We start from the raw sequence: 72,089 nt of genomic DNA, 5'->3' as shown, positions 1-72,089 counted from the left end.
CGTGTCAGGCTTTTCTGGTAAGTGATATCTCTGGTACTCCCTGAAACCCTTAGAGTTAGCATTACAGCTAAAACTCTTGGCTGAACCCTGAGAAATTGTTCCTGTACTTTATATCAACATTGCTCTGAAATAAAGATTTGTTTGAGGTACAACCTCTTATGTGCTCTTGTAAAAAAAGATTCTTTCACAGTGAACAGACATCAGACACAAAAAATTAAATTAGCTTCTCCATTATGGCCTCATTTCCTCCAAGAGCTTCTGATGTAGTTTGTTTCAAAAAAATGCCTAGGCTTCTATTTCCACTGCAAAACTAAATATATTATTCTCCAGTGAGAGGAATTAAGAAATAGAATATACTGGGGAGTTACCTTTTATGGTTGGTACCAAGAACATATATGCACTCTTGGGTTGTGCCTACATTTGGGACACTGTGCAGGAGAAGGCTGTATGGTGTAAAATGGGAAAGGTGGGAAGTTTCATTCTATTCTTACTTTATAAACACACAGGAGTAAATCTGGTGAAGCAGTTGAATAAAATCAGTATTGCAGCTAAGTCCAGACACTCAGAGAAGAACACTCAGTGAAGGATAAAAAGTCTATCTTGAGCAAGAAACTGAGGAAATTCTTTTCTGCCACAAATTAAAGCCTTGCATGAGAGTTCTGTACTCTGCTGGATGAAGACTTTTTAATGAGCTGTTTCATCAAACATTTCTGATTGATTGAGTCAGACTGAATATAGCCATGGAATTGTAGTTGCTTCATTGGGGTTTTCATCAGAAGGTATTTGGGTGGCACTAAAATAACTTTCACTTAGGAGTTGTGGCAATTGCACAGAATGTGGTAAGTCTTCATGTTTATACTATCCATACAAGTTGCAAGTGAGTCTCATTGGGTGAACTTTGATTCATGAATTTCTCTCTCCACACTTAAGTAAACAATCCTTGTTAGGGAGAGAGAATTTTGATATTTATAAATCATAAGTGTGGGTCTGGACAATATGAAAATGCAGCACTGAGAGTGTTACTGTGTTGTGTCTTTTGAGAATGAAAACCAGTTATGCTGGAATGCTATGTAGCTCTTCATCATCAACCAAAATTTAATATGAATTATTTAATTTGATCACAATCCAAGTTACTACTTCTCAAAAAGAATTGAAAGTCACTTTACTTTTTATACATCAGCAATTCAGAAACACCACAGAATTTTTTCAGATGTATTCTCCCTCCTGAACACATCCTTCCATATTCTGCCTTTCATGGTAGGAGTGTCTCAAAGAAAACTTTAGAGCCAGAAAACCAGAAGGTTGGGCTAGCTCGTAAAACTTTCTAACCATACGTTTATCTGAATTTACATACCTGTCAAAAATCAAAGGATTTTGCAAACGGTGTGATGATGTTCCAGCCCAGCCCTCCAAGTTAAACCTGCCCTCTGATTCTCTGGTGTCTTCTCACTTCCCTGCCTTTCTCTCAGGCAGGCCACTTGCTGCATTGCAAGAGCAATTCTACATGCTGAGTTGAGACATCTTTTATTTTTCTGTCCAGTGAGGCTTTATTGTGCAGGGAGGCAAAAGATGAGAGGAAGGCAGATGATTTTTTGTTTTGTTTTTTGTGGGACTTGTGGGATTTGGTTTAGTTTTAATGTTTAAAACATACAATTCTGGGATAACATTTTCAGGTCTATTTTTCAAGTTCCTTTTAGAAGACTAGATGTAAAATAATTAATTATTTCTTTATTGTAGTTCTATACTGAGTACAAAAAATCCAAGCTGTGATGCTCCAGCTTTGCCTGTATTACTGCTTCTTTCCTACCCTGACACAGTACCAATGCAACTGACAAAATACAGTACGTATCTGTGCTAAGAGATTTGACCCGAGGCTTGTCATCAGGTTCCTGCAGGCTTGATATAATTGACTGTTGGCTTTGACAGCCCTTTCCAGTAATTTGTCAATTAACCCTGGGGACTGACGGTTCCCCACACCAGCACAACACTCAGTTTCTCGCCCCAGGCAGGAAAATAACTTGATGGGTAATCTGAAGCAAGTTTCTTCCCAAATCACCTACTGAAACCTTTGTTTAAGATGAAGAAGGATTGGGGGAGCAATGAGTCATAGATCAACAAACAAATAGCAAAACATTTCTAACAATTCAACAGCCCTTGATTGTCCAGATGCCAGCTAGCAAGTGAAAAGAGTAACACCTATCTTTTCTTTTATCTTGTGGTGTTTTCAGCGATCTTGAGTTGCTAAGAATAAGGGCAAGAAGTTATTCTTTAATTTGAAACCAACTTCCTGGCTAATTAATCTCTGTCAGGTACATATAAAAACAGAATAACTTTCGCTTGAATAATCTGAGCACTGCAGCACAAAAACTCCAGAGAAATTAAATTACAGATGTGATCTGCGGAATGCAGACTGTAAAAAGCAATGTAAACACCAAACTAGGAAACCAAACATACGAACTAAGGCAGCAAAGGAAGCTGTGAACATTTTCACACTAAATCTTGCCTCTATCAAAAGCCTGAGTCAATATATCAAAGAAATCCCATAAGTACTAAAGCAAGAGCCTAGATACACATCCAGTGAACTACTGGATTTTTTGTCTCTGCTTCAGGGAGACAGAGATTTTCTTCCATCTACAAATCACCATGGACTTGTTTAACAGCAGGAGCTGTTTGTTTAAAACCTCAGGTGTGCTTGATATTTTATTTTTCCAAAATCAGTTATAACCTCTATCTTTCTAAAGAAAAATTAATCCCAAGTGGAAAAAAAAAGCATTGGAGATAGAAGGTTGCTTTTTCCCATTTATCTCATTCTGTTATGTTTAATCAAAAAAGTAGAAAAGTTCTGGGAGCTTGCTCGTATGTTTACTTCTTATTTAAGGCTTGGCTTGTAAAAGAAATTGTTTTAAAAGAAACTCAGGCAAAAACTTTCAAGGGGAGTTGAGTTTGTGCCATAATCAACCACCTCACTTCTGTTTAAAGCACAAAAGTGGTTTTGACTGGGCTTTCAGCCAAAGATAGCTGACTCTTATTAATAACATAGTCCTACTCTGGGAAAAATCCAGCCTAAGGGTCTGAGCTATGGAGGCACCGGTCACCTGCAGCTCTCATCAACTTCAATGGGAAGTAGATGTCTCTGCAGATCAGAATTTACTGGATCAGAATTTCAGCCTCAGGATAAAATGAGACTTTTTAAAGAAATTTAATTTACAGAGAGAAATATGACTGCTTGGAGTGGTTGCAAGCTGCTATGTAAGGATCTCTCCAAAGGCCTGGGCTAGAGTTTGATGGAGTAATGACAAGGGTATCTTCTTTCGTGGTTTCAATTCATATCAACTGTTCCTCTCCTTAATTAAAAATAAAAAAACAAACAACCCACCAAATAAACCCCAAAACAAAACACGCTCACAACTGGAAGTCATTGATCCCAAAAGATACAGGAGGAAAATGAAAACTCCAATGGACTGTCAGGCATAATACGAATACTACAACAGCTTTGGCACTCAGGAATAACCTAGGCTCCTAGGTCATTCTTGAATGATCTTTGTGTAGCAGTTACTGATGTAAAACAAAAATTACTTCTTTGAATGAAATATATAGAATTCATTCCAATAGTAAAATTGTATATATGCACATAAACACCTGTTCTTGAATCTATCAGGAAAAAGGAACTTCAGAGAAAGGCAAGAGATGACAAGAAGCAAAAGGAACCTAAGGTTTAGAAATCAAACAGCTAGCAAAACAAAGCTCATTTCAATGTCAACACCTAGATTACTTTGTCAGCAGACTATTTTGGGGACAATGATTATGGAGGCTTAACGGTAGTTAGAAACAGTTATAAAACAAGGCAGTGCTTTTAGGGCATGCTAAGGACTAGATTTTCAGACATCCTGGACATTCATTTCTCCTGTAAAACTAATTGCCACATTACTTCTGATCTCTCAAAAGAGGATGGACATATTGTTTTCCACTATTTAGATCTTCAGTGCTTTTTCCGTCATGTGCCAAGTTATACGCCTTGACTACTTGCAAAACCAGCATATGACAACAGTTAAGGTACTATTAAGCAAAAATGTTTTGGAAATATTTTTCACATGGAATTTTGAGACTGTTTTCAAGGACAGGAATGACAAAATTACTTTTAGCCTAAAGTGAAATAAAAGAAAACTGTGATATTTGATTGTTTTCTTTTCTCGGGTACAGATGCCCCTGCTTAGACCAGGAGTGCTGGAACTATGTGATCTTTAAGGTCCCCTCCAGCCCAGGCCATTCTATGATTCCATGATTCTTCAGAGCCGCTGACCAGTGGGCCAAGTATCTTTGTCAATCAGACTCCTTGTTTTCATAGCTATTTGCTTGACCTGTCAAAAGTCCTAGCTAGCCAAATCCTTCCTGAGTCTTGAAGGTACCAGATGCATTGATCTTCCTCCTTCTATAACTGCTGCTGCTGATCTTAGGCAGAAGCTGAGGTGTAAGTTTGTATGGAATTACTGCATTGGGTCAACAGCTTGAATCTGCTTTAGAAATCAGTAATTGTGTTAAATCCACATTAATTTTAATAATGGGGGAAGGAAGGATGCATTTTGAAAGCCTTTAAAGGCAGGAGTTTAACACTGTGAGGATTACCAGGTTAGGGATGGTTGATTCAGGCAAACGTATTCATGGCTAATTTAATATCCTTGTATTTCTCCAGCAACCATTTTACCCCTAGAGCAAGAGTCAATTTGGGGTTTGTTTTGTTTTGTTTTGTTTTTGTTGTTTTTGGGGGGTTGCTTTGTTTGTTTTGTTTGGTTTTGTTTCAAGGAAGATTTTTTTTGTCAGTTCTTGGTCTATGGCTTCTGCTTAAAAAACAAGTTGAGGAACATGCAAGGTCAAAATAGGGACTGACAAATTAGAGCACAAAGCCTATTCACATGAAAATTTATTTGGGTCATGCTTACACAACATTTTCTGATTAGGTTGAGAATTATTAGAAGAAAACACATAGAATCACAGAATTACTAAGTTTAATTACTAGAGGAAAAGACCTCTAGAATCACATATTGAATCCAATCTGTCTCTAAACACTGAACAGAGCTGCAGATGGGCATTAAATGAGATTTGCTTACCTTTTCCTGCTGAAGATGGTTGCCTAGACAGTAAGGATGACTGACTTGTGGTCAGCCTTTCTCCAGGAAACTATTTAAAGCAGAGTAGTATTACATGGGTAATTAATTGCCAGTAGCCTGGTGGTTAGGGACAGTAGGACTATGGGGTTAAATATCCTCAGGCTGGGGAGGGAAGAAACTTGTGGTTCTATCTGGTTTTGGTCCCTCATTCACTGTCACTAGTGTCACAGGGGAGTTTTTGTGAGCATCTAGGCTGTCAGTTTCTTCACTGCTTTGGCAAGGACCTAATCTGAAAAGTCAGTTACTTACCAAGTCCTGTCTGTAATAACTCTCAAGCAGTACTGTTAGTAGCAAGGGACTTTGTGTTGTTCCCTGCTATCTTCTTCCAACAAATAGTAAACTGAACCAGCATGACAAGCTTGCATTCATTATTGAAATTACAGAATACCTCAATTTATCTCATATTAAACTTTGTATCATGGGTGCTAGAGTTCCCTGCTCACTACACTTGACCTAAGGACGTCAGTAAATCAAGGCATGGTGGTAACAAGCAAACAAAGCACCAAGATTCTTGCACAAATGAGATAAATATTTGTACTTATATAAGGGATGTAGTACACTAGCTATGCAGCAGGGCAGACAATATTCTGCTAGGGAAGAGAGGCAACATGGACTGGTAAAGGTGAAGTGCAAAAGAAAAGGTGAAAGAGAAGCAGGAGTTTTACATAAACTTCTCAGTGTACAACTGACTTCAGGCAATTAATTTCTGTCCTTTTCCTTCTTTCTTGGTCACTGAAGGATGTACAGTTCTAGAGATCCCAACCAATTTGTTAAGCATTTGTGCAGTGCCTAGATATGGATATCCAGTTTGCACCTGGAGTGTCTCAGTCCTTAGTGCAAATACAGCAATAAATAAGCCTTCTGTTTGCCAGTTTCCTAATTCAAGTTCTTGCCCAAAGATTTTCTACTCTGGCTTTTTTTGCTCTACTCTGTCAGCTTGAAGCCTAAATCATGAATTTTGAGTCATGTAACTTTTCTCATTAGAGAGAAAACTGTATCTGTTTTTCAGAAATGGTGATTTCAGAAGGTCCTGAATGTAATCATCCCCAGTAATTAGATCTAAAGATAGAACACTTGGGAATCTGCAATATATGAAACTTTCAATATGTTACAGATCATAATTTACCCAGCTTTTAAAATGATGACATTATCAAATGTATATAATTTAATTTAAACACTTCATTGGGTTTTTAATTTAAGCAGAGAAACAAAATAATCCATTGCTCACCTGGTGCCCTACCACAGGCACTTGCTAAGGGACACAGGGATATCTATAATAATGTAAGAGGGATAATGGCAGGAAAGCAAAAGCATTTGAACATAATAATTAGCAGCATTTTCTTATAGATTGGTAACTTTAAATCCATTAAATCCAGCATCCAAGGTGCAAAGTCTATGTGTCTAATGTGGCCTGGGCACTTCCATGGGTACCACCTCCTGCGAAGTCACTGGTCCGTATAACAAGACACATCTCTGGGGACAATAAGTGTAATGTTGCTCTTTGCAACATTCACCTCCTTTTGTGAAACTTCTGAGAAAGCAATTCCTCCATTAAGTTTGGTTGAGCTTAGACAGCAGGTTCAAAAAGTAACGAGGACAGTAGGATCAGATGTGTATGCATTATGTGTAAAGCATCATTGCAAAAGCTTCAATTTTTACAAACTGGATAGTAATAAAGAGAAAAAAAAAAGAGGGTAAAGAATAGGAAAAGTTTGAAAATATCTTCTGGAAAGCATATCACTGAGGCCTTTGTATCTAGGGATCTATGCTCAGTAAGTTTTGGTTTTGGAAAATATCACTTAAGCTCCATGATGGTTCTCTGATTCTGCAGACTTAAGATCTTGGATTTTTATATTTTTATTTTTTTTTTAATACTACAGGATCAAGTGCCTGGAGGTTATATGCTAATCCTATAAACTATGGGGAGAAGGGAGACTTTTGCACAGATATTGCGAATTCCTTATCTTTCCAGTTATTGATATAGGAAACCATTTCATTATTTGTAAGGATTTGTCTTGGTAGGAGACAAGAATTTATAACTAACAACGATATAGTAAATGGTTTTATTCTACACTAACAATATTAACAGAATATTTAAATAAAAACAGTGTGTTTAAACACATTTTTATTTCATATACATACATATTTCAGAAAACACCTATATTGTTTTTCAAATAGTTCAATGGAAAACAAGTACTTAACAGTAAAATTCATGTTACTGAAGTTCCAAAGAAAGTTAGAGAATGGAAATAAATATTGGTGTGAGCTACAGTGCTAAATCAATTTTGCCAGTAGTTTTTATTTTTCCCTGTCTTCCTGTAAGGTACATAAGTTGTGGGGGGTTTTTGTTGTTTTTTTTTAATTCCATTTGTTCATTAAATTTAGGTCAATGTTTAATACAATAAAAGTCAAGAAATCCTGTGAGAACTGGAGAGAGAGCAAAGCTGGGTTTTTTTTTATTTTAGGGGGTTGTTTTTTCTCCAGTAATACTAAATAACAATGGAAGGATGAGATCTATTAACTTAAGATATGGAACAATATAGCAACCAAATTTTTTTATAAACCTTATGATAGTTGATATTGCCTTTACTGAAGAACTTTACTGTGAACAAAAATGTACCTAGAGACTCTTAAATATTATAAATAAATAAAAAATAATTTAAGCATAAATACTAAAGGGAAAAGTAATAATGATCTGTAATTTTAACTGAATTTCAGATTCTCTGTGAAGAGACCTAAACACAAGCCTAAGAAACACTTTGTTCATTTTTCCAGTACAATGACAATGTAAAAACTAAAAATATTGGTAGTGCATCCTTTGGCTTTTCAAAATAGAAAAGCAAGGTAAAGTATAAAGACTGTTTATTCAAAAGATTGTGCATGTAAATACTTCATGTTATTTTGTGCATGTCCATGTGTATGTACATGCAAAAATGTTTTTGAGCAAAAAGACACAAATATTAAAAAAACTTCTGAGCCATGATTAACATCCACTTACCCTAGGTTACTAAAACTATGGTGAAAATAGGGGCATCAAAATTCATTTAATAATGTATCTTATGTCCTGTAATTACAAGAACAAAACACTGCATTTTGAATAGGAAGTTATTTTTAACTCAGAATAAGCCCATATGCACATGTCCTGAATTGAATCCTCCTCACCCTCCAAAAGTTTCACTATGAAATTTTAAATATTATTAAACTATTATGATTAAGATGGTAATAACACTTTTCTGAAGTTTATATTGCCCAAATCTCTAGTAGACATGCAACAGTCATGTAAAAATAGAAAAATTATTAAAAGTAGTGGAACTTGTAGACATCTCATATACAAAAAGGCAACCTCTACTTCCCTCTAAGCCAAAATATGTGCATCAAAATCTCTGAAGAGCTTGCAGGGCAAAGAAATTGATATTTTTCAAAGAGAGATTTTCAGAGTTTTTTTTAAACAAAATCAGTCTTCTTTCCACCATTTTGATACAAGCTTCATTATAGATGCCTTTAATCAGGATATTTTACATTAAATTAAGTATATTATTTCTATTTGTCATGGTTTAACTCCAGATATAATCTCAGCCCCACACAGTCAATTCTTCATTCACTGGTGAGGTGGTGAGGAGAACTGGAAAAGTGATAAAATTCATGGGTTGAGATAAAGACAGTTTAATAGGCAAAGCAAAAGCAGTACACATAAGCAAAGCAAAACAAGGAATTCATTCACCGCTTCCCATGGGTAGGCAGGTGTTCAGTCATCCCCTTGGAAGCAAGGCTGCAAGCATGGCTTCTTGTGAACCCCCAGCCTCCTTGCTGGTGGGGTAGGGTGAGAACCAGAAAAGGTCTTGGCTCTGTGCAAGCACTGCTCAGCTACAATGAAAACATCCCTGAATTATCAACATTGTTTTCAGTACAACTCAAAACCACCTACTGTGAAGCAAATTAACTATACCCTAGTCAAAACCAACACAGCATTATATTTATACTTTGCTTAATAATGAGACAAATTATAAGCTAAAGGGGAGTTCCTAGAACATAAACCAGTAGCAGCAAAAATCTTGCTTAAAAGAAGTTTTCTAAACGTATGACTTCTAAAGCTCAAATCTCCCCTTTGTGTACAGAGGGATTTTTTTGTTTGGTTGTTTTTTTGTATTACAGGTAATAAACAAAACTTAAACCAAAAATTATAATTATTTTTTCCCAGCATGCAAACTGTGATTTACAGAAGTGTAGGAGAGTATTGAAGATCCTAAACTCTAAATGGCAGAGGGGCGTTTTAAGTTTTCATGAACACAAAGCAGAAAAAAATATTATTATAACATATCAATATTCATGAAAAACTAAATAATTTAAAAACAATTAATGAAGAGAATTGTAAGTACAACTTGTGCAATACTGTGTAATACTTCTTCAATGATTACTTTTCAGTGTTGGGGCTGGATTTGGAGGTCTGTCCAATTCCCAGCCACTGCCAACTTCCCAGATGGTGGTCCCGTGAAGAATAGTCGTCCAGGGGTCTCAGTTTCCAGCTGGAGGTAACCCATTTGATCTCAGTCTGAGGCTTCAAGTGATCAGCTCTTTTAGATGTGATTTCAGCTCTGTGATCAGCTCAGCTCAGCTCACTCATGGGTTACCCCAGCCAACACACAGACGAGAGACAGGAGGCCATGTAGCATTGCGTGGAGTCCTTTATTGGCAGGCTTCAGCACAGGGGGGCAGTGACAGTCAAATCCCCTGAACTGGGCAAAAGCTGGGGTTTTTATAGGGAAGGGGAGAATTGGGAAAGGGCCCAATGGTTTAAGACTGGGGTAAAATGACCAATAGTTTACAGGGAGACAACATGGGGTCCCAAAGTAGGAAGGGGTCCACAGCTTAGTCACCATGACTAAGTAGTTTTGTTTTGTCTTTGGGAACAGATCTTTTGGAAGACTGGCCTTCCTCCACATATGAGAACCAAAGAGGCATCAGAAAAGTGAAAAAAGGATGAACAGGAATGTGTCTTGAGTATAACCTTTGACAAGTGGTATAAAGAAAACAAGAAATAAAAATGAAAAGATAAAAGCTAATCTACTTTAAAAATAGTTATTGAAGGCTTCTTTTCTTTATTTAATTTTTAAAAGTTGTTTAAACTGATTATTCATAATTAAGCTTCACAAATACACATGATTTGTTAGAGTAAAATGTACTTCATACATTTCACATCGTACATCAAGAGCTTTGTCTCTCTCTTTCTGTCTTCAGACTGACTGTGATTTGAAGGCCTTATTTTATATGGCTGGACTAATGCTATTGCACAAATTGCCACCTTTTGAAGGCTGTGATTTCAACCTGCCTGAACAGCTGACACTTTAGCACCACAATAAAAAATACCCTTCATATAACAACTCTCTCTTTTTCAGGAGGAATAATGAAACAAAGTGAAATAAAAAGGCACAACCATCCCTTTTCCCAGAGGAGTCATACTTTGGGGACATCTCCTCCCCTCCAACCTTCCAGAGTTTCAGAGCTGCTGCACCAGCATGGGCACTGCAGCATACAGCTGCTGCAGCACTGCTGCCCCCGAGCACACCCTGTCCTCACCCTGGGGTCTGCAAGTATCTGTCACCAATCCAACCTAGCTATTGTGTGGGGGTTTCCAATACCCACACCCACTCCCCACTTCTACTGGGGCTCCTCTTCTGCTCCCCCTGCCCTGCCCAGCTTTCCAGGGTCCCATGGAGCTTCTTCCTCTTTTCTCCCCCGTCTCCTCACTGGAGCAGGGGACACTTCCTTCAATAAAATGGTCCCTGTATGAAAACATGTGATGGGATTGGATGTTTCAGATGATTCCCTGGAGTGCACGATTGCATGTCGACACTATGTACATATCCAAGACTTTATTCATATATCAGGCTAAAAATGGTTGTCTTCAGTACTCTCAGATGTCCAGATCTTGTCTGCCTAGCTGCAAGGTTTTGAGTTTATGTTGTAATTACCCAGTCAGAGAACCAACTTTAACTTGGCAAAAGATCCTACATTTCAATTCTTGTTGTTCATACAAAGGTCACTCTTAAAAAATATTCATCAAAATTTCAGTCCCCCTAATTTTTGACTAATAGCCAACTATATTCAGCATGGATGTCCACTCTCACTGTCTTGAGTCTGGTCTAATGGAGATGATCAGTTTAAGTTATTTCTTGCCAGAACAATTTTTATTTCTACTACATAGCTATCTTTTGTTTTCCATTCAACTGTATACTATAAAATTAGGCTAATTCTTAGTAAAAGTAAGCTAAAACAGTGAGAACTGTTTTCTAAATGCTGAGTGTTGAAGATCTCAGATTTTGTTCCAAAGATTCACCTGAGAACATATGAAAGTGTCAGAACCATAAATTGGCTTCTCTCTGCTTTTTATCATAGACACAGCATTGCCTTCCCAAGGCCCTTATTTTCTTCTGCCTTGCTCTAGCCACAAAGAGCTGCTGCTGAACAGCAATGCTCAAAGGCTTTTGAACTCAAAGCTAAGACTGTCATTCAAGTTATTCTTCTACAATTAGCAATAGGGTGAACTGGTTGCTCACCCCAAATCAGGGTTTAAACTATATAAGGCATAAAATCTTTTCATCTTATACACGGCAAAGATTAAATTCTTTACTCAGAGGTAATGCGATGGTAAGGAAAGTACTTAGTTGTAAGTATTCAGATAAGGAGAAAAGTCTATATTAACTCCTTAGAAATTTGTCAAGCAATATGGAATTTCATTTTCTTAGTGCGACCCATGGAAAAATGTGACTTCTTCATATCCTTCAAAACTTAAGTCTTGTATTTTAAAGTTTCAGAGAATTAAAGCGTTATTTAACTGGTGAATATCTGACTGGAAGATGCAAGGAGGTTTCAAGAGAAATATTTTTGAAAATTAGACAGGAGTTAATACTTTTTAACAGCAACAATCCAGCAGCCAAGAGTTTAGTACCTGCATCCTCCTGTGGAGAAATATAAGTATCTGTGTTCTCACAACAGGCACTCAGGAAGGTACTTAACAATGAAACATTAGTATCCAGCAGATTTTCATTGCTCTCTTGAGTACTGATACTGCACTGCTACCATTTCAAATAGAAAAAAACACAACAAAAAAAACCCGGAAAATTATACCTAGACTAAAAATTCCAGATACAGTGCCAAATACATTAGGAAATCCAGCCCTAGCCATGAGTAGGGCACAGCAGATGTAAAAGTGTTACTGCAGCAGAGGGTTAGTGCAGCTGGGACTGTTTTGGAACGTCTGTAAAGCAAAATTCAGAAAAGATTATACTGGTAAGTCATCTAATGCAGCTTAAAAATAAATAACTACATAAATAAATAACCTTTTGTGGACCAAGCCCTTGCTTAGATCATGAGAAAAAGTACCTCTAGCTTTTCTAGTGTGTTTCTGTCTCAAGTCTTTCAGCAGACATTTCATAACCGACCATTTTGTCCTTTTTTTCTTTTTGTATCAAAAAATTATAAAGGAGAAAAATGCAACTATATTTAACTTCAGAACTGTCCATCAGCCACGAAACAGCATCAGTAAGTATTTCAACTAGTAAACCACGTACCACTTCGCTGCTAGAGCAGGCTGGCTGGGGAGCGCTAGAGCATGTGATGCTAGGATGAGGGCAGCCACAGACGGCACAGGCCGCCCGTCCCGAATAAACATTGCTCAGCCGGCCGTGGCCGCGCCGGGACGAGTCCGCCACCAGGTCCGCAGGCGTCCCGCACCGCGGGGAGAGCGCCCATCGCCGGACTGGGCCGCAGCGCACAGCTCGCAGCTCGCGTCCCGAACAGATGCCCCTACCACCGCCAAAAGTTTCAGCCGCTGGCGTGCGGAGCCGACCACCAAACGCGCCCGCCTTGCCCCACTTTCCCTCCCGACAGCCGCTCGCCGACCCCTGAGCGCGGCCGCGGCGGGGCCCTGCGGCAGGAGCGGGCTGTCTCCGCCCCGCACACCCTCCGGCGGCGGCAGGGGCGGGCAGGGCCGCTGCACTGCCGCCCCCCGGCGGGCACCGAGTCCCCTCCCCGCGCCGCGCCCTGCGCCTGTCCCGCACCCACGGCGCGGAGAGAGGCAGGGAGCGCTCCATCCCGCCCCGCCGCCCCCGGGGACGGGGGCGCCCAGCCGCCATGTGAGTGCAGCGGGGCCCGTGCCGGAGCCCTTCCCCGGGGCGGCGGGGCCGCACCAGCTGTGGCCGCACCGGCTGTGGCCGCACAGCCGCGCTGCGGGCTCGGCAGGTCTGCGGAGGCGAGCGGGCAGCAACAAGCCGCGGCTGGCCACCTGCCCGCCGCCCCGCCATGGGGGCCGGGCGCGGGGCGAGGCTCGCCGCCCCGAGCCGCCGCCGGGGCTGAGCGCGGCGCCAGCGCAGGTACGGAGGGACGGAGGCACGAACGCGTCGCGCCGGGCCACGGGGGAGTCGGCCGGGCTGGGAAAGGGGCTGGACCGGCTTCCTCCCGGCTCCGCTGGGAGGGGGTCGTGCGGCTCAGCCCAGCCCTCCGGAAAGTTTGGGCGGGCGGCGCGGAGCCCCGACTCCCCCATGACGGCCGGGCCAGGCCGGGCCGGACTGCCGGGCGGGCAGAGCGCCGTGCCCTACAGTGCCCTCTCCGGGGGCCGGGGAGTGTAGAGAGAGAGGCTTTTAAATGGCTTTGGGGAGAAGTACCGCTGAGATGGGGTCGTGCCGGGAGGCTGCAGCGGCATTGTTTGTCGTGGCCGGAGTAGTGTACGTATTTTGGCTTGGGGGTTTGTTTTGTTGGTTTTTTTTCCCGATTTGGTGTGCAATGTTTCAGGGAGAGGAGCCGGGAGCGCTGCCGAACTCCTGGAGGATGTGGGTTAAATGAGCCTCGGCTGCGGAAGCTCGGAGCTGCTCTACCTTGTCTTTCGAACACGGGCGAGGAAGAGGTGGTGGTGTGTGCTGGTTTGGGTAGTTCGGAAAGGAGGTAGTTTTACTGTGCTTGGTTTTAGTTGTCTGTAATAGAAACGTGCTCGCTGGCAGGTATTTAAACAAAACCCAAACCAACGTACTTCAGACTGAATAAGGGGTTAATGAAAATCATCGTGTATGCAGACAGTGAATAGCACTCAACTGGGTAATTTTTATTCCGGACCCTGCTGGATTTTGGGGGGCTCCATTTAATTCATCGGGCGTCCGTCTTCTTCACATGTCATTTGAAAGTTAAAAATAACTCCCAAGCGCTCTGAGTTTTGCCTGCACCTGCCTTGGCAAACGCTGACTTCCCGGAGTTCTCCGTGGTGGTCTCTTGGAGCCGAAGACGCCCGGTCGGTGTCCAGAGCCCTGCTATTTATAAGACTTGGGAGAGCGGGGGAGGAGGGATGCAGCAGCAGGCTGTTTGCCTTTTGCATAAACTAGCGAGGCAGGTTGCATATTGTTTGAGATGTTGCATCGGTGGGGGCGAGGCGGGGTGCGGGGGGCGAAGAAGTGCAGAGCTGAAGTATTCCTAATCCTTCTTTTCCTAGGGACTGTGGATCGATGAAGCGCTTCCCTCCGATGTGAATGCAGTGTCCCCTGTGGGATGCAGTAGGTGATGCCCAGCTGTACTGCAATGGCAATTGGCGCTCTCTCTAGTTCTCTTCTCGTAACCTGCTGCCTCATGGTTGCCCTCTGTAGCTCCACCGTACCCGTACAAAAACTGGCCAAGGCTCAAGACAAACAGGAGATAAAGACGAGCCAGGAAAAGAGGGATCACACAAGGGACAGCCAGACAGGTCCAGGAAAAATGAATGACATCGGCAGGAGCGGGAGGGAGGAGGGTAGCAGGGACTGGAAGAGCAAAGGGAACAGGAACTACTCGAACAAGGAGTCTTGGACTAAGCTAAAGCAGGCTTGGAACAGCCAGGGGACAAGCAGTAAATCTGGGAGCATTCAAGTGCAAGAACAAAGGGATGCTGCTCCTGAGGAACGTCAGATGGCTGAAGACTCATCTCTCCCAGCATCTGTTGCGAGTGTCACTCCCGAGCCTCCGGAGGAGTACGCCTATCCGGACTACCGTGGCAAAGGCTGCGTGGACGAGAGTGGCTTCGTCTATGCTATCGGGGAGAAGTTTGCGCCGGGCCCCTCTGCCTGCCCCTGCCTCTGCACTGAAGAGGGCCCGCTATGTATCCAGCCCGAGTGCCCCAGGCTCCACCCTCGCTGCATCCATGTGGACACCACGCAGTGCTGCCCGCAATGCAAGGAGAGGAAGAACTACTGCGAATTCCGAGGGAAAACCTACCAGACCCTAGAGGAGTTCATGGTAAGGAATTAAACCAAAAGTCATTTTGTGGGTTGTTCTCTTGTTTAAAGTGGTATTATGATCTTTGACTGCTTTCTGAGAGTGTGTTCTGGGTCTCCCCCTCCTCTTTTAATTTTTGTATTAATATTACTTCTGTAATATTCTGCAGCCCTGTAAAATATTCCCCTTAAACATGACCTTTCTTGCTGCATGGTACTTTAACATTTTTAAGTGAGAGTGCTGATCTTTATTAATTCCTTTGATATTTACAGTAAAAAATGCTACTTGGAAGGATGCCACTCAGTGGTGTTATGGATTTTGTGAAAATTTTCTGCAATACATTTGTTTCCCTATTTAACTAATAACTGTTAAACTTCTGCCTTGCAGGGATCAAGCAGGGTTTTGTGGACTGATTTTTATTCCTAGTAATCCGTTTGTGATAATCCCTTTTTTTTTAACAGTCATATCTTTTTCCTTTTTAACTATTTAAGAAGTGCTGCCAAGGATGCATAATGTTTGCTTTCTGTGAATGACTATAGGCGTTCTTTTTAATAATAGCATGGTTTGCAGTCTAGATTGCAGTGATACCTAAAGAAAGGACTTGAAAAGCTTTGTGTTCAGGGAAATCCTTTTAAGACTAGGCTCTTTTTAGCATTGTTGTGCAATGTCGTTATCATTGAAAATGCAAGATGTTACAGTGCACTCAAAAGTTTTGGAGTTGGGGCCAGTTTTCTGGTTGCATACCTTGTTTTTTTCTGTTTTGTATTTTGTTGTGGTTGAGACCTGTGAGCAGGCTCTAAGAATGGCTTGTGAATTCTCTTGTGAATGACTGTTAGATACAGTGCTGTTCTAAAACCCATTTCTGAATACACCAGAGAGTTTAATGCTGAATATATTGAGGGGAGTATGAAATATAATTAAAGGTTCCGGAAGCTGAGCCCCTCACGATGGAGAAAAAGAAAATATATTTTTGAAGGCTGAAAGTAAGTTGTCACCTTCGCTCTCTGGTATTTGCATGTTCCCGAAAACTTTCATAATGTCTTTCCATGTCCTTCAATTTAAGAGAAAATAAATAATAGAGCAGAACTTCTTTCTCCATAATAAGTAAGAGCATTGTCACTTGCTCTTCTTAGGCAGAAGGGTGCAGAGCCCTGGGGAATTGCAAGGTATGGCAGAAAACATTGTATCATCCTCCCTTTTTCCATGTCACCCCCAAGGGTTGCATTCAGCTTCAGGGTGGCAGTTTTCTGCTTAAGAGAGAGCAGCTACCTTAGCAGCAGCTAGTTGGTGTGACCTTTTCAGAGATGGCTTATGAGAGCCTTTCTTTCCCAGCAAACTTAATTCTTAAGGGTTGGCCAAAAGATGAAGCTTCTTCATACTTTTTCCATAGGTCAGCATTTTAAAGGCTTCTCCCTGTTTTTCATTCACACTCTTCTACAGAGTTCCATTTCTTAGCCTTTTTCTGTAGTGGTGTTGTATTAATGACTGTAAAGTAAGCCTAAAACACTGTTAAATATGTAGTGAGTGTAGAACCCTTATGTTCCCTGGTACATTTGAATATGGCTGACAGCCTTGGTAAAAATGGAGTGTTGAACAGTGACATTTACAGAAATGTTCAGAAAAGATTTGGGGTTTCAGCTTTAAATCCATTCATCTTTTAGCCCTTGTCTTCATATCTTTCTCTAATGAAACACTGGTTCCTTTATTGCTTTGTTTTACCCAGCTTTGGACACACAAGTGAGAAGGGATGTCTGCTCAGGACAAGCAAGGAAAGTTACTGATACAATTAGACAGTGGAACTGCAGCCTGATTATTTTCCTGTGTGAGAACCTTGTTTTTTAGTTGAGTTTCAGTGTTGGTTCCAATACTGTGAGCACAAGCTGTAAATGCAGCTGTTTGCCTAGGCGACTGCAATCAGTGGAGTTGTCTGGCAACACAAGATGCAGATGTAGTCAGGTTCTCGCAGTGGAAGCAATTGCAAAATGCAAGCAACTGCACAGTTTCAAAGGTAATTTTGTGAATTTAAAGTTGCTGGTCTTAAAGGGGTTACTAATATGCTATCTCTTGATTAAGCTCAGGGAAACAGTTATAAATGGATAGTGATGTGATTTTTCTCTGTATCTGCGCCTACTATTTTCAGACATCACTGAAGGAAGAAAAAGGTGACCTCCTAATATTTAGGTGACATTTTTTTCCACAAACATTTATGCATAGATATGTAATAATACATAAATGTTTGTGAGTCTCCTTATATACAATTCCTGTATGGCTTGGCATGGCAAAGAATTGCCTTGACTGGAGCCAGAAGCTGAGTGTGCTGGGGAATTTGATGTGTTTCTTTGATTTGCAGTCTGTCCTTCAGGCTTTGCTTGTGTCTGCATGTATGCATGCATTTTTGTGTTTTCCAAAAGGACATGGATGTCAGCACAAAACACAACTTGAGTGTAGGGAAAGGATGAGGTCTCATAAAGCTGTTTCCATCAGCGCCACTCTGGTCACCCGTGGGTATTGTAAGGCAAAATAGCAGTGTGATCACAACATCCATATTAGTGGAACTGGTACCAAAATCTTTATTTGGTGAAATGCAATGGGTGTTAAAGTTCTGCACTGAAGCTGAAGGTTTCTAAAGCACATAGTCAAAATCATCCAAGTAAAATTTGAAAATGAAAGCTGATGTATAAAGTCTTACAAAACCAGGAATTATCTTCAGAAGTGCAATGTTTTGGAAAATACCTATAATTTTGAAAGCTGCTGTTTTGTGTATTTTAGAATGTCCTTGCTACCACAAATGGTATTTTTTGGAACCATTTTTTGGTATATAATGGTGAGTTACTTGGAAATCTGGAAGTCAACAAACCCAAGTGAGTTTTGAAAGACCTGTGGTGTTTTGTTGGCACAGAGTAGTAAAAACATGGCTGGTATGTTTATTATTGTCAGTGTAACTCCATTCATGCTCACCTGAGTTGTGTCAGTGGCAAGAAAATATTAGTAAAAATTCCAGAAAAAAAGAAAATAGATTTGGCATTATGACAGATTTAAAAAAAAAAAAAAATCAGTGTTTTCAAGGCTTAAGAAACCAGATGCAGATTGTATATCTGTTATTAATCCAGCTTTTTTGTTGGTTTTGTTTTGATGTCATTTTGGTTTGTAATAAAAATTGGACATGTGGTAGGGGAAGGCTCAAATTACTTTGGACTACAAATGATTTGTCACTTCTTGATTATGACAATTTACATTAAGCTTCTGGATAGACCTACTACCCTTACCAAGCTATAGCTTTCTGCACACCCCACTAGCGGAAAACTTAGAAGTTTACACAGTAGTGCATTTGCTCTTTTACAGTGCCTGCAACTCCTATACCTTTGCTCATAAACTTCCCTTTAAACAATTCTAAAGAACTAGTTTGTTTTCTTACCATCTGTAGTCTGTTTTCTACAGGTTTTATGGCTGCCTGGTGAATACACAAGACTTCTTGCCTCTTGTTGTCTTCCTGCAGTTTTTTCATAGACGAAACTTCTGCTTCTGTAGAGTTAACAGCTTCATCTATAGACCATAGAGACGTGGTATCATTAGTCATCGGAGAGAGATTGATAGAAGGTATTATTTCCAGTCCAGCCTTGTTATGTCAGAAGTACTGAGCGTGTGTGCTGCTGGGCTGATTGTTCCCTACAGGAGCAAGTGGGATGCTCCTTGCATTAACTGCCACTAGGAACTCTGCTGCAGGGAATGTGCTTGCATTGCATGAGTAGAGGGGGGAAATGAAGGACCAAATGTGTCTTTTCATTATGATTTATTAGCTGCTGTTACGTAAAGGCACTGTCTTATTGTCTCTCCCTCTAGTGATAATTATGTCTCCAAGTATTGAGCTGCCATTAAGCTGCAAAAAGTAGGGGTTTTCTACAGTTCCTGCTGTATCCTGATGATCACTAAAAAACAATGTGCTATTGTTTAGTCCAAAGGTGTACAGATAATGGCTGACAGTGATACCATTTTAGCAGCCACTATGGTTTACTTGCATGCCTAAAAAGAGCTTTGTAGGATTAAGCTCATGGAAATCTTCCTTACTGCTGCTGCCATTACTCAGGTTGGTGGGTTGTCCAGATGACAGTACTTACCAAGAGTGCACTATAAATATTCCTCTGAAATCCCATGATGTATTACACTAGAAGTGTCTCCAATACTGCAGTATCACATCAACAGTGTAGTCTGTTCATGAAAGATGTAGTCTTCAGGTATATGTGCTGTATAGGACAGAAATGTATATCCTGAATCATCATTATTAGATAAGAATTAGATTAGTTTTGTTTTTCAATCAGTAGTAAATGATTTATTTTTCTGAGAATTTCAGGATTTGTCAAATTTGGAAATCTAGTAAACCTATGTAATTATAATATGATTATAATTTTACAGAGGAGAGATTTTAGGAATAGCATCTGTGTGCTGCCTTGTTTCCTGATTTTCATCAGATATTCTAGTTTTTACGCAACTTCCAATATCAAATGACACGGCTGCTAAGCAGTGTCCTGGATTAAGGAATGTCTGTTGTGGTAGCTACTGATCTCATTCAACTCTGATGGTTGCAAATTTGCATCTTTTCCAAGTCATGGCAAAAAGTGTTACATTTGATTGAAAGCTGTAGGTTTACCTTGTTGATCCTGATCCTTAGAACTGAGTGCTGGTCTATTCTTTCAAGTAGGATTATATATTGTATAATATTTCTATATTAAAATTAATATTAAAAATCAGTCCTCCTTAAAAATCATGTTTTTATAATTTAGTAAGTATTGTTTCTACTTGTAACTGTAGAAGAAAGGATTGACTTAATACTTAGGAGCTCAGGTTTGTTGACACTCAAAACTTCATGTGTGTTTCAAGTGATTACTTGAAATACCTGAGCCTTTCAACTCTGAGTACTGGATCAGAAACCTCCTCATCTGCAAACACTCCAGCTCTGGAAGTGAAGGTGACAGTTTAAAAACAATTACAGGACAAAGTCTGTAATAATAATCTTCTGCACTGGGCTGTCAGTCTCCATATGGGATTTCATAAACATATGCTGTGGTGTTATCCTTGATAGAGTGTAAAGCAAAGAGAAAACTCAAAGCGAGTAGCTAGCAAAGGAAACCTGAAATAAATAATAGTAACAAAAGCAGAAAGCAACACAGCAGGAGACCCTATTTAGGCTTTCTAAGCAGAGGGGAGGGCAAGAAAGGTATGTGAGTGCATAAGCAAATAAAAGCCTTGGCAGGTGGGAAGGGAAGTAGCAAAGCATGAATGAGCATTTAGTCAGAGATTAAGCTTTGCAAGCATCAGCATGTTTGAACTTTGGAAGTGAGAAGGATGTGAGAGGCAAGCAGAGAACAGATTTGAGGAAAAAATGTGGTGGGCTGCCTAAAAAATAGGGACAAGAAGCAGATGATGTGCCACTTAGACATCTGGGTGGATGATTCTTCATTGCAAAGAATTCTTTTCTTTTTTAGATTTTATATTTTTTCTGCTCTTATTGGAGAATTGTAGTGGGGGATTGTCTGCATCAGATGGAATCTGGAATGAAAAAGGATCCATAAAAAGAACAACCTCCTTCTTAAGTAGATCAGTAATCTGCACAGATTATAGAGGATCACTAATAATAACGTTCAGCTTCATTTTCATCCTGTATTCTGAGCGTGGATACCCATGTGTTTTTTTGGAGTGCAGCAATGAGATTTACAATATAGCATTTATTGCTCTTCACGTCCTTGCTTCCCTCTATCTTTTGTGGTATGAGGATGTCAGCAATGCAAGTGTGATGTGCCTGGCCAGGAATGCTGAAGAGGACAGCTGGAATTGTACATGTGGCAAATACAGACATTTCAAAGTCCATTTTTTCCTAAAGAGAGTCTTGCTACTCTTTTATTGAGAAGTAATTTCTTTGAAGTAGGTCTTTCAAGTCTCATCTCATTGTATTCCTATTCTGTAAGAGTTCTTCAAACCCAGTAACATTTCACTAGGTATAAAAGAATTCCTGTGTTTTCCTTCACCCCTTTCTTTGAATTTCAACTTCTTTCAGAAAGTTACAAGTATTAGAAGAATTGCCCAAAAACAATTAACGTATGGGAAATACCTGAATTCAAAAGGATATTTTCTTTTTCCTGACTTCTCTTTGAAAAATATAATTTTCAATAAAATGTAACTTTCTGCTACCAAAATACTCTCAAGTCTGAAAAAGATTATAGTAAGGATTTCCATTAAAAGAAGTTTCAAACTTCATTTAGCAAAACTTTTCTTTTAAAATACAGTTTTTTTGTCTAAATTATTTTTTGAACCTCTAATTGAACCAAACTAGATTATGAACTTAATTTTCAGGAAATTCATTAGAAATTTAGTAAGGTAATTTTTGTTTTATTTGTATTAATAGTCTTCACTGTTCTTGTTTTCAACACCCCTCTGACTTTCCCATTCAGTATGTAGGTTCAAAGAAGAACCTGGTTTGTTTTTGGTTTTCTTTTCTCACTATAATTTTGCAGGCACCCAGTCTTGCTCTCTGCATTATTTAGGCTATAAAACCATTTGTTTTAGAGTGGGGAGGAAAAAGATGTGAAGGAAAGAACATCACAGATGAGAAGGTGTGCATTTCACACTCCAGGAGTGCGTTAAGTGAAGGAGTTAAAGTGAGTGGCTTTGTATTTCAGGTTTCTCCATGTGAGAGGTGTCGCTGTGAAGCCAATGGCGAAGTGCTGTGCACAGTCTCAGCCTGTCCCCAGACCGAGTGTGTGGATCCGGTGTATGAGCCTGACCAGTGCTGTCCCATCTGCAAAAATGGTGAGTGGTGGCTACAAAACTAGGAGGAGACAGACCTCTGAGAGATCCATGTTACTCTGTTCTGCTTTTTAAAAATAATTCTGGTATTTTTCTTTTTTGTCAAATGGAGATGGAGAAGAGTTGTGTGTGGAAGGTCTATTGTGAGGAATCAGATCTCCCTTGACTGGGGTGGACTCAGTTATGATCTATGGAGATTTTTTGTTACCCAAGAGACAGTTAGGATGTTAATACCAGCTTTTCATGTATGTCTTGGATATATCATTTTTATGAACTCATTGTGACTGTATTTTAAATAGGTACACAAAATGGAACTCAGACTCTTGATATTATTCGCCTTTCAACATGAGCAGGAAAAGCTGCTTTTGTTCTCTGTTCATATTTGTATCCCTTTCAGATTTCTTCTCCCTTTTTTCAGTTTGGATTTTTTTGGTGTTTTTCCTTAAGGCAAATCAAATGTACCTTATTGAGCTCATCTAATTTTCATAACTAAATGAATTAAACTCCCAATTTTAATTGAATATTTTTTGTAACTAAATTAGACATAAACTCTCTCTAGTCCCAGCAAGGGCTTGCATTAGATCAAAGTCTTAGTCTATTTAGAGGAAAGAAATTACATGACATACTAGCTCATCACTTATAAAAAAGAAATTATAATTTATTAATAGAAATGAAAGCTGCAAAATCTCAAATGAAATTATATTTTAAATTAAAAAAGACATTTAAAAATACTCAGATAATGTGCACACATCTATTATTTCTCTTGAATAGGTGGGTTTCATTACATTAGCTAAAACAAACTGCTTAAAATTGTGGGAAAGTAGAGGGAGGAGAGAGTGTACAGCATATGGTTTCTGCAAATTCAACAGTAGATGATAAGGGATTGTTAATTGCATTGGAGGAGTTTCATTTGTATGGATATAAAAGTAATTGCTTCACATCCCTTAATTGGTTGTTACAACCCTGAAGGAATTTATTCTCGGCTGTACAGCTTAAGGGCACTCTTGTTTCTGGAGATGAGGACAGGCATTTTTCGAGGCATTTAGGGACAGTTCTTGAGAAAGTCTGAATTTGGAAGCTGGTGATGTCATAGCTAGCTAGTCCAAAGGATTCTTTAGCACTTACTTGATGGTAAGAGTGTCACTGAGATTGTGTGTGACATGCTCTGCTGCAGTTCCCCAGGTCAAAGTGGCCAAAGGTCTGTTTTCAGTCTCAGGAATGGAGTTACAAGCTCCATTCAATTTAATACAAGAATACGTTAAGACACTATAGTCTTTCCCACTGAATTTGTCCAGTGATCTTAACAACGTTTGGAGCTGGGTTGACCTTCCACCAGCACACATTCTCCCACAAGCAGCAGCACAATGCACAGTTGTGGCAATCTCCCATTGATGGCTCTCTTTCGGATTAAGGTTGTTTAGCAGTGCAGGGCTTGGCTTGGCTTGGCTGTTCACATAGATTCCCTGACACTTTTCTCAGAAATGATGAAAAGTTACCAAAAATGGTACATGAAATATACCTTTTGTTGTGAGGAAGCTGCCTTTTCAGTCCACCAGCCAGAACTCCTGTCCTCAGCCTCTGAATCCCCAATATAAGTAATAACTTGCATGTTTCTCCCATGTAACTGTGAGCAGGCATCTCTGACCCAGTTTCAGACCAAGGTGACCACAGCTGCCTGTTTCTCGTGATCTGTGCTGTCACTTCTCTGCATGTCAGAGAACCAGCGGTGGCTTTCCTTGTTAGCTTTTAGGTGAAGAAGAAAACTATTAACAATAACAGCAAGACCAAGATAGCTCAGAAGCAGCCCAACTTTTCTGGTTCAGCAGTTTCAGTATAATATCAAGAAATTTCTGAGGAAACCTCCCCATCTGGGAAGTGCATTTTAAAAAAAGGACTATTTGCTTTTAGGGCTTATTTTAAAGTATGGTACACGTGCAGTTCTCTAGGAACTTCAGTGAATTGCTGAATGTTTTTAATTAGATTGGAGCAAAAACCTACTGAGCAGGAAAACCTAGCCTGCCTCATCCTTTCATTTTGAAGCCTGCTGGTACAAATGTGCTGTGAATGTGAGTTGGAGAAACAGTCACTGCATTATGCTTCAGGGTTGATTGTTACATTTTTGACATCAATGACATCATGTTAGCAACACAAAAAAGCTTTGGCTGATGTACACGGAGCTCAGCTATTTAACCTGACTGTTGGGAAAGGTGGAAGCGTAGAAAGCATCCAAGTGAGCTAACTGCTATCATCTGCAGTAGAGCAAGAAGGGGTTGGAGGTGAAGTTTGAGTTCTCTACGTTTACTAGAATTTGTGTGTTGAAAATGCACACATTCAAACTGGTTTCCCTGCTTTTCCTGCCACTTCTTAACATACAACACCTTCCCAACTTGCCTGGTGCAAGATTGCTGGCAGTGACCCAACAGTGAGACCTGAGCAACTACCTCTGTCACTAGTAAGAATGTATACAAATGCCCGATTAAGAAGTATGGAAGAGATCTAGAGAAAGCCTGTGATTATTAGAAATTAATGAATTCAGTGTCTTGACAGGTGTGAGACGCTGTGCCTTATCTCTTGTAGGAAGGCAGGTATTTGACTTCTCCATTTTCACAAATTTGCTGGCAACCCTTACGAGGAGGGGCAGATATGTAACTGCACATTTAGCTTACAAAACAGTGCACATGTGTAGGTACAGACTTGTTTTGGATGTAAACAGTGATGAGCTAGTGAAGAAGACTTGTGGAATTAAGGAATAGTTGTATGTGTCATATTTAATAATCTTCTGTATTGCATCATGACTTTCAAAAAGAGGCCTAGATACTTCCATAGCTGAAAAAATTTTTTCTCCTTCTTGGGCAGGGACGGGGAGTCCTTTAAAGGAACATTTGCTCTGAAAAGTAGTATATAGAGGATAACACCTCACTGAGGTGATCCTGAGGGATCAGGGAATTTTTCCTGCTTTTTATGTCTCAAGTCACTGCTACTGAGGGAGCTGGTTTGTATTTATCTTATATAAATGCCGTGAAAGGAAACAGGGTGAGAACAGAGGGGGATGGAGGAGAGGCTTTCTTCTCACGTGGATTGATGTGTTAAGCTTCATGATTTTGCTAACCATCAGCATCAACCACAAGAAAAAAACATCCAGTCAGTTAAATCTGACTTCAGAAAGTTGCATTAAGTAACAGTGCCCAGTTCAAATATCCATCCTGCTATACAATATTAGCATTGTGGTTACTTCTGTGAAAGACATCTCTGTTCACAGTGCTACCAATAACCTTAGATTCAGATAGAGCTATTTCTTCAGTTTGTGCACAGCTAATGGTAAAGATAATGGGCATACAGTCACTCTTTCATTGGGAAAAGTCTGTGTATCTGTCACTGATGCATTTAGGGCTCTGGAAGGGGGCAAGGGGTAATACTGGTAGTGAATTATCTTGCTCTATGTTAAATTACCCTGGTTGTATGTGTTCCACTTCTATTCCCAGCATTAGAGCCCTGATAGGTATGCACAGCTGAATTCTGCTGTACCTGAAGCCTACAGCCATGGAGCAGCCGATGAAGTCGAGGGTGGCCCCACTCCTGCTGGTGTGCTTGCAGGAAGATCAGATTAAACCCGTAACTCACGTGGAGCTTGAGGGGAGGAGTTGTGGTTGCTAGACCAAAAATCATTTTGATCTAAGGTCCCCAAGAGATTTTGTTTTCTTTATATGGCTGAATGATTGCCCCAGATAAAATGAAGAGGAGCCTGTTGCCTTCCTTGCATTCATCTATCTGTGTGTCAGTGTCGTTTCTCTGTCTACAGCAAGGAGAGCTGAGCTTCTCCTTTTGGCAGAGGCTCATAGCTGTACAGTCAAAAATAAAAACACTGGTGCCTGCAGGATCAGGGCTGTAACATTTGCAGGAGATGTCTGTTCTTACTGGCTGTGCAATAGGGAGACTTTACTGATTGCAGTCATTTCAGATGCCTTAGGTGGAATGAGTGAGGACCTTATTTGTGTTCATAGTTATGGTTGAAATACGCATCATTTGGTTGAAATAATTGCTGCTAATGAGGTGCAGGTGTAGTGTGCTGTGGCCAGGGAGGGCATGTGGTGATGGTTTTGCATCCCTGTCCTGTGAGGTTGACTCACTGAAACTTGCTTTAGTACCTTTCCATACAATTAGAGTGTTTAGGCCTAAGGTGACTTAAAAGTGCTTCTGAATGGCAAGTGGGGACCTCCATCTGAGAGAAGGAGTTCTCAAGGGAGCAAAACCCTGGTAACAGCTGGCAGAGCTGCTGTCCCCTTTTGCTACTGTTTGTAAAACAGGATTTTGTCCCCCCACAGGACTTTGTCTTGCCTCAGGACTCAAATCTGCTAAAAATGGTGCTGGTTGATGCAGTACTGTTGCCCCTGTCATCCCTTTAAGATCCAGGTGGAGAGAGGCTATGTTGGGCTGAGAGACCTATCTGGCCATAAGAAAGATGAGGATGTTTATTCTGTGCCCATGAAGGGAAGTTGCACCTTGGCAGCTCTCACGTGAGCTGGCTGTTTGCTCTGCCCTGCAGCCCCAGCTTTGCTCAAGTACCATGGTGAATCTGACCTGTAAAATTTAATGTCTTTCTGCAATGTGTTTAAATTAAGTATGATATGACCTTAACCATGAATCTTAATCTCAGCAATGAAGAAGGTATCATCATGCTGGCGTCCAAGCAGAGGTCAAGGCAGGACTGTTGCAAACATCAGGAATGTAAATGCTGTAAGATTTAAGTAATCAGTGCCTTTGATTATCCTCTCTTCCTCCTTCTATTGTCACTTTAAATACCTTTTTCAGTCATGCTTTAGCAGCTAATTTATATATAGCAAATGAGATCCAGAAGTTTTAAAGCCTGAGAGTGCTTTCTTCAGTCTACATTATAAGGAGGGGATCAAATCAGGTGGTCATGGTGGCCTCTTCTAGATGTAAAATATAGGTATCATAAAATGATTGTAAATTCTAGTTGATAAGACTGAAACAGCATTTCATATATTAAAAAAATTGAGTGTACATTAAAAAGTAATGACCTAATGAGGAAGAATTCACTTCAAACTAATCCCAGTTCTACCCACACAGAATGTACCATTGTGATTTGTTCCTTTCTAATGTGTTTACTTGAGGCATTTGAATGCTTGTGTATACAGGGTAACATTTGCTCCATGTTTCTGTGTGCATGAGTCGCTTAGCAAAATCTTCTGCATGGACTGTCCACTTTAATAGATTGCATTTCACAAAATTATTTATAATACAGGACTCTGAATCAAGAAATATTAATGTTCTAGGGGAAATTAATGTTTCGGGGACAAAAACACCATTTAATTTTCATGAACAGCTGTATCTGATTAAAATTGCCAAGAGATTATGCAGGTAGGTTGAAAATCTGTAGCAGATATTTTGGCAGTCATATATTGAAAACAGCAGTCTTGCTTCTTTTAGTCTGCATTGGGTGTTTAAAGTGTCTTCCAAATCTGGTAGGTGAAATTGTTAACTAGTTGCAGTAGTTTTTATTCTTGGTTTCTGCTACTGATGTTCAGAGGAAGTTTGGTCTGTGTTGTCTTAATTCAAGGAATTCCTTTAAACTCATTTCATCTTTCTGCTCACTTTATCTCTCTACTGTGGTAAAAGTTGGTAGCTTCATAGGCCATGTGTGCTTCCTGTGCAGAAAACACAGAATTTTATTGTTGTGCCATTTTTATATCTAAAGTTGTTTAAATGCATGTGGATCAGCACTGCAGAGTGGGCTGGGCAAAACCTTATGCCAAAACCACACAGGCCTTGTTTTTTCCAACTCACATCCATGTGCGTGCATGCGTATGGATATACGATCCACTGTTGGCATTGTTTGTGTTCAGCTGGCTAAGTAGTGGTAGGTGCTGTTATTTCCTGCAGGGGTGTGTATTTAACGTGCAAGTTATGTTGACTTCCAGGGTATACAAATTTTCCTAAGCACAGAAACCCATCAGAGCATGAAAAGGGTCTGTCTGAAGATATGGCAAAAGTATCTAGTTATACTGAGCCTAGATCAGTTACAAGGAAAAATTAGTTTATATCATGTGTATGTATTTATTGCAAATAAATATTGTGTGCATTTTTTTTTCCTTCAAGAGGCCAAAATGCTCTCAGTTGGGAGTTCTTCTGTCAAGAGGCAGCTACAAGTGCCCCTGAGTACATAATGTCCCATTATTTTGCTCAGATACATGAGGACAATCAGAAGTTATACTAACCTTGGTATTTAATGTGGTACTTTATACTGAAGTGGAAGGATGTAGAAGAGCCTATTAAACTATAAAAACAGTGTATCCTATAAAGTTTTCAGAACTCACTTTGCAATATTTTTTCATTACAGGCTGTTACAGTGAGCCTGAAGAGCATTCAGTTTTTTGCTCCTTAATTGATACTGCAGGCTTAAGTTGTATATCAGTTAAATTCTGTTGTATCAGTCCACTTTTGTGGCAGGTGCTTGCAGGGCTTGTCTTTTTACTGTAAGTTGAAGCAAAAGCCAATGGTGATGTGCCCCGAACTGTTGTTTGGTGGTGATGGCCCCAGTTGAGTGTGGGAAACAAGCCGGTTCCTCGTAGTGGTCAGAACTTCCCTGTGTCACAGCTACATGCCTTCTTAAAGTGTGTTCTGTGTCAGCCTCAGGAGCAGAAAAATGAACATGCTTACTGTGCTGATAGAAGAAGAACGGACACTGAAATCCTGTGAGGAGAAGATTTTCTAGCAGCTTTCATGTATCTGATGCACCTTATAGTGATTGTCATGGCAGTTTCATGTATCTGCCATCCTGTGTAGTTCTGGATGCTGGTTAGGGTTCAGACAGGAAAGTGCTTTTGTGCCAATACCTATCAGAGTATTGGAGTAAACAGTGTGCTATTGCTTGATTTGTCTTTCCTGACACTTTCTTTGTTACATAGAGCCACATTTGGGGATTTGATTGGTTTCTAGCAGAACAGCTAGCCCATGCTCCCCAAAGTGAAGTCATCAATTGCTTTGGGGTTTTGTTTGTTTGTTTTGTATTTTTAAGTACATCATACAAGAATTTTCTGAGTTTATATTGCAGTTTTGTTTCCACACACGTGGAGATAGGTAAGATATAAAAAGAGAAAAATAGATCCCAGATCTCACATTGTGGGCTCCTTCTGCTCAATACATTGCCCCCTTAGTTCTTTACTGTTCAAAGGTAACAAACATTAAGAGCCTTGTCTCCTGCATCTGGTATTTCTTTACATGCTTTTCATTAGAGAAAATAATAGGAAAAATTAGCACTGGGAACGGTGCTAATTTGGTCCCCCATTCTGCTATTGGACATCTATTTTAATTTTGTCACTGTCTGAAATTGTGGCAGACATTTGGGGGGGGCATGTAGGCTTCCAAGGTCTGAAATACTTGTGTGCATCTTGCTGTATGCTACATCCTTGGAGTAGTATTCCTTATGAATAGAACACTCCACTGTTTGATTAAATTGGGGGCTCTTAGTTGTGTTCTTTACAGATAATCCTGTTGGTAAATAGAAGCTGTTTACTAGCTAGGTGCTGCAGTAATAGATCTACATGGCTGATTGGTATTTTGTGGTGTGATCAAAAGGAACAATGAAGAAAGATACACACTTTGTGCGTTTTGCTTTACATTCTTTTGCATTTTTTCTTTGCTATTTCATTATGTTCAATGAGGCATCCAAGAGTTTGCTTGGCTTTGAGGGGAAATGGAGGCTTATATTAAAGTGCTATGTTGGTATATCTCTCCGATAAAAGAACACTTGCCCTCTGATGATTAATGATATAATCAAAATCTCCTATAGTTCTAAGTGCAATGCAATTTTCTCGGCTTATTTTTTCATTGAAGTTGAGATTTAGGCATTAAGGAAGATGTGAATTGATCCGAGTGACTTACTGGTTGATGGAAACAGAGAATTAGCTGATTTCACTAGAATTCATTTCCTTAGCACTTTGCTTTTCTGTGGTTGAGCTTTGTAATCGTGATGGCCTTTCCACATAGTACAGAACTGCTAATGTCAGGTTTGTCTTAACTTGACATAACTTCTCTTTCTTTTGAATTTGTTGAAGGTCTTATAATGAGCATGACAGCAGTCTCAGAAGTTTTCTTCCAGGTCTGCTGGAACTGTATGTGTAAGTGAAATCAAGATCTGATCAACAACAGGAAAACCTGTTTCCTTTCCTGACACAAGCTTGACCAGGGGTTGATTTGGACACTTCTGCCAGTGTTTGTAAAAGGATTCTGAAGGAAAATAAATGATGAGTGCTTAGGGAAAAGGCTAAAAGCTTCTCTTATTTTTATTAGTATTTGTAAAATTATTTTTCTTGTTCCTCTAGTAGCATCTAACTGTATCAAACTACTGCACTGGGGATCCCTCCCCGCCCCGTGTTGTGTGCTGTGAGACTTCTGAATTAAGTCCCTGGTGATTACCTTTGCTCAGCAGGTCAAACATCTTTATCAGCCGGAGACTTAAGTACTTTCCTAATTTAAAACCTTGATCTTTAAGGTGGAAGGAGCTATTACTATGTGGACCTTTGGATTGTTTCCATAGGGGTAATTATCCATACAGTTTTGTTGCCTTGAGCATGTGCAGCTGTGATTAAAAAAAAAAAAAAAACACCGCTGTGTAGAACAGCAGTGATTAAAAAAAAAACAAAAAAAAACCTGAAAAAAGAAAATAACACACTTTAATTCCTTACCTTCACCAACAGAGTTACTGTAATGATTAGTATTTCAAAGCTGATAGGCAATCAAAAACTTTGATTGCTATTTTCGTTTAGGGAAACATTTTTTTTTTCCTGCCTATACTACTGCTTGTTAAATTTTCATGAGGAATGACTTCCTACTGGTAAACATCACTTTCTTCTGAATGACCTGTTCTTTTGCTGGGTCTTCAGCTCTCTTTAGTTATTTCTGTGCTGCTAGCCCTTGGATAGGAGCCCACTAAAAAAACACATGCATAAATTCTGCTAAATTACATAAATTAAATAAATTACAGTCTTGTAGACGATGCATGTTTTTTCTCCTGCATCACTTCTTCTCATTATTGCACACTGGTTACTGACCACCTCTCTTTGAAGTACTTATGAGCAGCAAGTTGCACACTCCTTATTGCCCATGGAAAAGATAACTATGTCTTCATTGTGTGCTTACCCAATGTTTTGTTTTTTGGGGTTTTTTTAAGTGGAATTGATCAGATTGAGCAGTGGCAAGAAGAAAAGAACAATCAGTGCATTGCAATAGGATTCAAAATACTATTTGGTGAATAGCACTGAATAAAGAAGATCCATATCCAAACAATTGCTTTTGGGCCTCCAGTGTTTCAAATACTTGCTGTATTATCTCCTTTCTCAGCTGTAGTTTCACTGAAGTGTGATGTTAATTGCTTTTTCCAGAAAAAATAACTTCTTGTGCTCCAAAATAGTTCCCATTCCTTTCTGCTAATATATCAGACTTTCTCAAACATTCTGAATTCAAAAGGGAAATCCCTGGTTAACCTGTACGATCTGGGGGGAGATATGCAAATAACAAGTCCTGTTAAAGACAGAAAAAAAGGAGTAGTGACCAATAATAATATCTCATGAAGCCAAATAACAAGGCAGCACAAAGGTAAATGAAATTCAGCTAAACCATATGTTAAGTAGTGAAAGAAATTTCTTGGATGTTTTAATGACTGTTGCCACTGAAGATCAGTAGATCACACGGACACAGGTCGAGGTGTGGTGAAAAGAAGAGAGAGTTTATTTTTCCTCCCAGGATTTATAGGCTTTTGACCACGGCCAGGGATTGGATGGTCAGGATAACACTTTCTCACTGCACTGGCCATGAGAGATGCCCATCACAAGACGTGTAACAGAAAGAATGTACACATATCTATGTTTACAGTTACTGTCCTGGGAAAGTCCTTAGAAAACTATGTTAGCAAGCTCAGAAGCGGAGTTTTCAGGGTGACAGATGACCCTTTTTTAAGATTTCTGCCAAGTAGTTTTATTTACATATCATTGTGAAGTATTGTATGTAAACATCTGTCAGGCTTCATTAAGAAAGTCTTACATTTATTAGAACTATGCTATTATTTGAAGACTGGTTCCTCCCACCTGGTTTGTATAATCTTCCATGTTTGCTGAGAATTCAGCAAGAAGAGGTTGCAGAAGTACAGAGAAAAGCAGCAAGAATTTCCCCTGAATATTCCCCTGTAAGAACAGATGAGGTCTCTAGTAGTGATAGCACATGAATTAAAAATCATGTGATAGTGTGGTACCAGGGGAGGGGGATAGTACCAATGAAAATCTTCCCTGTGCTAAAAAGTTAAGGGAGAAGTGAGAAAATCAAAAGACATCGTATATGAGGTCTTTAAAACAACACATAATTCATGAACTCACTGCAGAAGATAGTGCTGATACACAGTTTCCTATGGTTAGAATAAAGATCATGTCTTTGATAGAAGGAATAAAATACTCTAACCTAGATACCATAAAACTGGTTGGTGTGGCATGCTGTAGAGCCTCACAGATCTGCTCATTTTCATGGGAACAGAAATATAGCATTGTTTTTTACTGTCCTCGTCTTACAATTTGCTTTTTGAACTGCTTCTTTTTCAATTACTTTGCAGAAAAAGGATTGAGCTATCTTTAGCCCAGCAAAACCCATCCTGAATGGGTACCTTCTTGTGAAGGCAAGAAGACAGACCTAATGAGGAGATGTTAAAACAGCAGCAGTCCTTTTCCTGCAGAAACATTGCACAGTCCTTATGTTGTGGGCTGGGCCACAATAGCACCTTACTCAGTACTTGTAGATGATGGAGATGAGACCTAATGAGGATGCCTTTTTGGCATGGTCTGCTCTCAGCTATTCTATCAACCTTTCTCTAAATGACCTGAAGGCAAGTCACCCATGAACTGCTTGTGTAATAGCTACCCATGTGTCATGGAGTTACTTTACCTTTAAGAAAGTTTAAGTTGCTGGGATCTGCCTGGCGTCTTTTCTCCTGACCAATTATCGGTCATTGCTGAGAATTGACAGCAGTTTAGGCCATTGAAAAGTGGGATCAACTTGTGAACCCTACCTTAAAGTGTAAAACCAGAGCTCTCTTGGTTCTCTCTTTGTTTCCTGGCTGGGAAGGGTGGCAGAGCTCCAGGCCTCCCGTTCCCTGCCCAGGCCATGCGGCCGGGCGGGGACTGGGCTGGGCCCAGCGGCTCCCGGCCGGGGGATGCGGGCCCTGTGGAGGGGGTTTTCTCCGGGCTCCGGCCGGGCCGGGCCGAGCCGATCTCTGGCTCGGCTGCAGGTTTTTTGCTGTGGCTGGATTCACTGGAGACTGCTGAGTGAAGAAGGAGAGAGGGCTCTGGGCCTGCAGCGGGCTGGGCGCGGCGCCTACACTCTTCAGAGCAGCCATGAGGAACTTTCCATCGCAGACGGCTCCAGCTCCTGCACCGGCCAGGGCCACAGAACTACCTACAACAGCTTGGGCAAGATTTTAACTCTTTCATTACCCAGATGAGACTTGCGGATTAATCTTTTTATCCAGACAGAGAAAAGAGAGTGATCAACATGAAAAGAGACTTTATAAACTACTAGTGACAGGAAAGAAAAGAAAAGGTAGAGAATTAAGAAGATGCTTTAATTAAGCTGAAATATCTTTCTGTTAAAACTATGGAAATGGACAATAAGGTCTTGAAAACGCTCCTTTAATTCATGACAGTATATAGGGAGGAATAGAGTGTTCAAAGTGTAAATTTTGAGTAAAAAGTAGAGTAATTATGGTACAGTGAAGTGCTGGAAGATTTGAAGCCTTGAGAGGCAATGAGAAAAACTGTTTTCTGGTGAAGCTCACGGAAACAGATGAAGAAGACTTTTTGCCTTTGAATAACTTATCCTTAAAAATCCCATCCCTAGACTCATGGCCCATACACACTTGGGATGTGAAAATGGGAGGAGTGGGCTCTAATAACAGCAGCTCTGGGCAGCTAACATTAGAGCAATGGAAAACTATAAGAAAAATAGTTTTTCTTGTGAGAAACTCCATAAATTAACAGGAAGAAACTTCTGTTTCTCTATAAAGACTGGTGAAAAGACTGTAGCAAGAATTGGGACTGTTTTAACCATCAAAGTTCCAAAGGTTTTGTCTCTTTTGTCATGTGAACAAGGGAATAGTGGGTAGACAGGGGATGAAAAGGTTTTTCTGGAAGTTTATTCTGGTGTTCTTATTGTAGTTTGTCAATAAACTTTCTTTCTTTTTCCCTTTTAAGTTTTATGCCTGTTTTGCTCTTGTTCTAATCCATATCTCACAGCAAGAAATAAGTAATTTTCTTAGTTATTGGTTTAAAACCACGACACCATGCTAAGACTTCTGAGACTGGTCAAAGGACTCTCTGTATTTAGTGTTGATATGTGTTTAATACAATCTGCTAAAGAACTAATGGGGAAAAAAATTATTGGAAGCAAATTAATTGTAGCGGTTTCTGGAGTTATTATGTTGCTGTGGTGCATAACGTGCTACCCCACAATGAAAACTAATTATCATCTGTCCACAGCAGATTGCTAACCTGATACTTTGTTAATGAATGGATTAGATGGAGCTTTGACATGAGCAAATGATTGTTTTGTAGACCACTTTGTGCTGATGTCCAAACTAGGTGATGATTATGACAGTTTAGAGGCAATTCTGTATTCATTATTAAGCTCCAACCCCCTCTTTCTCTCTCCCCTCCACTCTTCCCCACCAACTCTCTTAGATAATTAAGTCTAATTATATATGTACATCTTTAAGCACTCCTACATGTGGCTGGCATACATGAAAAAGCTTCATTACCTTGTTTGTAGCCTAGACATTAAATCTGCAAGTTGGGGTTTGATTTCAGTGTGTTTAAATAAGGTATGCTTTCCTTCTCTTGTGACTGTTGTGTTTTGCTGAGATTAGATAAGCTGCTAAAACATTGGAAGAATCATCAAATCCAAGTGTTGGGGGAAGGAAGATCCAGGTTTGCTGCCAAAGGCTGCCTGGCTTGCTGGCAAGCAGGTGTTCGTCAGGTGTATCATTTATATGCCTGTGGTGCTGAAAAATAAACTTCCTTGGATTTTCTTGTGCTGCTTGTTCAGCAGCGATGTTTTAACCATTGTGCAGTCTTCATTATGAGAAGACTATGTAAATATGATGTATTTGTCAGTATGAGAGAACTTCTTAATTTCACATCAGCTGTTTAATCTTCAGTCTTCTGAAGTTAAGCTTGTTGTGACAGCTGATTCTTTCCAGTCAAAATGACTGAAGAGTCAAGTCAATTATCTTGAAATACATGGGTTTATGTTTGTGCCTAGGTATGACTGATTAGTCTTTGGCTCCATGTTCTGTTGTGGTGCACACTTACTCAGGGCCCTGGGGCTCTCCCCCTGACTGTGCCACTGTCTGTGCAGTCACCTGGCTATGGCTGTGCACCAGAAGATGCTTCCGTAAAAATCCCTGTGTTATCAGCTAAGTGGAGGAGCACTCTGGAAACTTTTACAGTCCTTTAGGCAAACTTTCATGAAGGCAGAAGTTTTCTCAGCTCTGGTTTTGAGGATTCTACCAGAGACAAATATTTGGGGTGGACAGTTGACAGAATGTGAAAAAAAACCCTGATGCCAGTCATGTGTAAATGATATACACAGGTTACAACATCTGGACAGTGCAAAAGGGAATGCTATAGATTAAGATAACACAAAACCCACTTATATTTACTTGAAGCTGTGATCAGCTCCAAAGGGGGTTCTCACCCTCTGAGATCCAGCTGGCAGAATTCCAGCTTCCTGTCTGAGCATGTTCTTTCAACCTCTGTGTGTGTGTGTATGTATACACAGATATATATATATACAAACACATGCTATGAGGGTCATCAATCACCATATTTGATGAAAATGTTTCCCACTTTGGAAACCCTCTTGAAACAGTTACCTACAGTGGTCCATGGCCACCACCCTTTTACTTTGCCTCCCAGACACTGGGACAAACTTTTTAATTGAGGCTCTTGTGATAGGACAAGGGGTAATGGTTTTAAACAAAAAGAAGATAGATTTAGACTTGATATAAGAAAGAAGTATTTTATGGTGCAGATGTTGATGCTCCATCACTGGAAACATTCAAGGCTGCATTCTGAAATGGCCACTGTCATTTCCTCCCTGCCTTTATGAAACAGGGTGGTTGGTGACTTGCTGCAACCTGCACATCCGTCCATCCGGACTGTGCTGCAATGGGTGTGTGGGGGAAATGCCTGCCCCCAAGGGCCCATCACACCCTTGTTTTGCAGAGAAAGCTGCAGGAGTGTTACTCAAGCTGCAGGGCTGCTTTTGCTGTAGAGTACTAGAGGACAAAGGGTTGCCTTGTTATTATGGTCCCAGAGATGAAAGATGACAATTTGGTTGTCTGCCCAAAGATGTGGACAGTTGTCTGTCATTAGTTGTGCATAGCTGATACTGTAGTCCATTTGTTACAGTTATGAGGCTCAAAATCTAGTGCTTGTACTATGTCGCCTTTTCCTCTTTTTAAAGACATGAAAACAGGGTTTGGATTAAATCACAACATTTCTACAGACTGTGGTGAATAACCTTCAATTCACCTGTGACTGTAATAAATGTGAGTTCAAGGTCTCTCCTTGGCTTCAAACTACCTTGGGGGTAGCTGTGAATTGGAGCAAGCTCTGTAACTACAGAGAAGCCCAAAGATGTATTCCCAAATGGGTAGGCCCATAAAAAGGTAAATTACCATCAGTTGTCACTAGAGGTCAGCATTAAAGTGATTTTAAGATCAAATTTAATATCAAATTCTTCTTATCATGTGGTGAATTGTCTGTAGATTCAAGCTGTGAGTGGTTGTGACACAGGTGTCACTTGCATAAAATTAGTAAAATGTGGAGCTTAAATAGTTGGGTTGAGTCATTTCATACATTCTTATTATCTCGTTTTGATGGAGTGACTGCTTTTGAGGTAAGTAACAAGATGATTTGACTTATTATCTTCTGTTTTCCCCCTTCCTGCTTACTTGCCTACTTTATAATTAAAAATCTGTGTTCCTTTTCAAATTTGTGGGTTAGTTTTTTTGGCAGAGTTTGAATTGAATAGCTGTTAACATAATTTTCAGTCAGGGGCTGGGTTCAGAAGTTAAATGTACAGATACTGTTTCCATTGTGTTGTGATTCACTGTTTTTTGCTGGACAGCAGCTGGATATATAGGAAGTGGTGTCCATGTGTATGAGTGTATCTTGTGTGAATCAGAGACCTAAAACTTTCTCACCAAAGCCCTGCCTCTAACTTTGGTGTAGGTCCATTCAATCTCCTCTGAATACTGTAAAGAACCACTGTTTGTAAAAGGTAGATATTGCGCTGAGTTGAATTAGAATATTTGTTAGTTTGATTTTTGGAACAGATGTGTTTTAATGAAATGAGGACTAGCCCTTGATGCCTAGCTTTTCCTTGTGGAAATAATATATATAGATCTAAGTCTCAAACAGCAAGATGGATCCTTCTGTGTCAGGGCATCCAGTGCATGGCCAAGTGGAGCTGCCTGTCTGTGTTGGGGTATGTAAGGTGTTCGTAGGCTGTGTTCATAGAAAGCTTCTGGATACATTAAATATTTGGCTGCCTGAGAATGCCAGGCCGTGGGTGTACAAGAAAAGATGCTGCCAGTTGCTGCAGATCACTGCAGGCAGGCCTAATCTCCATGGGAGTGATGAGCCTCTTGAGGAGTTCCAGTTATCTTCTGCCTGTGAACTTACAAAATTGCTTGTCTTTGGGCTTGCGGTGTGTGCTTTGTTCATAACAGGTTGTGCTTAGAATAATTGGCACTGTGTCTAATCCTTTCTTGTTTAGGACATGGAAGAAAATTATATGATGTGACAATGCCTGGAAAATAACAGAGTAGCCTTGTGTGAATGTGGTTATTCATCAGCATGGGTTTAAACATAGTGGTACACATGAAAGAAAAACAGAATTGTTGGAGAAAGGATGGAAATCTCCCTGATTTCAGGGAGAGCATGGGTCTCATATGGCTTTTGAAACTCTAAAATAATGAATTTATTTTCAAGCATCAGATTATTTGATTATATTTACATTTCTAATTCCTGATAAAATGATGTTATTTGAATGGGTGCCAGCTTCCATTTATGAAAGGTTAAATGGCATTTGCATTTTGTGATGTTTGAAAGACTTGGCTTCCCTAAAATTGTTTTAGTGTGAGAAACCAGCCTCAGTGATAATTAGAGAGAGAATAGCTTAGCATAAATGCATATATATGTGCTTCATCATTTTCATAGAAAGACAACTGAGTAGTTCCCAGCAAAATCTCAGTGCCTATTTTCTGTAAAGAAAATTCAACAAATACTTAAGAATACCCCAAACCAAGTGATTTGTGCCCTCACAAGATGTACCTGCAGGAACACCAGGCTGCTGGGTGAGTCAGTATAGATGGCTTTCCATGGACTGATTAGACGTTTGGCAACATGACACAGATTTCTTCAGTCAACCTCTATTTCTGGGTTATTTTTATTAGGAAGGTCAGTGATCTGTCTGAGCCTAATTATCCCATCTGGCAAGTACGCTTGAGGCACACGAGTTTCCTGCAGTTTGTGTGCAAGAAGAAATTATGTGGTTACCACACCATTTAGTCAGCTCTGACTCCTTGGCTGCACGGGAGGGTGTCTGCTGGCAGCTGCATTGCCAGGATAGCCCTATATGTGACTCTGGAAAAGAGTTTGCCTCTCAAGTTTTATGGGGAGAGCTTGCTCTACTGGTCTGCTGTTGGGATTTGCATTTTCATCCTGTAATTTATTTTTTTAAAATTCTTTAATTGGTCTCAGTTAAAATCTGTGTGTTGGTTTAGAACTTCTCTTCAGTTTTTCAGAATTTTCTTCCATTCTTCTTGCACCACTGAGCGATTTGGTGGGCATTTCCGAAAGATCTCCAGGTCTTCCAGCTGCATCATCTTACAGCTAGCATTGTCTATTTTAAGTGTTTATACAGACATCCACAAGCAGAGTATGTAGCCAACCCAGCCATATCCGATGCAGTTCAGCCACACAGTGCCTCTGCAACACACAGAACTAGTGTTGGAGAAGAATCTTGGTGGGCCAAGTACCACATCGTTGGTCACATGCACATAAGACATGGATGGAAAAAGAAATCACATGTTAACTCTTGGCTTATGTCTTAGCCTATGAACTACTAAATCTCTCTGTTCTTTCCTATGGCATCCATTCAAAATGCCAGCTGAAAGGAATATAGATTACTGACATGTACTGTCACTATATTTAAACCTTCACCAAGACTATGCACAAACCCAAAATCTTTAGAGACATCTTTATTAATGAAGCTTATCAGTCATAGGTAATAATATAGATACATATTTTAAGACATTAATTTCCATGCTTTGTAGTCCTATTTTAGCTCTGAAAATAATGTAATATATTTCTGGCTGGAAAATGGTTTAGATAAACCTATGAATTCCGTCAAAACTGTATGTTCTTTATCTGCTGCTAATCCCTTTCATTAATGGCTCTTGACAAAACACTGCTATGTAGAAGGTGGCAGTGAAACTGATAAAAATCCCACAGGTGTGCAGTCTGTGTATTTTCTCTGTCAGCTTTGAGACCGCTGGTGGGATTGAGATAGGTCTGTAGGTATAAGGTTTGAAGCTTCAGTTTTGTTACTGGCTGTTTTCCCACTGGTATGAGCTATACCTATTTGCAGAGGCACAGAGCAAAACCATGCCAAACTGTGATAAAGATTACATGCACAGGAATGATAAAAGGATAGAAAATATTATTGTATCCCAGGAACACACTGATATGAGGAGGTTTGAAAATCTGTAATAAGGGAGGGAAAGCTTGCATTTTTTTTTTTTCTTTTCCCCACCTCTGTCTCGAACAATTTTAAACAAAGAGTGTGCTAGCCTTTGCTATGTCCTTGTACACATGCAGACTTATTAGGAGAGTTAACTCCTCTGTTCTGGTGTTGCAGTGAAAATGTGGGCACTTTTTCTGATGTCATCATTGAAATGTGAAATATTTAAACAAAAAACATTTCATACATTTGTTTGGAACATAACTCAGAAAAAGTCTGGGATATGGAACAAAGTAGTATTTTTTTTCCTTTCCTGAAAAATTTGTTCTGGTGCACCTGTCTGGTGTGGATATTTCTTGGTCATCTTGGTCTTTAATTCTGCCAGCATCTCAGTTTAAATATCACTTAATTGATTTAAGGGAGACAGAAGGCATGGGAATGAAGAAAAAATGAGAGAAGAATGAAGAGGAAGAAAGAGAGGAGGAGTCAAAGAAGATGGGAGAAGATGAATTAGAGACACACACTTAAGAAAAAGATTGTATCCCCAAAGTGAGGTAGGCAGGAAGTGCTTTTATTGCAGTCTGATGTATCTTGTTATCTGTATTTGAAGGAGAAGAATATACCCAGCCATAGGGTCAAGCCAAAATGTTTGTCCAGTGAAGAATTAGGGAGTGGGAGGCGTGGAAAGCAGAGCTGTGATGGCCATATATTCTACACAAACCCAGCCTGCATCTGCTTGGCTGGCCATAGCCCTGCAAGGTAGATGGGAACAAGCTGTGTGGTGCATATGTCTGTCTTCTCTGAATTCCTCCTGCACCAGATTTATTTCATTGTTTTAATCATATTCAACAAAGTCATCCATCACCATCTTAAAACTTTCTCCCTAGCATCATAGGAGCTAAGCAGTCATTATACTGATGAAACTATTCAGATTTTGTATCTGTCTGACAGTGTGGCTTTCAGCACACCACAGTTTCGTTGCTTTGGCAGGAGATTTGGGGTTTTTTTTGGTTTTTTAAATGTATGAAACATAGCAGGACTTTTGCACAGCTAAATGCTTTTTTAAAAAAAAGGGAATATGGTGGTAGAGATCTCTAGTCAGTAGAGGCCCTAGGTTATTCAAGAAAATTGATTGGGTTTTTTTGTTTGTGATTTGATTTTTTTAATTAGTTATTGCCTTTAGTCATAATGGATTTTTCATGACCTTAAAACTAATTGTGAACAACAGAGGAACTTAAGATTGAATGATTTCACTTCTGAGTTGTTTTGTTTTTTTTTTTCTGGGTGAACAGACATGATGCTTTTTCTTGTTTGGAAAAAGTTTTCCATGCTGCAGGTTGTAAGATACTGTTTCATCTATTACAAGGACAAAAAACACAAAGAAATTGTTTTGTGTTTTTTAAGGGAGTATAGGAAAGAGGAGAAAGTCTCCCTTTGTTCTAAGGTCAATATCATACAAATTCTGTGATTCCCAGATTTTCAGTGTCTAGGGCAAGCATCCTGAGTATGAGAAACTCAGAATGGAGACCCAAGGGCATCTCATCCAGTATGAGTCCATGATATTCCTGTGCTGTGTTGTTTGAGGAAACCTGTGATACCAAATTTTGCTTGTAGCCATCAAAGCTGGTATTGGCTGGAAAAAAATATTTCAGGTTTGAGGAATGATTTGCTTTTTCAGTTTAAGGACATGACATCTGTTTCAAACAGGAAGTTCTGAAATGAGCACTTCTGATGTCTGGTGGCATCTGTAGCTCATGTGACTTTTTTGGCAATGGTAATGAATTCGTTGCTCAGATAAAATGACTCCCACTTAGCTGCTTTTATGTGGTTTTATTTTTACTTGCATAACTCAGAATAGATTTCTTGACCAGATTTCTTGACCAGATCAAGCAGTGTATCTCAGCATCTCAGTGTCTCTTTCCTAACACCACATGATCAGAAATGTCTCTTGCTTAGAGAGGCTTCTAATCTTGGGGAAATGTTCACTACATTTGCAATTGGCTTAAATTGGCAATAGCACTACGGTTTCAAAATCCATGAGCATTTGTATAGAGAATAAAAAGTAAATTCCTGCTTTAACTAGTATACAGTCTAAATGCATGTTTCTCATAAGGACTATGTTGTTATTTTCATTAATACGGTTCTTCATGTCATAATCCCCACACTATCATTACTTAAACTATTAATTGCCTATCCTATACACAGGATGGTTTTCTCACCCTGACATGTCATCTTTTATAGCCACAAAACATAGGTGATTTGTATAGCACTGAAGGATGTCTATCAAATAAGGAGAGAAAAAAATCCAATCGTTGTTATTACTCACAACCAGAACAATTCAGTACATTATACTGGTGCAATTCAAAGGTATTGAAACAATAGAGAATGGTGTCAATCATTGATTTCGAAGCTTGGCCAGTGAAGGAAACAAGAAACATTCAGGAAACCCTTAAAATTAATTATTATTCATAAACATGCTTGTTCCAGTTAATAAGCTTGTTTGTTTAACCCTGACTTCAGTTTCTTTAGTTGCTTTTATTAAACCACACAGAAGGTGTACATGTCTAAGTAAATGGGGAACTTTCCAGTTCCACGTTCAAACCATTTATTAAGAATATGTGTACTCAGGCGTTTATTAGTGCCATCAATACTGCTATGTTGTCTGGTTCCTTTGGAAAAAAAAAGGTGTGAGGGTCATTCGTAGATAAGGACTTACATCTGAATGAAGGTGTAGTGTTTCTCAGGTAGTTTTCTTGGGTTGGTATAATTTTAATTGCTAACCTTCAGACTGACTGGTGTGGACCATAGCCAGGTTACATTCAGGTCATTGCCTATTTTTAGTGTTTTCAGAATAGACAGTGCAGGTGTTGATTTGTGTGCACTCTTAGAAATGTTTCCTGTGGGCTTCTGCTGTTGCAGTTTTCCAGAACAGGAGAATTCAAATTGCCATTGCAACAATTTTACAGATTTGATTTAGCAAAAATGCTAGGAAGGAGTGCCTTGTCGTCCTGGGTATAGACATCTAGATACAGCAGCTGAGCTCTTTGAGTTACTCAGTCTGATTTGGCTGTGTTGCACAGTTGTGGTCATGTAGTCCTAACAGACTAAAACTAGGATACACCATGCCCTAACCTTATCTCTGGAGAAAAAGGAAACAAAGAAATAAAACAGGAAAACCAAAGAATAAAATAACAAGACAACAGCACTTCAGCAGGATCCTGATCTAGGACAAGGTCTTCTGTTGCTACCTGTAATAAATGCCAACAGTGTTTTAAGTGAACTTCACGGCATTAAAAACACCAGTAAGTGACCCATGCATCTATATTACATGTGCTTTACAGTAAAGACAGAGTCTGGTTATTTTAAGTTTTTTGAAAAGAGAAGAGCTGCTGTTGAGGTGAGAAAGCAGATGGTCCTTCCTCAGAACAACTCACATCTTAAATAAATAATTGTGCAAGCATAAGGAGAATGGGAGAAAGAAGAGTGTGAGTTTTTGCGCACACCATCATGGGGTGTGGAGATGCTCTGTAACCCAATACTTCTCAGTGCTGAAAGTGTTCAAATTGTTGAACTATTCAGATCTCTTTTTCCCCTCTGCAGCCTGAGAGTTTACCTGTCTGCTGAGCTGTTCATCTCTATGTCAACAGATGACTTGGAATGTGTCTGACCATAGGAGATTGTCCACAGCATTCCTATGTCTCCCAAGCTGTGTTGTGGATGGCTTGGACGGATTTGACTGAGGAGAGGTCTCTCCACTCTTCCTTTGATCAAGGTTTCACATTACCTGCAGTACTCCTTGGTCTTCTGCAAGACATTTAGGCCTCTCTGTTTTTCCTATCTTTGGCCAGCAGTTTTCTGCACTTTTCAAGTTCCTGCTCATCCACAGAGGAGCAGGAACCTCTTCTCCCTCAGCTCTTCACATGTGAATTGCTGCTACTTCCTCTTCTGGCTTCAGGGTGCCCCAGCAAGCAAAACAGGACTAAACCTTCATCTCAGCAGCTGATGTAGCATCAAACATCTGACAAAGGAAAACCCAAGAAATTATCTAATGTGACTGCAGAAGGAGTTTACACATATGGCTGGAGCTGAAGGAATGAGTGCTGTACTACTGCAGTGCCTCAGGAATCCAAGCCAAGCAGCAGTGCTCACCAAGGAGCCTCTGTGGCACCAGGAAGCTGCTTTTGCATAGAGTAGGATCTAAGCCAATCATCTCTAAACCACCTTGTGGTTTAAAGGCTATACATTAGTATGTAGCAGTGTCATAGCCAGATGTGCCCTCACATGGCAAGGGACAATTCTGTTAAGCAGTAGAAATCAGGACAAAACCAGCAGCAGAGGGTTGGTGCATCAGAGTTGTCATTCATTATTTCTTCAAGTCATCTTTGTATTACTGATAATTAGAGGATATGCTGACTCATTTGCCTGTGCTGTGAAGATGATGATTTGAAAAGGAAATAAAGTGACCTCTGAGAGGGGCGATGCTGGCTGCTGGGGGTTGCCACTGTGAGAATCATGCACCCAGGCATTTAGCCACACATTTAGCACATCTGTTCTTTGCCCTAGGTTTAATGTGATTTTAAATAAATGGAAAAATAGGGAGGCATGAGACAAAGAGGAAAGTGCAAAGGAAAACTGGATGTCATTTAACTGAAAAAAAAAAATCAAACAAAAAACAAACCTTTTAGAAAATGCTGGTCTTTGATGTCTTAGTTCTTTAGATCACATAGCATTAAAAATGAGATTAAAAACAAGATTAAAAACAAGCTCATTTTATACATCATATCTCCACCATTGCAAGCACTTTCAAGTTGCAGTCAGTTAAGGAGCTTTTAATGATAATGGTCCAATTGTTAAGACTTGGTAGTGAATATATTGTGTCAATATTTTAAGGGTTTAAATTAATGATTTCAGTTTTACAACTTGGTAAAAGCCATTGTAAGAAATAGACATGCCACATGAAATTCCATTGGCCAGGCACCCTTAACTCATACCCTGTTCCTGCTACATTACAAAACAAATCAAAATTGGAAGCCTGCAACTAATTTTTTGCTAATTTCTTGTAATAGCATTATGTTCAAATCCAGCATGGAGGTCATGGTTGTGATGTTTTCAACAGCAGTGAATAGTTTGAGTCTTGGAGAGGTGAGGATCCACACATGTGTTTTCCTATACATTATGCTGTCACACTTACATGATTCTTTGTTTACCTTAATTTTGTTATTAGAGTTTTTAAGTACTTCCTTAAAAGTGGAAGAGGGAATGAAAATGGATTGATATGATATGATATCATATCATATATCATATCATATAATATCATATATCAGTGAATGATGAACACAGACTCTGCTAATTATCTTTCGGGAATGACAGTGATTCTGGACAGGTAATATTACAGATAACACCTCTGTAATAATTGCCCATAATTACATGCCTAATAGTAAAAATACTCTGTAGTTTATCCCTGTTTTTGCACTTTGTGGAAGATCCAGCTCTATTAATTGCAGGGATCAGACTCCACTGCTGCTCTTGGCTTCCTGTCACAACAGCCCAAGTCCTGAGCCTTTAAGTTATTCTCTTGAACCATCTCCTTAAAATACTTGTATTTTCTCCTTTAGGCAAAGATTCAAGAGAAATGGTGGCTGAAGATCTAATCACAAATTCATCTGTTCCGTTGTGTGCAGTTGTTTTTTGTTCCAGCACAGCATTGTCAAAACAGAGGCACCTGTCAGGATGTGGAGGAGAGAGGAGTGTGCTAGCTATTTGGAGAAAGAAATCTGTGCTTGTGCACTCATTTATTTAATTTGGTAAGGGAGGCTGAGCTCTTTTTTGGTAGCTTTTGGATAGCATAGTCTTGGTTTTAAGAAAAACAATGTTTCACAATTAAGCCTGTAGTTTCAAATTTCATCTTGCAGAACCAATACTTTGTCAGTCTTTTTGTGCTTTTCTTTGCTCTGAGTTTTCATGCCAGATGAACCAAAGCTGTTTACTCCCAGGATCAAGTATTCATCTTGCATTGTGGGTAGGTGAACACTTTGAGAGCTGAGCTCTCTTCAGTAACAGCTTCAAATGAATCATGCTGAGCCAGTGGCCTCAACATACTTCCCACAGACTGATGTTCCTCTTCTGGATCTGGTTAGCAGACAGCTAGATCATGTGTTTATCCCTGTAACTTTGTATGCTGCTTTAGTGTTTGAAAAAAAATCAGTTGTTTCTGAAGCAGCATGGTACAGGAAATCCAGATCTTACAAAAGAAGAAAATATTGTCACTGACATGCTCATGTTTGCTGCTATATTTTAATATTTTACCAAATACATGTGTTTATAATACTAAGGTATATAAGGTTTATAATACTAAGTAGAATATGCTCTTTCCTTTTACACTTTATGCAATGCATACAGATGGTGTAATATATAATAATTGTACAATACATTCTACAATAATGTACTATATAATACACACAGCATAAAGTTAGTTGTGTGTGTATGTGTATACACAGGTGTATGTGTGCACAGACATATGCTTTATTTTGAAAACCCTTCTCCTGCAGGGGTAGTGGATTTAGGTGTAATAACAGCATCTCATTGACCAGGAAAGAGTGTAAGTTTGTAAGTTGTGTATAAAATCATCTACTTACAATTAGTTAATGGCAGGATCACAGCTTAGTCCCATTAGTAAATGTCTCCTGTTACACATTCTGTAATTGCTGTAATTGGTCTCTCTCCTAGCTCCCCTGAGCAGAAAATGACACTGAAAGACTGCCATAATACATGGAAAATATAATTCAGTCCATGATTTTAATAAAGCAGGTGTCTCCTCCAATCTGTTTTAGTCATTGAGATGCACTGAGAAATTTCAGCTTGTTACAGCCTGGGGTTATAAATTTTAGGGGTTTTCTTTTGGATTGTGACTGTTTGTAGATTCTGATTTGGCCCTGATGACCACCTCTCAGTGGTAGTGATGCCTAAAGAGGCTATCTGGAACAGAGGCTAAAGAGAGTTAAAGGAATTAAGTAGGTATCTATTAAAAGGCCCTAGAAGGATCCACCTTGGGCATTACAAGAGCCCAGCCATGGCTTTATCCAAGATGGACACAAGATGGACAACTGGTCACGAGTTTTCACACTATTATAAGTCCTGGTCCATTTATATATAGGGGATAATTGTCCAATTACAGCTTCAGGGTATGAAGTACTGTCCTCAGTTAGCTATTCTTTTTACTTTTTTGGGCTTGAAGCTGCAATGGTGTCCTTGGTTCTCAGGCTGGAAAAGGATTGTTTTTTCTGATTACCCTGTGAAGAGAACTTGCTAACACTTTATATGAAGTTCAGAGTCACGTATTAAGGCAGTACAGAATCTGGAAAATATGAAAGCTAAAACTTAAGGCATCAGTAGCCTAGGACTGATAAATACATTCTTATTAATGGCTTACATCTATATGTATATAGAGAGCATACATATATGCTTGCTAGAGACAACCTTACTCTAAATTAATTATAAGAAAAAGGAAAAAGTTTAGTACATGTATCTGTGGATAACATTGAAATATCACAGGGGAACAAATTATTCTTCTGACTGATTTGGTAAGAAAGGATGGAAATTAATTTCAAAAGCCCTGGGTTCCATCCATATACTTTGTTGGTCCTGCCAGGAGGTTTTTGCCTTGCAGGAGCTGTCTCCAGCTGCTACTTTGTTCTTCTATCTGATGGGTCAGTAGGTAGTGAATCATGTTTTTGTTTGGCAAGGGAGTTTGCAGCAGTGTTAATTGATGACAGTCATTGTGCTCTTAGGGATGTGGAGGTGGCACATGAATTGCTGGTTTCTTCAAGTGAACAGTGGAAGCGCTGTTCAGGAACTTTTCACACATACAGAAAGGAGTATATTCCCTAATAAATATTTGTCCCTGTGTAGATTTCCTAGTTTTCTTTGCCTGCAAGTGCACCGATTGATTATCACACCAAAAAGGCATTTTGGTCTGTTAATGCTGTGAAGATTTTGATTCCATATATTAACAACGTGATTGATTTTTGGTTAATTTGTGTTGCATGTTCCAAATTTCTGGTATCCTGGACATGTTAGATCACCAAAGAGTCCAAGCATTGTGTGCACTAATATGGGGACTAAATTGGGTCTGCTAGGTGTAGGATGAAGCACAATCAAAGTAATTTGTGGTATAGAGGGGTTTTGAGGAGGATCTTTTTTTGTCTTTGTTTAGCTGGAAGAACTCATCAAAGACACGGAGAAACTTGTTTTGCAGCTCCTTTATGTTGTTACATAAGTTAAGCTAATTTTCCTTGACCCACCAGTTCATGAGCCTTCAAATGTTGATGAGATGATAGTTTTTGACCTCTATTACTGTAAGCTGCAGCTGTTTGCTTCTCTTGTGTTTTAACCCCAGCTGGTAGCAAGCACCATGCAGTTGTGCACTGACTTCCTTCCCCGCCCCTGCCCCCAGTGGGCTGGGAAGGAGAATCATAAAAAAGGTAAAACCTATAGGTTGAGATTAAAAGAGTTTAAATAAACTGAAATAATAAGAAATAATAGTAATGAAAATCAATATCTCTGATCTTTTCAGTTATTAAATACAGGGTCAATATGCATCTGTGCTCTGGGATTGTTCAGTACAACATGTCCCACGGCAGTCTTTGAAAAGTTCTTTGATAGCCAAAAACCTGTGATATGTCTGTGTAAATTCCCAAAATGATAACAACATTCTTATTCACTAGTATCTCCTTAATTTAAAGTATTGTCAGGAGCTGAAATTCCACTTTAGATACAGATCTGTGCAACTTACTTAAGAATATTCCATGAAGTTATGTCCTGTCACAAGCTGAAACTTGAGTCTTCTGTAGTGTGACTTGTAGTGTCCTACATGTTTGGAAAATTTTGTTGAGAATGTAGCTGTGGAATAATATATGACACATGTCAATCAGCTTTTTTTCATTTTTTTTTAATGGCACAAAATCTTTCTTTTTTAGCGAAGCCCCTAGCTATTAGTAGAAGAGCATGAGGCTGAAGGACACTGGCTCTCAGTACAATTTTTTTCCATTACAAGGAAATTCATTCTGTCTATTGTTGTTGTTGGAGTATGATCAGCACAGAGCAGCAATTTGAGGTTACAGGCTGGTACACTGTGGAGAACAAAGAGTGCCAGCTGGGCCTGAGGAGCAGAGTGATCCCTGGTTGTGTTTTCCTGAAAGTACTTGGACAAGTTCTTTGTTGTGAGCAAGATGGACAAAACTCATGCATCCAAGAGCAGTCCTTGAGGCACTTTTTAAGTGTGTTCTCCAGCTGTATTTAATTACACCTCTAGCTGGGTAAAATTTCTTACAAGTTTTAAAAGTCCCTGACCCCATACCTGGACTAATGCAGTAATGCAATATTAAAGTATGTGAGACTGTTTCATACTTCCTACTGTTTGACTTCTAATCCTTAAAATAATCTTTCTCTTTTAATCCTTCAAACAAACATGTTTCCAAAAGCCTTTTTTTTTTCCTTATAGTCAGCTGCTAAAATGATTTGGCATCTGCGCCTTTTTGCATCACCTGTTGAGGGAGCAGGACCTGAGAGACAAATGCTAGTCCAGCATGTCCAATGATGAGTTCTGATAGATGACTGCTTTTCCACTAAACTCTTGTCTCTCTTTGTAGAATTAATGTAATTTATGCAGGCAGTGTAAAGCTCTGATGGGGGGAGGGGAGTAATTTTTTGTGGAAGTTTCTTAAAAAATCAAATGGTACATGTTTGGAGAATTTGCAGAAAATTATTCTAATAATAAAATCAGGGCTTCGGAGGTTTAGTGTTTTGAAATATATGTACTAGTGAGACAAAAATCTCAGATGAGAATTTTCAGCTGTAGATGCTGGAAGAATTATCTGAAAATCCTGCCTGCAGCTGCTGAGGGCAGAGCTGAGGTTAGCCAGCCTGCAAGCCATGCTTGTTTCTGTGGTGGTCCAAATTGTCCAAATGCTTCCTCAACACTAGGATGGTTTGGAAGACTCAGTGCTTATCCTGGACCTTTCTTCTGGGCTGTGCAGAAAGATGATGGGTGCAGAAGCTGGTCTATTGTGTAGTCTCCGTGTCATCAACCACCCCTTTGCCCTGTGGGAGCTCCCTGGGGCCCCTGCATGTTTCCATGGTTTAGTTCAGATTTCTCTAGCTTCTTGCCTACCATGAATCCCAACCTGGCTCCTCCATTTCAGGAACACTGATCACTGGGAAGGACTGGGGGACACTCTTGGCACACACAGGTCTCTGAAGAACTTGCAAGCTGGGTCTGGTGTAGACTCATGTTTGAGTCAGTTTCAGATGATGTTTCAGAAATGTTTTTAATCGCAGACCTGGCCATTGTGTGTCTTACCCTGATCCATTTCAAAGGCTCATCCAATTGTTCTCCCCAAGCTATAGTACAAAAAAGTCTCTCTGCATCGGACATTTCCCACTGTGCCAGGCTTTGTGTCTGTGCTGCTCTCCCTGTACCAGTTAGGCATCATTGCACCTACACACAGGGGTTTATCTCCCTCAGGCAGGACACAGCTTTGCTTAATTTCTATTTGCAAAGGTGTTTGCTATATGATGAAACCTTAGTCTTGCCTTCAAGATCTTCTTCAAGATTAAATTCTCCCCCTCATTCATGATCCTATAGTTAACTACTTTACAGCAAAGTAGCACTGGTCTGCATTGTTGGCCAGGCCCTATGAATACAAGTCATTCAAGCTCATACTTCAAAGACCATGGAGGTAATCTGGTGTAGAGCAACCATGGATCTGGCTCAATTTTCACATGCTATGAACATCACTAAACATATTCATACAAACTTTTGCTTTGACACAGAGTTTCCTCATGACCTTGAAAAAAAAGATTTTAGAACTTCCTTATGTTTAAAATTATGAGAATGAAAATCTCTCTTCCCTCATCTATTTTTTCTTGCTTGAATGTGAATTACAGCAGAACAAGTTTCATTATACAGTAGTACATTGTATCACGATTAGGGTCTCTGCTGGAGCATTTAATATTACTATAATACATAATTTTCGTTTAAGCAATTGTTCATGCTTTTCAGTTGCCTTCCATTCTGGTCCTCTGTCTATGTGTTTGTGCATAGGTGCTTCATTTCATATTGCACATACTAAATTTCGTAGTCGTTTGAGTGTGTTTGCCACCCAAACACAGAATCAACAACAGAAGTTACTTTATCATCTAAGACTGATCTATTTATTGACAGATGTTGGTAGGGAGTAGAGCAGTATTTCTTCAAAGTGGCACTTTTAATTGTGACTCCAATATATTCTTACTTTGCAAAGATTTGGTAGAGTTTATTTGACTTGATAAGTTCTTTGCAAATGAAAGTTTCAAATGCATATAGAAATTATCATGACAAGCACCAGGGTGTGTTCCTGTTAGAAACTGATCAGGTTTTGAATTATCTTAGCCATATATAACATTTTAGTGAAGTAAAAAAATTTTCATGGCATGAGTTTGGGAAGCCAGTTTGTTCTGTTCTCCCCTCCTTCCAAAGTTCTTTAAAAGAAACACCTTCCCTCCATTTGTCCTGAGTCTTATTTGGCTGAGTGTATAGATTTGTTCTAATTCTGGCATCTTGTTTGGTCTTTGGAATGATCAGCGCTGCCCATGCTGCACCAGAGGTCTGCAGGAGGCCAGGCTGCTTTAGCCACATGGTCTTCGGGCTCTGACTGATCACATATTTTGATTTCTTATGTGCATTAAATCTATGCCAAAATAACCTTGAAGTATATCTATTAGAAGATGACAGGCGTCTGTTTGTCCCCTCCTTGAAATTTCACAGGCTGCTATTAATGCTCTGAAAGGTGCTTTGCAGTCTGCTTGGCCTATGCTTTCTGCAAGTACCATTATTCTAAAAGTATGAATTTGGGAACTTCCAAATAAATACATCTATAATATACTAAAAGCATAGATTATAAGTGCCCAAGTGCCCATAATTATTCGCTGTGTCTCCTCAATTTAATTCTTTTTGGGAAAGGAGATTTGAGTCCTCAGTTCACTTGAACTACTTTGGAGTTAGGTTTGTATGCGTGTGTACACAGGTGCATGAAGACAGCAGTTTCCAGCAATGTAACATCGGAGTTTTGTGTTGGAGTTGCACATGGAACTTCTTTTCTTAAAACCTGTAAGGAATCTTTAGGTTTTTGATGGTTTAGAAAAGTCTATCAGAATACAGAGGAAAACAATGATGAAAAATGTGGATGGTCAGTAGCATTCTGTGCTTAATTTAGCAGCTCAATCTATGAAACAGCTGTAGGGGAAAAACTCGTGCAGCAAGGCACCCCCGCAACTGCAAAGTGACACAGCATATTGGATGAGTAAAAAGAAACAATTTAAACTTTTTCAAGGTTTTCAATATGCTACATATTGGGTAAATCTTTAAAAGAAAATGTTACTGATTGAAAATAAATTATATGCAGAAGCTCTGTATTACCCCAGGGCTATAATTTAAGACAATGACTAGCCTGTATTAGAAACATGGAAATTTTCAAGAACCTGAACCTGTCATAAAAAACACAAGAGGCAATTATTCTTCTAGATTTCTGCTAGGATCCTAATAAGGCTCTTTGATTTTTGCTGGGGGAAAAAAGTCCAGAAAAAAGTCCTGAAAGATGCAAACATACAGTAGCTGTTCAAAAGCACCAAAGTGGTTGCAGTATTTTTGATCTACCTTGAATATACCTCAGAATGTTAGTGATAGCCAAGATGTCAGGACCAGCTTTTTTATCCACGTTCTGCAGGAGATCAGGAGATACGTGGGTGAATTAGTGCAAGAGGCACTACTCTAATGAACTATGAGGAGAAGCAAATCCCTCACCAGGGTGTGGAATTCCTGAAGTGAATGTGCACAAGGGAACACTTGTGGTGCCTGTCTGTGGTGCCATGCATCTTTCTGGTCAGGTCTGCTGTCTGTGCTTGAACAGGCAACATGAAGTGGTGCTTCTGCACAGCAGATGGGGTCGTGCAGCTGTCTCAGAAATCAGGAGGAGTTAAGGGCAAGAAAGGAAGCAAGGTAAATGTGATTGGAGCAGAAGGAGATGGGAAGACTAGAGGTAAAGACAGAAGGATAAATGGAATGAGAACTTGGAGATTTTTGCTTTCTGTAATTTTATTTTATCATAATAAATTTTATTAGAAGGTAGGAAAATTTCTTACAGATTGTACTTGTGTGTACATGGCAGGTGAGGGACTTGGGTAGTAAAAAAAGTAGTGTCCTAAGGGTGATACTGGGGGCTATAGCACATAAAGACTTGCCAGTGGGGTACATTTGAGAAAACTTGTTTAGATGTGATGTGCTCATGCCATGATTGCTGGAGGAAGAAAAAGTGCTTTTAAGTTTTATTTATATTGCATGACCTCTTTTGAAATCTTTTTAGTGCCTTGGGCCTGGTTTCCTTAACATGCAGACTTGCACATCTCTACGTGGGAACCTTGCAGATTCTTTAATTTCCTTACTTTCTTATTTTTCCATGATTTTTTTTTACCAATCCCATTACTCTCTACTGCAGTATGGCCAAGGTGCTCTCTTCTAAGTCTATATGTTTAATTCCCTGTACAGTCTTTCTACAATCCTTTCACACAGCTCACGTAGGGAAACTGAACACCTGGCAGGACTGTATCTTAAGGGGGAAAAATAAATGTGGTGAAGGTTGAAGTTTTTCTTAAAATCTTTCTCTAAACACTAAGCAAATGAATAAGAAACAAAGCCGTAGGTGTTCTGCCTGTAATGGGAGTCAAATGTGGTCAGATATGGCTAGGCAGGCTAGCCCTCTCCTTTAGACATTTTTTCTCACTTTTCAACATCCTGTAAGTGGAATCTGTCTTTTAACCAGAAACCTGTGTTAGAAATGATCTTTTAAAAGCAATGCCATCTGCAGGGAGAACCCACAACACATTGGTTATTGGGGGAAAATAAGTGACTGAGTGCAGCTTTTAGGAGTTCCACTTTGAAAAGAAGTGAAAGTTAAGGAGGGGAAATACCAAAAAGCAAAGTTTTTCTTCCTGCCTTCCGTTATAGCTGCCATTTTATCCTATTTTAAGAGTTTCACCCTTTCTGCTTTGTCAGCATCTGTATTCAGTCATTACTTGACAACATGATTTTATTCAGTAAGACTAAATATGCCATAACTAGCTGAAATATCAATCTCATAATTTCAGGTATAGAGGTGTTTTACTTGATAAGATTTTGTGCCCAGAGGAAAAAAATGACATAATGTGCCAAGAAGGCTCAAAATCTGAAATCTAAATTTATCAATCTAATTATTTAAGCATGATTAGGGTATTTTGACTTAGTTTCAGTTTTTCAGGTTGTTTTTTTTTTTCAGAACTTTGACAGTTCTGGTGTTTGCAGCACAATCAAAGATGAAGATGTATTTAACCTTGGATTTTATTACTGGCATTTTGAAGAGATGTTTGAAAGAGACCTGTTGGCATATGAGTCCCTCATGGAATCTCATGTTTACAGCTGTATTATTATTTTGCCCTGCCACTAGATGTTTTTACCTGCAGTAGTGTTCCTAATACAGTAGAAATCAGTTGATGATCATGAGGAATTGAGAGAAAGAGACTTCTTCATGTGTTTTATTCCTCGATGTAATGTGCCTGGAATGATACATATTCTATATAAAAGTTTCTATTCCCAAGTGATTTAGTCTATTTTAAAGCGTTTACGTGGTCTTATTCACAGTGTTGCTGTCAAGATTTCCTTTAAAAACTGTTGCGGAGTTTTGGTTTTTGGTTTGGAGGTTTTTTTTGTGATTATCCTTCTGTCCTGACCAATTATCTCTGCTCTCTTGAAAGGATAGCTTTTGTTACACAGCTTTTATTCCACAAAGATTCCTTACAGAATTAATTTTTTATGCATGTTAATACATGGATTTCAATTGCACATGCATAAATTACATACAGACTTGAAATAAAGAATCAGAAAATAAATTACTAATCCAGTAGTGGTTGTAGACTTTACAAGTACCTATCATGCTATTAATGGTTATGGTATCAAGTGCAAAGGAAGTAATTGCAAGTTAAACCCTACAGTGAGACAGGAATGAGCCTCACCTTGCAAAAGGGAGCGATTTAGAAGATCTGCTGTTTTCTTCCGCTTGGGCTTATATCATTCCTTTGCTAGGATATCAGTTCTTCTGCAGGAAACATCTCCTTTCCACATCTCTGAATCTCACTTGTTTTACAACACTCCTACGTACTCTGTAATTAAGAGCTTCTAATTTTAATTTAGTTTTGTCTTCTAGGGAGGTTCCTGAAACTAATAACTTCTACTTGACACAAACTTCTCAAGTCTTCTTTACACTTACGCTGTGTATACAGCAGTTGAGCAGTGATCATTTTTATCACCAAAGAGTAGAAGAATACCCCCAAGACAGATTGAGTAGGTATCACTATAATCATATAAGTGTTTAATTGTTGGTTGTAGGACATTCTGGAGTAACAACTTCATTAGAAAAGTAAAATTTAATTTTTCGTTTTACCACTTTTGTACTATTTTATTACTCTTTTTCTAGTGCACTAATCTGAGTTTCAAAAAAATCAGTTCAAAAAGTCTTGGGAATCATTTACAGTTGCATAATGCTTTGGTTTTGCCTAGGAAAAAACAAACATAGCTTTCAGATAAACATAAAAGCACCAGCTGTTTTCCTCGAGAACTTTTATTTCCATAATTGCCTTTGGAGATAATTTTACAAGAAGCAGCATATACTATGTGGAAATAGTTGAGATTAGGTTTACAATAATTCTATTACTGTAAATACAAAGACTGGTTTTCATGTCTCAGTAACTGCTCCAGAGGTTTACATGTTAGGGAAAAAAAAGGGAAAGAAAGTTCTAGAAATCAGCCCAGGTTCCTAATGCCAATTTGGCCATCTTGGGGGCCCTTTCTGGAATCCAATCTGATTTTTTACAGAGTTTTCTGGACTATTAATTTAATGAAAGGCCTGATCTGATTTCTTACTTTTCCCTGAGCAACTTTGCAGGAGCTTGATGGTTACTTCTGTGAACAGGAATATCTTGTCTCTCCTTAGAAGAGCAGACATCTTTACAAGCTCCATTATACAAATGTTGGCTTCTTAGATTGTGGATTTGCATTGGATAAAACCAGAGGGCTCTACATGAGCCCTGGTGTTTTTTGAAGGTGTCTGTATCCTGCTGTGTGACTGGGATGAACTGTTGAATCTTCCAAAAACAGCCAAAATAGTGATGTTAGTGTTGGTGGCTAAATATGCAGACTCAATCCATTGATACCTTAACAAGTTGCCATGGGAATGCTAAACGGAATATAGAGCTTATCATCCTTCCTCTGTTTCTTTTACTAGCCCCTGGCCCAGCTGGCATATGTCCAGGAAGCCAAAGATCTGTGTGCTCCAAGGGGGTTGTGCTGTCTGCTGGGCTCTGCCCAATTTCTCACACCTGTATAAAGGAAAGAAAGAGCCTGCACTAACAACATCATGGGAGAAGAGCACTGCACTATCAAATGGTGTTCTTGCTATGCAGCACATGGGAAAATAAATGCTGTTTAATACTCTAAAAGTGAAGGAGCTGAGTGATGTTATGTAGAAGATTTTTTGGGGGTACTGCGTGTCGTTTTATGTGTGCCCCTGTGAGTGACATGCAATTTCTGTGCTGCTGCACTTCTCTTGGATGAAAGGATTTGTTTAACTCACAGAGGCAATCCTTACATTTAACAAAGCTGGTTCTCCTATCATGATTCATGTCTCTCACTTCAAACCATCTGTCTTCCCATCTCAACAAAAAGTTGATTCCTTAAAATAATTTTGCCAGTCACCCTGTCTGCTTTCTTCCTTTTTTCTTCCTGCTTGAAATCACACTAATTTGGTTTTTCCAACACCAGTGGCTTCCTAATCTTTTGCTTTTGCAATGAATCACCCATCCATCCTCTGGTTTCCCACTCTTCCTACTCCAAGGCATCCCTGTTTAGATAGTTTTTGATTTATGAGTTTTGTGAGGGTGATGCAAATGGAAATAAGAGGAAATTAACTTCAGGTAGTGACAGATTTTCATGTTGCAACTTAATATATTAAGATTTACGTAATATCTGGTTGTATTTCTTAAAAGCTGGCTTTAGACGTGTAGAGTATGCGACTAAGTGGTGTGTGAAGTCTCCTCGGGAATGGTGGCTCAAATTTTCAGCTCTGACTTGTTGACAGTTTCTGATCAACATAATAATGAATATTTGATGCACCCTTTCCTATCCTGAGTCTTTCTTTCATCTAAATGGTGTTGGTTTATCATCTCACTCAGTATTCTGTGAAAGACCTTGATGAGGTAAGAGAGTGATATGAGGAGCCCATGTGAGAAATAGGACTGAAATGTGAGGAGGATGCCTGCGTGCTGGTGAAGAGTTCAACTGCAGGCCAAGACTAATGAGCAGCTGTGGCAGCACCTGTCTGCAGGATGTACAGGGACTTGTCCCCAGAGGTGCCTCTTCCTTTCCCTCCATATACGGAGTCTGTAGGCGGCTGGCTTGGACCAGATCCCTCATTTTTAGGTGGCAAAGCTGGGTGCCTATCCCCAGAACTGTGTCTGTCCAGAATCAGTGTGCTAGAGCAGGGATTGATGCCAAGCTTTTCCCAGACTGCAACCTAGCCAGCCATGGGAGCAGGGCTACTCAGGGAACCCTGCTTGGGGTACCAGGGGCAGGAAGAGCATGGTCTCACAGAGACATTTTCCTGTGATTTTGAATTCAGTTTCCTCCATGGGTACAAAATGCAGTCTTTCCAAAGCAAGCTGTGTCAGGGCTGTGTTTCATAACCACCAGGGAAAAATGGTTAAAGGGGATAAAAAGCTGGAATTATTGATTGAGTAGCATGGAGGGCAAAGCATGGCCTCTCTTTTGCTCATAAAAATACGGTTATTTTTCTCAGTTGTGAAGTAACTTAGGTGCATCTTAAAGCTAGCTGCTAAGGAATTTTTTCCTCAGGAAAACATAACAACTCAGTTTTTTACAGGTATATTCACATAGTAATTGCATGATACTAAAACAATTAGCTATTACAACTATATATTTTTGTAAATTTTCACACCTATAGAAGTAATATGTTAAGACTGGTGACTAAACAGGTTCTTAATTTTCCTGTTCTGGTTCCCATGCATTACACCTGTTTTTCACAAGGACAGCTTTTTATTTCAGTCAGTGAAGATAAAAATGCACAGCAAAGGACATGGTTAGAATTCATTGTATTTTAAAACAATGCATGACATGTTGACAGTTGTAATTCATTCTTTGGCACAGATTCCTGACACTTCTGTTCCTGTAAGAAGGGGTACTGTTTTTCTGGTTAGGAGGACAATTATTGGAAACATTCTAAATGAGAAAGGTAGAAGAGAGAAAGGTGGTGATCAGTATATATTGAAGAATATCCTTTGTGGAACTGTTTGGGGTTTTTTAATGTTTTAAATAAAAATTGTGCTGGTATTGGTCTTGGCTGGGTACTTACCTTTCGTAACTCAAAGGAAATTGATAAAATAAGCACAAAATCATAGATACAATCAAGAAAATGCCACAGGGCTAAAATCTAGTACAAAGCTGAGGAGTTCAGATATGACAGACCACTTATTTCTGTTACTGCACAAACTTTATTCCCTTTAAGAGTCTTAACTTCTGTTTCCTCTTTCTGTAGCGGTCAGCTTTGCTTACAGCTTGTCTGTATGAGAGGGTTACACTGGTGTCCGAGATCCCAAACTGCAGCTCCTTCAGTGTTGACACCTTTTTCTCATTGGTGTGTATCACTTCAGCAGCAGATTACCTAAAGAGAGGCATGCTAAGGACATCTGTACACCTACAACCAGAACAAATCAGCTCTAATGAAGAGTGGCTAGAAATCTGTCTGTGAATGCAAGCCCCTAAGATCATAACTAAAACCAAAAAAAAACCAAAACAAAGCCCAAAGGATCTCAGTAATGATGACACAAAACACAAAATAACAACAAAAAGCCAAACCAAGCCTTTATAAAATACCTGAACTTGCAAGGGGACTGTGTAACTGGGAGAGTTGTCACTGCTGTGACAGTCTGTCAGGACTTGAATGATACTACATTTAAGATTTTGGTATAAATCATTCCCAGTAAGAAAGATAACCTCTGGTTTAACTGTATTCAGTGCATGAATGTGGTGAAAAAATGGCTGATGCTTGACTGATGTTGTTTTGTCGGTTTGATTGAATAATTCCTTCTAGTAGTAGGTAGCCACTGGCCATCCTCACATATTATATTCTCAATCCCCAGTGATTTATAGTGACTGGAAAAATATATTGATTTAGATTCTGCTTCATTGCTCAAGCAGATTTATACTGTATTTTGGTACCACTTTAGCTTTTGATCTAATTGAAATCTTCAGGGATTTTCCCAAAATAATTCTCTAAATCTTATTCTTCATTAGTATCCTGCATTTAGCCTGTGTTTCAAGACAGATAAAATCCTGACTGTATGTGCATTTTTGCCTAAGTTACTGACCGCTTCTCAGTGATGTAACTAACCTAACTGGTAGACACTACAGCCCACCAGTGCTGCAGTGTTTTGGCTAATTAAAATGTGCTTTTGGTTACAGTGTTTGCAGCAAATCTCTGAGGCCTGTATCATGTACTCTTGGAAGAGTAGAATCTTTTTTAAATTTGCTTAACAGCTTTTAGGAAAACTTTTTGAGGATCTTTCAACAAAGGCATTTCACATGGCTTCCTTAATCATGTGAAAAACTAGGTTCACATATTTTTTATATAAAATTTTAAAAGTTTAATAGAAAGACAATTAGGAGATAAAATTAGGAGAAATAAAGTAAAATGTAAAATTATGGCTGGGTGCCTCAGCATTCAGCCAAGAGAGCACACCTTACTAACAAAGGATTGTCCTTAAAAACAGAACCCTACTACAAATTCATAAATTCTTATATATGATTCAAACATTCCTCTTAAGTTTTAGATGTTCCTTTGTTTAGCCCCTACTTGCCCCCTCACCCACAGATCAATCTTCTTGGCTCTGTTGAGGCTCACACTCCCTGATAGCAGAGGTTCAATAAATTCCTCCCTTGGAGCACTGGTCATTGCCGTCTTCATCTGGGTAAGATAATTTAAGAATGCCGGGGGGTTTCTGATTATCTTTTCAGTTTCTGGGCTATATGAACCAAAGCAGGTTTTTTTTATTTTAATACCATGCCACAGCCTAACACACACACACATATATATATATATATATATATACACATATATATATATATATTATACCACTATTTCTAAGTTCTATCAATAACAGAAATAGAAGAAACCATATTAATACATCAAAGTTTTCCAACATCATATACATGACATTCATTTCAATATTTTTGAAAAGCCAATAATATGTATCTATAACAACCTGAAGAATAAGCTGATGTTTCCCAGTGCAAAGAAGATGTTTTTGTGCTGAGCAGGTGACTCGATCTTCTCGAGTGTGGCCCGGCTAGCTCAGTGATGAGGTTTCTCTTCACTCGAGTTTCGAGCCAGCATATGTTTGTGGGGTTCACTGATTTTCTTCAAGAATCCAAGTCTATAGAGTGAGTAAAGAAATCAGGGGGGGACTCTCTCTCTGGTTTGCATTCCACAGTTTATTTCTGTTAAGGGGAATCCAAAGGACGAGAGACAAAGGATTAGGGGTCTGGGGGGTCTCTTTTAACAGGGTTTCTCGGAGGGAGGGAACATCAGAGAGAGAACCAATTATTTTTCTCAGTTAGTACACCTTACAAACTTTCTACAAATCAAGGTTAACACACCAAGATAAGAAATAACAGACACTAACTTCTTCAAATGCCCACAAAGGTGTAGGAGTATTCTCCACAGAGGGGCAGAGGGGGAGAGAGGGGTGAGGCTGGTTTCCTGGCAACACAGGGGGGAAAGAAAGGGAAGGCAAGGTAAGCATGCCCTCTCAGATTCCATAGCTCAGAGGCATTCTGGGACAGGAAAAACAGAGTTACAAACTTCCGTATTAGAAAGAAGGGTTCTCTTGGGCTAAAGAAACTTCAAGCAGCTGGAAATGCCAGCGGGGTCCTCTCTTTACTCTATCCGGCCTCTTGCCGTGGGGCTGAGGAGAAAAACTTCAGTAACCATGGTAACTTGACTCCAGGTAAACAATTAGGAGAAAGAGAAGCTGGGGGGGAAATCACAACTGAAAGATGGGAAAAGATACATTTCAAGCTATCAAGTACAACAAGCAGGTTTTCACCAGGCTGCCCGTTATCCTGCCAAGCCCAGTAGGGTCACTGGGATGAATAAACAGCTTAAGAAAGGGAAGGATTTTTCCCTGATAGCCTAAGCAGCAGGGTTTTTAAGCTCCCATGCTACAAGTGCTCAGACAGGCAGGCATTTAACCCCCTGCATCCCACAGACTGCCCCATCACTGTTGCCAGTCCATGCAGTGCCTGGCAATGCTTCTGCAGTTTCTGTAACAGAGGGAAAAATTAGCAATGATTCAGTTTGTTTTCTTAGACATGACTGCCCTCCCTGGGCTTCAGAAGTAATTTCCAAGGTAGCCAGTGCTATTCCCACACAATCCCTGGTCTCCACTCCATTGTAAGCATCTCTGCAGAATGCTGTGCCACAGCTCATGACCCAGACCAAGCCACCCTCCCCTCTTCCAGGCTGGCTTTAGCCCAGGCTGGTTCACAGCCCGGTCTGGATGGTGCAGGGGGAAGCAGAGAGAGAGCTAAAGGGAGTGCAGGCAGGCAGCTTTCTGCAGGTGTTACTGGGCCCAACAGGCAGGGACAGCCCCTAAGAGTTCCTGTTTCTCCCACAGCATTCTCCTGGCAAAATTGGCTGCTCATGGTTTGGACTGGTTCACTGTTCACTTGGTAAAGAAAGCAGCTGGATGAGCAGACCGAGTGAGTGCTGGTGAATGGAGTTACCTCCAGCTGGCAGCTGGTCACTACTGGTGTACCCAGGGCAAAGCACTGGGGTCACACCTTAAATCTTGTGTCCAGTTCTGGGTCCCTCACTGCAAGGACACTGATATGCTGGAGCATGTCCAGAGAACAGCAGTGTAGGGAGTGCATGTCATATGAAGACTGGCTGAGGGAGCTGGGGTTGTTCAGCCTGAGGGAAAGGAGGCTAATAAGGAGACCTTGTTGCTCTCTAAAACTACCTGGAAGGAGGTTGCAGCCAAGTTCAGGTCACTTCTCCCAAGTAACAAGTGACAGGATGAGAGGTAGTAGCCTCAAGTTGGATCAGGAGAGATTTAGACTGGATATTAAAAAAAAAAAATCTTTATAGAAGGGGTGGTCAGGCATTGGATCAGGCTTCCCAGGGAAACAATGGAGTCACCATGCCTGAAAGCATTCATTAAGTATGTGGATGTGGCACTTGGGGACATGGTTTAGTGGTAGACCTGGCAGCACTTGTTTAACATATGGACTCAATGATCTTAAAGATCTTTTCCAACATAAATATTGCTGTGATTCTTTGTTATCTCAGGCATCTGACATGATTTTTCTTCATACATTCAAGCCTGATGTCTTTAATTTCCTAATCATCTGGGTTGTGACAGACTTGCAAGAAAGGTGAGCCTAAAATCGATGCACAGCTTGTTGGCTTCTAAGTTTTTATGTAATTTTCTGTGAGATACCCACAGTGTTCAGCTCATGTCTAATTGGTGCTCTTCCTGGATGGCATACAATGTCCTTTAACAAGTCATAGGACCTTTGAAAATAATTTTAAGTAGCCTATTTGAGTCTTTCTGTATTTTCTCTGATAAAGGATGTTGTTTGATGCAGTTTATTTTTATGACAGTCAAACCTCATGTTTAATAGGGCCCTTTTATGCTTCAGGCTTTCTTTTGGCTCCTGTGGTATTGGATTGTGTGGTGTTCGATGCTCCTTTGCTTCTTTGTATTCAGAACACAAAAAGCATAGATCTGAAATGCTGCTCACTGGATACGCCTGAGAACCTAAGGAGATGGTAGCAATGGCAGGTTGCAGACCATCCCTTTCCTGCAAGCCATTTATGTCTGTGCAAAGCTGTGCAGCCCATTTTGGTGGTGGTAACTATTGGCATTGTCAGTGGTTTCAGTAGTATTTGGCATTGTCATTCCAGGGTTGCTATCATCACCGTCAAGTGATGTGCAAGGTGATGGAGAATCAGAACAGGGAAGAAGCAGTGATGAAAAAGATCAGTCCAGTGGCTGTGTTTCATTGTTTCATGTTCTGTGGATCTTTTTGGACACTACTGCAATTTCTAGAACTGGAGCCCAAATAAAATGTTCATTAGCAGAGCTGTTCACACGTGATAAATGAAAAAGTAAAACATAACATGGTCGTAAACAGGGCTTGCAAGTCTCATCAGCAGAACATTAAAACTCAGCTCTTAAGCAGATTATAGCTGGTTTATGTTCTGGATTAAACCATATACACACACACAGGCACACCTAGGCTACAGCAAGTGCCAGAGCTTTGATACCCACTTTTTCACAGCAGTGCCACTAAAGACATGGTCACCTTGCTTAGTTACAGAAGAGCTTCCTTGGGCTCTCTCCTATCTGTCCATTCACAGCTGACACTGCTGTACACATCCTTCTAAATTAGTTGACAAAATGTTATTTTAAGTTGTTTCTTCTAATCTGTCATTTCTCTATGCATCTAACAAAATATGGCCCTAACAGGAGGGGTTTTATTATTCTTAAAATCACCAAAGCTCTGTCTAGCATGAAAAAAAAAAATGCTTTCATGGAAGGTTGCATATTGCACCCACTGCTTTTTTGTTACTTACAATAGCAGCTAGGAGATAGCACAAAATGGATATACTTTTATGCTGCTTTTCCATATAATACATATATATACACACATTTACAGGAAGTCTGTTAGGATATATACTGTGGTTCTCTGGCTGCCAGTCTCTTAAAGCATTGATTAACTATGGAAATAGTACGTGATTTTTCATGGTCTCAAATTACTTTTAAAAATGGGTTTGCCTGAATCCTTCTTCTGTAATTGAAAACTCTCTTTTGGACTTGGTTCAGTTGTGTCCAGAGGTACTGAGGCAAGTAAAAGATTTTGATGGATTAGGAGAGGTCAGAATCATGACAGTAGCAGGGGTGATGAACTTATTTTTGGGAGAGCATGAGAGTCTGCTGTAATCCTAGTCACAGACTCCTTTTGCCAGCTGCTTTTCATGCTTTATCTTCTGAGCTGACATTTCACAGAAGATAGATGTGATATACACACACATCCATGTGAGTGCGAAACAAAATCAAGTCAGGGAGATACAGACCCCTTAGAAGAGATTAGAGATTGGAAGGACACAAAGTAGGTACTGATACCATTACAGGAGAAAGTGATTAGATTTGAGAGGGGTGAGGGAGATAATGCTTGTGTCTCAGAAATCTTTCTGTTGCAGTACTGTGTGGCACAGCAGCCTTATTTTAATGTCTTACCATGCCACATTAGCATATTTCAAAACTCATCTCAAATATACAGACAGGTCAGAACGGACTTTGTGTTGCTGTGCACTGGGAGGCAGGCACTAGCATCTGTCTGTGGTTTGGTCCTCAGTTGTCCTTGCTCCCCAGTGTAACTTCCAAAATGTCTTTGGCTTTGTATTGTGGCATCACAGGTCATCTGCAGCAGTAGACAGCTTAAAATGCAGGCAGGTAGTTGGCTAAATTTTTCAGCTCAGTGTTCCATTAGTCTCCCTGGCATCTGCAATGAAGAAAGTCTCGAAATGTCAGAAGAAAGATCTGAGACATGAGAAGGAAGGCTTTGCTTTCTCCAGCACGTTCCTGAAATAACTGAGCAACAAAAACACTCTTGCTGTACATGGAAGACTGTCAAGTAGCATTTCTGGACAGTGAAACTTTTATGTAACACAGATAGCAGCAGATTTTACTTGAGTGCAATGATACATTTGTTTCTGTAAGATTTCTATCTGATGTAAAATTTGTAAGTGTAATGGAAACATCAGCTCAACTTTTTCATCAGTAGTCACAACAGAAAGGCAAATGTCAGGAAGTAGGAGGAAAATAGGAAACGAAACAAGGAATATTACTGTGCTACTGTATAGATCCATGATGTTTCTACAATTTGTGTGTGGTACACAGGTCCTCACATCCCCAAAAAGAGGTAGCAGAACTGGGGGATATGTGGGGAGGTCAGCAGGGACAGTGAGAGTACAGAACTGGCTTCCTCAACTTGCAGCAGGTGAGGTAGTGGGACAGAAGGGAAGCATGATACAGGTCAATAAGATCATGAACAGCATGACAAAGGTGGAGATGGTTGTTACCACCTCTTCCACTATGGGGATTTTGAAATACCAAGTTTAGGTAGTGGGTAAACAACAAAAGAAAATTTTTCTACCCTGTGTACAATGGCTGTGGACTTCCTTGCAACCAAATTCTGTTTATCTGAGTTCAGCAAGATGTTGGAGAGGTTAATGATAAAGTAACCTTTTAACTACATCCATTAACTCCACTAACTCAGCAAGGAGAAGCCATTAACCAAATCTCCTATTCAGTGCTGGAAGCTGGATATGTGTGCTTGCTCTGTCCCTGTATACTTCCCTATATATCTCCTTCTGGCTGGTGCAGGTGCAGGTGGACCTTTGATCTCACCCAGCTTCTTGTATGTTGTCATGTTTTTCAACACTTCCAGGGCAAAGTATAAGACCTCTCTTTTCAGGTTGTAACCGTTGGAACTGTCTCCATGACAAATGAAATAAGAGTAAATAAAACTAAGGGGATAAACGAAATATTGAGGTTACAGATTAATTGTAATTTTACAGAGTGGTCTAATACCACGTGAATGATGCCAAAATGAATGATGCCAGTGATGAATGCCAGAAAACTGTCAGGGTAGATGGGACTGCCATCAGGTGCCTTGGAAGTGGCCTGTTTGATTCCTGCAAGGAGCTATTAGAAAGGCAGCTGTGAGGAAGTTTAGTGCAGACCAGAGCCCAAAGCAGTCTTACATCAAAGTGTTGTATTACAGAGGTTGTCACTGTCGTTTTAGTTGGCATCTGCTATGACTTATTCTCCAGGCAAGCACATTAACTTGCAGTTGAACAGATTTCTCTGTCCGTGATTCGGTTTAACACATTATGAAAACAGTTGATTAAATTGTGATTTATCAAATTGCTGTATCTCATATTTTTTAACTTATCGGAACATGTGCCCATACAAAAGCAAGGGCAGGAGGAAGAAGAAATGGGAACAGCTCCGTAACAGGTTTGGTTTTGTGGAAGGAGGGGAAGAGTAGTTTCAGAGAGGCACTTCTGAGGTTGTCAAGGTTACAGGTACCTCTGCAGGTGAGTGGCTTGGGAATTCTCTGCTGAGAATTGGCATCAGTTTTTTCCTTCCAAGATAAAAAAAAATTGCATTTTAATTAGATTGTTTCCTTTTTCAACACTGAAGCATAGCATATAAGTAATTAGAAACTTTCCACAGGACCAGTGAAATGATTTTTTAAAAAAATTACATTAGCAGCATTACCCCAATAATATTTTGAAATTTTTTGAGTTTTTAAGTGTTTCCAAGATGAGGATCTCTTCATAATTGTTCAATGAATTAACTACCTGGATCTGTCTTCTTAGTTCTTTAGATCCAGTTAAAATGTTGCTTTTGGAAACTAGGATTCTCTGTTTCAGATGCAGGGAAGCCAAGAGCTGCATGCCAATCTGGTGCTCAGTGTGAGAGCTGAGGATTTGCACTGAACTTGCTGCTTTGATACATTGCTGCAGTGGCAGCAACAGTGCCTTAGCCCTGGGAAAGAAATCTGGGCTGATACAATCATGGTATGGCTCAAGTGGAGTCTGACAGCACCAGTTGAATACTTTAAGAAAACAAACAAGTAGTGGTAGATTTCAAGCTGCACTCAGAATTGATACAATATATCATAATGAATTTTCTGCCAGATTTAAGGTGATATGGAAAGATCTTCATCTGCTGTAGAGAAGTGCAGCACCACTGACTGCCTTGGTGCTATTTAAGTGTACGTAGCTGGGGCCAGGAAGTTTATACTACAGAGCAAACCAGCTAGTGCTGCACCAAGCAAGTACCAGGTGCTGAATTTGGGCAGAGGAGTGGTGGAGCCAAGAAGGAGCTCAGAAAGCAGTCAACCTCCTTTGTAGAGCAAGGAGAACAAATTCATTGCTCCTGCAGCAGCAGCACCTAGTGAGAAAGCCCACCACTGCTGTGGGGTTGGAACAGCCAATTTACTTGGAAATGCTTTTTCATGTGCTAAGTCAGGTAATTTAGCAAACTTAACTCAAAAATAGCTTACCTTTTGCGAGTCTTGCTAAATCAATATAAACTGCCCAGTTTTAAATAAAGCAGTAGTTTCAGCAAGTGCCTTGCTATTGGGGCAGCTCATCCAATCTGAATGTGAAGGACCTCCCTCTCCAAAGGGAGACTGAGAAAAAGGCACTCTTCAGCTTTTAAAACCGGCCTTTGTGTGCCTTCTGTGCCTCCTGGCCTTCCCACTGTCTGTTCAAAATCCTCAATTCCTCAGTTTCCCTACTGTCCTTTTAGATAGGCAGAGAATCATCACTGTCCCTCCAACTGGACCTGATGATTCTTGTGGGTCTCTTCCAACTTAGAATATTCTGTGACTGTGTGACAGGCAGGGGCCAGGGAAGAGCTGCAGGTAGCCAGAGCAGCCCTTCACCAAGGGTCCCCAACAGTGCAGTCCCACCTATACCCCTTCACTGCAGGCTGGTCTCATCAGTCCAGCCATGTAAGTCTGTGTCCTTTGTCTGCTCCTCAGAGGAAGAGGAAAGGGATGAGCATTCCCTGCTTTGTGGGAAGGGAGCCACTGGACACCACGAGTGAGGACAAGTTAATACAGCTTCAAAATTGAAGGGTTTGGGGTGAAGCTCAGAGTTATTTCCCCTAGAAGTCTAACAGTTTGGAGAAGTATTAAAAGGAGAGTTGTGGAATTATTTTCCCTTGTTTGGACACTGTATTGCACTGACATTTATGTGCATGATGTTGCAGTAATCCAGTCAGTTCAGCCTTTTCATTCATGACCTTTTCTGTAACATTACCCACAATGCTGTGTGTGATATTGCAGAGAAAAAGGTGAGGGCAAGGATGCCAGCTGACTGTTGTCAGCTTAAGTGCTATGTAAGATTTGCACTTACAGTAATGATGGGTGCAAATGCAGAACCAGAAAGTGGGCAATTTTCTAAGGAAAAGTTCCATGGTACTAAAACATTTGTTGCTGCCATTTTTTTTTTCAGGTCCCTTTCTCAGGTAGGTGGTTATTGCTCTTCTGTAGATTTACCAAAGCAATTACTTACCCCCATATAAAATAGTTTAACAGTTGAGGTCTGACTTGTTGAATATTTACATTAAATAACTTTCTGGTGTAAAAAGGACTCATCACACATGACAATGAAGTGTTGCTAATAGTGACTGGAGGCTTTTACATTCTGAATCCGAGTGAATAATATCATGTGTGTTGCACCGTTTTTACTTCATTCCCCAGTTGGTTTCTATAACCACCTATAACATTTACTTTTCCAGAATAAAGTAAATCCTGTACAGGGGATTCACATCACTTTTTTTCCTATGGTGCCTTTTAAATAGTGTTTAAATTTCAAATGGTCTTGTAGGTTTCATACAAATTCTCCATGGAAAGTAGATTCTGATTTTAATATTTTAACTCTTTATATCATATAGCTTTGTAAATCATGGGGCTATTACAGTCCAGCAAAACATTCAGGTGTCTTAACCTAATGTGCAGGTGAACTCATTTTGGGATGAAACTTTATTAGGTGAAAGAAGAATACTGTATTTCACAGAAACAGAAGTATACAGCTCAGCATTCAAATATTTTTTAAAAAGTTCCACTGAGGACAGCGTGGTTAACTCTGCTTTACCTTGGCTGAAACCCAGGGCACCTCCAAGTGTGCAGTGGGGGCCCAGGAGCATTCCTTCCACCCTGAAAGTCCTCCTTCCAGTGTTTCCAGCTCGTAATATTTTGCATGGACAGACAGATGGAAAGAAAACAGAGAAGTATCACAGTAACATTAGGATAGTAAAGCAGGTGATTTTAGATGAGATATGCTGTATTTTGCAGTACTTTATGCATCCAAATGGGCAGGAAGTCACCCAAAATTGTGGAAGAAGCCACATGTTGGAGATAATTGCCAACAGTCAGTTCCAAAACTAGAACAGGCTGCCCAGGGAAGTGGTGGAATCACTACCCCTGGAAGTGTTCAAAAGGTTGTGACACCTGGGGATATGGTTTAGTGGTGAACACAATAGTGCTAGGTTAACAGTTGGACTCAGGGACCTTAGAGGTCTTTTCCAACCTTAATGATTCTACAGTCTATTATTCTATGAAAACGAAGTATGGGTTTAAATATTCAAAGCATTAAGGAGTACAACTTGGGGAAGCAAATTTGTGCAGGTCTTGCAGAACTCTTCTAGATGTAACTCTTCAGTGAGGAAAGGCTTGCTTTATGGCCAATTTGGCATCTGATTCTCAGGCTGTTGTGTGCACACAAAGACATAACCTGTTTCTATGAGGTAATTGCTAAAACTGATTTGTGAACTATTTTGTTTGTGCTTTAAAATGCGCAGCCCAGGAGGTGGGCTACATTTCCCGCAAAAAAAGAAGCCATGCTCTTTGGTGCAGGTCTTGGACTAAACCCTCAGCAATGGAAGACTGAGCCCATCTGAGTATGGCAGACAGGCTGGCAGTCAACAAGGGTTTTGTGCATCCATAGCCTTTTGGAATTTCAGCAGTGTCAGATCAGTGTATCCTGGTTCTTCCTACAAATCCTGCCCTGATGACAGTGGTGCCAAAGTGCTGTGAAGTGGCCAGGCTGTGCCTGAGCAGCTGCTATTTGTGCTCATTGAATGGAGGGGCTGAGTTCCACTGGGGGCATGACAGTGGATATATATGTGGTTGGAGGGTTTAATGCTGCTCTGCAAGTGCATGTGGATTTTCAAGGCAGAAATAGACTTATTTTTAGGCAGAAATATAGATAATACAGCCCTTGCAGCCTTCTGCTTTTTGAAAGAACCAGATTGGTCTTCTGAACGTTGTCCTGGTGGGTTTTTCTCTGTCTCATCCTTGGAAATGAAGTTATTTCAGTGTACTATGAAAAGAGGTGTTTGTAGACTTGCTGACTTACATAAAAGTCATTTTTATTTCATTTTATACATGAAAAGTGTCCTTATTCAGAAGAGGCCGAAGCTATTACACTCTGCGGGAAATAGACTATTTTCTCATGAAAGGGAAGATAAACTAATGTGATACTATGATTACTACAGAAACTAAAATGCTCGCTTCCAGCAGGAAAAAAGTAATAAATGTATAAGTGGCTCCCTAGTAGCTTACAGTAGCATTGATGAATTATCAACAGCTGGTATTTTCTCTGGCTTCAGTCCATGTCCATCTTCACCATCAGGGTGTGCCCAGGTCTCTGTCACAGTTGCATTTTTATTGCACCTTCCTGCACGGAGGGCAGAGACAATCTGTACCAGAAACATCCAGCCACTGTGGTGGGCTGGGTCCTTGCATTCTTTGCTGCTTTTATGGCTTTTGCATGATGCCAATGTTTGTTTAATGTGCCCGGCATTACTCACTTCTCAATAGATTTTCCATGCCCAGGTCTAGGACCATGCTAGGCTGCATTGCAGTGTGCTGTTGGTGTCACATAATGAACTCTCTCCTTCTTTCAGGCCCAAACTGTTTTGCAGAAACCCTTGTCATTCCAGCAGGCCGGGAGGTGAAAACTGATGAATGCACTATATGTCACTGTACTTACGAAGAAGGCACTTGGAGGATTGAACGGCAAGCAATGTGCACTAGACATGAATGCAAGCAAATATAGGAAATCTACACATCTACGGACTTTTTGTGTTTTTTATAAAATATCCCACAGTGCTGAGAACCCAAGATGATGCAGGGAAATCCAGATGAGAAGATTCTGGCAAGGAGGAACGAGTAAAATACTGATATTTTGTTTTTCAAAGTAACATAATATTGCAAGGCAAAAAAGTGCATATATTTAAAACGTTTGTACATAAGAATACCTGTCTTAAATGTGTTATTTTCAGAGTAAGTACACTAAAATACACTATAAAATATTCTATGTATTTCTATAATACCATTATAGAGCTTAAAAATAAATGTTTTATATAGACAATACAGATTGAAGTACTGTATCATTGCCTCTTCTCTCATATATATGTACCATGGCTAAAACATTATATTTCTGTTCCAGTTTCACTATATAAGGGTTTTCTTGTGTGTCTCTTGGTTTTGTTTTGGGTTTGTTTTTGTTTCTTTCTGTTGCTTATTTTGAGTTTATTGGGGCAGGCAAGAGATAGCGCATGACAAAACTTTGACATTCTCTGTTTTTGGAAAAAAGAGGAGAAGAATAGGCTTTCAGAGAACATGTGTTCATTTATGAACATAAATGGGCTACAATATAGAGGTGAGTCAGCTCCATATCTTAGTTTTACTTGTGCTCCTGTCTCCTGCTCCACAGCCAAGATAACTTGGAACAGTGGGTAATATGAAACTGGTCTCTCATAGCTGCTGCTATAAAAAATTATTCAGAGAAATTCAATTCTTAATATTAATTTCAGACATAAAATTTATCAGCAGGGCAAATATTTCTGTGACATAACATGGCATCACCAAGCTGGTGGAAGTGATGGTAAGTAACCACAGACCATCATTGATGTGATGCATAACGGATATGGAGAAGTGCAGCTTGGAAGGGCTACAGCAGCCAAACAAGCCTTCACTGATGTGGCTTCACATTGCTAAGTTGTGGTTAGAGGCATGGTTAGTAGCTGCACCATTCCCTAGACCCTGCTTTTGCCACCTTGTTGGAACCTGTTTCAAAATTTTGTTTGCCAGTGTTTACAGGATCTGTGACACTCTGTATTGAATTGAAAGGTTTAAAACTCCATCTTTGAATCCATCAGAGGATTTCTAGCACATAGCCTGACCCTGATGACATGGGAGGTGAATTACATCTCCCTACTTCAGCCACCAACAGCCTTTGTTTAAATTCATTTCAATTTTAGTTTAGTTTGTCACTAAATCCAACAATATGTCTACTTTGG

The 72,089-nt window shown here is 39.9% G+C and overlaps 1 protein-coding gene across 7 annotated transcripts; it reads left to right on the top strand.

The window, feature by feature from the left end:
• Window positions 1-13,435: 13,435 nt before the first annotated feature.
• Window positions 13,436-71,147, top strand: VWC2 (von Willebrand factor C domain containing 2). Of its 7 annotated transcripts, none has more exons than XM_088058270.1 (5): window positions 13,436-13,534; window positions 13,953-14,064; window positions 14,641-15,416; window positions 22,067-22,196; window positions 70,692-71,146. In XM_088058270.1, exons 3-5 carry the CDS (start codon window positions 14,709-14,711, stop codon window positions 70,841-70,843), a joined length of 990 nt encoding a protein of 329 aa, XP_087914396.1. In that variant the 5' UTR covers window positions 13,436-13,534; window positions 13,953-14,064; window positions 14,641-14,708; the 3' UTR covers window positions 70,844-71,146. The 7 variants fall into 7 exon arrangements, 6 of the variants coding, with proteins under 6 accessions (XP_087914396.1, XP_087914393.1, XP_087914387.1 ...); XM_088058267.1 differs by having other exon boundaries at window positions 13,953-14,070; XM_088058261.1 differs by having other exon boundaries at window positions 13,953-14,102.
• Window positions 71,148-72,089: the final 942 nt, after the last annotated feature.

This window comes from Pseudopodoces humilis, chromosome 1, assembly GCF_049639895.1.
Source record: "Pseudopodoces humilis isolate 2021_Gansu_Grassland_sample_001 chromosome 1, ASM4963989v1, whole genome shotgun sequence".
NCBI lineage: Eukaryota > Metazoa > Chordata > Aves > Passeriformes > Paridae > Pseudopodoces > Pseudopodoces humilis.
Note: the sequence above shows the minus strand (reverse complement) of the source record. Positions and strands in the feature narration are given on the sequence as shown.

Excerpts from the sequence above, each read along its gene's own strand:
- VWC2 (XM_005527847.3), top strand. The coding sequence starts at position 14,709 with ATGCCCAGCTGTACTGCAATGGCAATTGGCGCTCTCTCTAGTTCTCTT. Across the intron at positions 15,417-22,066 it reads AGACCCTAGAGGAGTTCATG|GTTTCTCCATGTGAGAGGTG; the intron begins GTAAGGAATTAA and ends TTTGTATTTCAG. Across the intron at positions 22,197-70,691 it reads CTGTCCCATCTGCAAAAATG|GCCCAAACTGTTTTGCAGAA; the intron begins GTGAGTGGTGGC and ends TCCTTCTTTCAG.